The 72,089-nt window shown below is 37.8% G+C and overlaps 3 protein-coding genes and 1 long non-coding RNA gene across 5 annotated transcripts in view; 2 read left to right on the forward strand and 2 right to left on the reverse strand.

Annotated features, from left to right (window-relative positions):
• Positions 1-822: 822 nt before the first annotated feature.
• Positions 823-28,837, reverse strand: LOC18443828 (beta-casein (DUF760)). 2 transcript variants are annotated; one of them, XR_966978.3, is made up of 4 exons: positions 28,424-28,831; positions 16,490-16,755; positions 1,076-2,171; positions 823-995 (listed from the first exon to the last, which is right to left on the reverse strand). XR_966978.3 is itself a non-coding variant. In XM_006854009.4 (3 exons), exons 1-3 carry the CDS (start codon positions 28,553-28,555, stop codon positions 1,418-1,420), a joined length of 1,152 nt encoding a protein of 383 aa, XP_006854071.1. In that variant the 5' UTR covers positions 28,556-28,837; the 3' UTR covers positions 823-1,417. The 2 variants fall into 2 exon arrangements, 1 of the variants encoding a protein (XP_006854071.1); XM_006854009.4 differs by having other exon boundaries at positions 823-2,171; positions 28,424-28,837.
• Positions 18,360-28,775, forward strand: LOC148782920 (uncharacterized). Its single transcript, XR_016051392.1, has 2 exons — positions 18,360-22,757; positions 22,854-28,775. It is a non-coding gene; the product is annotated as an uncharacterized LOC148782920 (long non-coding RNA).
• Positions 28,838-36,065: 7,228 nt separating the features above from the next.
• Positions 36,066-52,627, reverse strand: AE7 (MIP18 family protein (DUF59)). Its single transcript, XM_088861036.1, has 6 exons — positions 52,420-52,627; positions 51,765-51,936; positions 49,521-49,624; positions 49,338-49,437; positions 46,849-46,894; positions 36,066-36,450 (listed from the first exon to the last, which is right to left on the reverse strand). The coding sequence occupies exons 2-6, from the start codon at positions 51,888-51,890 to the stop codon at positions 36,350-36,352; spliced, it is 477 nt and encodes a 158-aa protein (XP_088717162.1). The 5' UTR covers positions 51,891-51,936; positions 52,420-52,627; the 3' UTR covers positions 36,066-36,349.
• A 12,109-nt stretch (positions 52,628-64,736) lies between these two features.
• LOC18443826 (AMP-dependent synthetase and ligase family protein) overlaps positions 64,737-72,089 on the forward strand; it is a 14,877-nt gene continuing 7,524 nt past the window's right edge. Inside the window, 8 exon segments of the mRNA XM_088861037.1 lie at positions 64,737-65,218; positions 66,448-67,014; positions 67,455-67,651; positions 67,762-67,965; positions 68,799-68,919; positions 68,922-69,577; positions 69,725-70,455; positions 72,035-72,089. The exon segment at positions 72,035-72,089 is cut by the window's right edge and continues 21 nt beyond it. Of these exon segments, the coding sequence (XP_088717163.1) occupies positions 64,888-65,218; positions 66,448-67,014; positions 67,455-67,651; positions 67,762-67,965; positions 68,799-68,919; positions 68,922-69,577; positions 69,725-70,455; positions 72,035-72,089 (2,862 nt within the window). The 5' untranslated portion in view covers positions 64,737-64,887.

Raw genomic sequence — 72,089 nt, forward strand, 5'->3', positions numbered from 1 at the left:
TAGATATTCCAACGGAACAAGCTCGTTCATAAAGCATGTAACTGATAAGAAAAGAGAACAACTCCATCCCAATGAGGAGGAATGATGAACATATAAAAGAAAAAATAAAGAAACTTCTACATTTTCTATTGCACTTCCTTCATCCCTTTTCCTCTTTCTCTGGGGGGAATATAGTAAAGATAAATAATTACAATTACTTCATTCCCGATAGTTCTTCTTTAACTAGTAGCAGAGAGTAACATACTATGGATTAAAATAATGAGCAAGTGTTGTTTGAACATTTTTACCAATGTATAGAGAAGTTGCATTTTGGATACTTTATATTTTTCCACATGACTCAAACCTTTGTGTTTATATCTTTCCACTCACTAGATTGATCTCTGCTATGGTGGTATGGTAATAAGAGAAATTCCATAGATCTTTTGCTCCTACTTACGATATGATGACTAATTAACTAATCTTGTTTTCAATCATAGGTTCCAACAATGTTTAGGAATCCGAACCGTTGGCAAATTTGTTGTCGAAGTATCTGAACCGTCACCTACTTCAACCATATAGGAGAACGGGTTTTGAAAGTAATTTTTTCTCTTGATAGATGGAATGATGGTATTTTAGAAAGCATATAGAGAAACTGCAGGAAACTAGAGTGTACAGGTATCACACGGATTTTTTCTTAATCAGTGAAGCCTGAATTTGGCCCTAGTTATATAGGTTGAGGACTCGCGAGATCGAGAGAGAGAGAATTATACAGAGCCATAATTTTAATAGGGAAAGGCCAGCCATGCGTCGAAAAAAGAGAGAAGAAATCATTGGCCTGTACAATGCTAAAAAGCTTTTAATGGTTTTCTTATTTCAGTGGCAAAAGTCTACATAAAACAAATGGCAATCATCAGGTGTGAGAGAAATGGCAAATAAATAACAGCGTGCACATAAAAGGATATCATGGCATCCATTTTCAGGACTCTGAAAAAAGCTTAAAACCTGAGTGCAACGATCTGCAGCATACATCAGCATACATCAGAAATGTGTTCCCAGTATAATAATTTATAAGAGAGAGATACCAGAGGGAGCTTACAATATAATCGAATCAAGATCAGCTTCACATCATCCACCAGGTCTCGGAGCACGATCTCTCACTTCAAACATCCTCCACTTAACATATCCAATAAACATCTACCAGGCTTCGTTAACCAAAAAACAACTGGTTCTGGTCAAATCTCCAAAACCTGCATACTTCATTATCCAGCTTAAGACCAGTGCGGGGAGAGGGAGAAAAAAGGGGTTGGGGGGGAGAGAGGCATATTTACATGTATCTTCTAAGCACTGGACCATTAACAATGTGATCTTTCCACCAAGAACTTTTACCCAACACAAGGCCACTGCAAGTACTTCAGTTCTTATCCATTTTCTCGCTGGTTCAATTCGTCAGAAAATGATATTTCGAATCCGCATAACCCTCAACATCCCATAGAAATGAACCAAAGGCCACCGCCTCCAAAACCAATGCATTCAAACTCTCAAAGCTCACAGCTATTACCTCGTCATTCAAAGCATCAAGAGACCCATCCTCCGCCATCCTTATATCCGGTCTTCCAAACAAGGCTTGTGTTTGCTTCTCAATGACCGACACAGCCTCTTTTGATCTTATTGTTGCGTATCTTTGCAGAGACTCAGAATTCAAATGCATAACATATGATCTTAACAGGTATGACTTAGGATCATCGGAATCTGACTCAGTTACCAGAAATTCAGCATCAAAAAATTCGCCCTCAGTTACTTGGTCACTCTCATCTTCTTCAACTTCTAGAGAGAGAGTACCCATGCTTCTCTCTAGTTGAAACCTTTGATCTACTCTTCTAAGGAAGTAACCATACATTATTGAGGCAGCATAGAGCTTCCCAATTCTTAGCTTGCTTATTTCAATTCTGGGTTGAGTGGGATTAGGCCATCGGCCTCCTAAAACAAGAGCCAAGTGGTTCTCGATCATCTCAAAGGCTTCGTTTGAGTGGATGGTTTGGAGCTTGCTTTCTTGGTTTGGCCATGAATATGAGGGTGTGGGAATGTTGGGGAACATGGAAACTCCGACGTCCATGAACTTCTGCACAATTAGTGCATATATGATCTCCTCCAATGCCCTTTGTCGCTCCTTGTCCTTTACTTCGGCAATTCTCCTGGTTTTTTTCGATACACCATTTAAAATCCATGATGGCGTGGAGAAAAGAATAACACAAATTGAAAAGAAAAAGGAAAGCATAACTTCACACAGGTCTTCCAGATCTAGCAATGAATTGGTAACAAACATCTACATTTCTCTTTGTTTCTTTCAAGATTTTGTGCAAATAGTGTAACTGGAATGCGTATTATCCATATAGAAGATATTCCGAGTATGCCGGTGTACCAAAGCTTGAATAATGATGTTATAACCCATAACCCATGAAGCAAAAATGCATGATGTTTACATCCTCATAAAACATTAATAATTAGATATCAAATTCTAACAAAATGACCCACTATCCCATTCGTGATAAGAAAAAATACGAAGCCAAACACATGGTATAATAATAGCCATGAAGAAATACAGGAATGGGTATAGATTTATCATACATACTTCTAGAACCACGTCATCTTAAAATAACACTATCTGTGATTTATATTAATTTTTTCATTGTTATATGTGATATCATTGCTAGCATTTCATCCATCAATCAATCCACTGCAAATCTTGAGGAAACACAAAGATGCTAACATGGATATGATCAATTCTGAGATAAAATAGAACATAATCTTACTTGAAGAAGCAGAATAGATATGATGCCCTCAATGAAGAGATAATCAGGTCAGTGAGAACACAAAGAGATTCAAAATACTCTTCATCAGATACCTCACGAGTCTGATCTAGGTACTATCCCTAAATAAAAGAATTCATGCAACATCTAGCATGCCAACAGTCACTCAATTGGCTCAAAAGCTAGAAACTTACTATAACAAAGGCTAGGATCATAGTACGATATAAATGGCTAGTAGATTATTCACCGAATATGGTGACCAGTGAGCAATAAGCATGTTGAAGATGATAGTGGAAGAGCACAGATTTGAAGATGTATCTTGTGCGTAGCATGACCATCTGAGAAAACTAACAAAGCAGGTATCACCTACTTGTAGGTCACTCCATCAGTTGCTTCAGGGTCAAAGGCTCTCAATACAAGAGACTTAAAGTTTGGGAGAGACAGCGATCCAATACTAGAGGTCCAGATGTGAATTTACTTATCATCCATTGGGTGGTAAGAGAATATATGTTTGACGATCAACGGAAGTAAATAAAAATATCTTGGCGGGAACATCCAAAGAAGCACCTGTTTCAAAAGAATAACTCTACCAAAGATAAATGTGGTCGGCTACGAGTAAATAAAAAACCAGTATCTTGCTTTCTTTGTATTGCTTCAGCGAAAGTTGAATACTAAGTCTATCTTTTCTGCAATCAAAATGATCTGCCTTGACGAATCAGCTAAACTGCCGACGAAACTTTGCTTTTCCAAGTTTTATAAAAAAAGGAAAAAGTGAACAAAGAAAAATATGATTGAGCTTGACAAGAAAACGTATCTAACTGCGATTCGAAGCACCCAACTGACTGACCTATATTTCGCCAAGTCTGCAGGACAACATGTCCATACAACGCATACATGTCTACATATATTTATATATAAAACTAACTTTTGACTTTTTACTAAAAGAATTAACTTTTTTAAATAAACATGTTGGTCCAAATCGATGACACGTGTCCAAATTATAGGCATGAGAACTCAATAACCGTACGTGACATGTGTCTCTTACAATTTGGATCATGCTTGTCTTACAAAAAGGACATGTGTCTTGTTTGTCCAATGTGTAGACTCGTGTGTCCACATAGCAAACATGCCGTGCCTGCAAATCCAAAAAATGAAAATTCCAAACACATGTCAATACGGATTTCATGTGTCTGTGTCTTGTATGTTGACAAGCGTGTCAATGTAACATAGATTCTCATGATCTCCAATGGTTAAAGCAACCTTTAAGAAAGCGGATTCAGTTGCTTAGGCTTCTAGCCAGCCCGAAGGAAGGTTTTTTTTTCATATGAGGTGTGTATGAAGTGTTAAATTGGATTATATGAAAGCAGGTGGGACATGTGTGCCCTTGAGATGAGAATGGACAATACATAGAGAGAGAAAGAAGAGAGAGAGAGTGGGAGCAGTAAAAGTAAATCCTGGATTTCCACTATGCCCCCCGAATTCACCTTAGAGAAGAGAAAGAATAGAGAGAGGCAGAGAGAGAGAGAGAGACAGAGAGAGAGACTGGGCTTTCTTTTGAAAATATTGAATTGATTCTCCCCCTACTGCAAGCAAACACCCAACACTCCACCTCACATATTTACTGAAGGATTCACCTTAGAGAGAGAGAAAGAGAGAAAAGAGGCTTGAGAGAGAGAGTGTGTGTGTGTGTGAGAGAGAGAGAGAGAGGAGGGATTGGGGTTGCTTTGTTAGACACTCCTTCTTCGTCTTCTTTTTTTAAGGGGCCTTGCATTCTCGTACTTTTTATAAAGGGGACCTCCTTCTTCTTGCATTTAGTCTTCTTACTTTTTTTTTTTTACAGGATCGTCTTCTTCTTATTCTCACTTTTTTCAAGAGGGCATTAGTCTTTTTACTTTTTTCTAAGGGGGGCTTAGGTTTTAACTTTTTTGTCTAAGGGGGGTGATAATACGCAGGCCAAGATGCCCACCTAGCCCACAGCAGATGTGCCAAGGGGTCTCGCCAGCCTACACGCCCAGGTGGGCAAATTTTTCTTCAGAGGCTTAAAGCAGAAATAATAGATAATAACTGAAATACATGGCCCCCTAGAGGTTATTCCAATATGCTGTCAAAAGCAAAGTGTACCAAAAGAATTTAGAAGTCTTTTGAGATGTATTTGAAAGACTTTTCAAAAAAGTTTTGAGAACTAAATTATGACCATCAAGTTTTTCAAAGTAGGGTTCCAGTTTGCAACTTTAAGGTGAGAGAAACCTTTAGAAAATGAAGTTTGTCATAATTAAATAGATGAAATATCTTCAATCATCCATGCCATTAATGCCATGCATAATCAAAAAAGCAAATCAACAATAGAGACTCATGTATGCCTGAAATGCTGCAACAATATATGTATATGAGCTGTTGCTTGCGCTACAGACCATGAGAGTCTCTTCTCGCGTCTCACGCTCCTTCCCTCTCGTCTCCCACCTTCCTACCTGCTGGAACGATATCTACAAGCTGTATCCTAGGACCTTGCCGTCCTCCTCTCTTCCCCCCCCCCCCCCCCCCTCAGCTGAGATCTTCGCTTACCTCCTCCCATCCTTCCTCCCGTCCCTCCCCTAAGGCCTCCTTTTCCCAGGTTGTAGCCTCCACTAAGCCCATTATTTCCCCCACTCCGTGCAATCCCCCTCCTCTGCTTCAAGAGCATAGGAAACGCAGCACCGAATGGTCCCCTTTTCTCCCCTACTGTATCTCCATCGATCCAGGAGAGATCAAAAAATCAAAGCCTAAACTGCTCGCATCTCTGATTGGATGCTTCTAGCCTGAGCGCCATAACATCAGAGGCATTGAAAGGGTTGCACAAAAATACTGGAGGGAACCTAATATCACCTACAATCACCTCGCAAATGGCGAAATCATCTTCTCCTTCCCCTCTTCAAGCAGCGCTCAACTCGCTCTTCAAGATCCAAAATCCTTTTCCTTTCATGGAGCCTGTTGCTACCTTCGCTCTTGGTCGCCATCGGTGTGGTTAACTTTCAACAACATCCCTCTCCAAGCTTGGACACCCGACACTTTCCGCCGCCTCGCAGCTGCTTGTGGTTCCTTTATCTCGATCCATTGGATCTCGATTGAAACCCTCCCCCTGGGCTCAATCAGAGTTTTGGTGGAAGTCCTGGACCCCCTTTTGATTCCCAAAACTCTGTGGCTCGAAGTCAACGACCTCTTCTTCCCAATCTCTACCCTCTAGACTCTGGCTTCCCCTCCATCCCCTGCTTTCCTACACCATGCCACCCTCTCCAAACCTACGATCGCAGAGGCTGCTTCTTGGACCCTGGTCTCAAAGAAAGCTCGTTCAAGCAGAAGACGTCGACAGACCCCTAAAAGGTCGATTGTCAACGGTAGCCTCAAAGCTGCCCAGCCCCATCCGATGGCCTTGTCTCCGGCCCAGCCACCTCCACCTTCCACATCTAGTGAAGGGCGGGCCTCCACTGACCCGCTTCCTAGGGTGCAGGCCCCCTCTGACCCGCCCATGACTGTTTCCCTGCCCACCTCTAGTTGACCCGGAAAAGAGGCTCGCAAGGACCTTTTGCCTCTCTCCTCGGGTACCACGACTGACCCGAGCCTGTCGTTTTCGAAAGACCCCATCATCCCTCCTCCTGCTTTGAGACCCCTTGACCAGTTGCCCCCTTCCTCTCCCTCCTTGGACACGTGTCATACGAGGCTCCTTCCAGCCCACTGATTTGTTCGGCATCGTCTGGGGCCACTCACCTACCCCCCTCGCCTTTTCCCCTCCCTCCTCGTGATCCTCCGCCTACCTGCCGTCGCCTCTCCCACCCTCGACCGACGCACCCAGCCACTTGTCCTCCTCGAGCATCCCCCCTCCACACCTGTCACCTGAGCCGCCCCCGTCTTCTCCCTTCGCCGACAACCTGACCTTGCCTGCTTCCCCCTCTAACCTACCTCTCTCGTTGTTCCCTCCCCTCTCTCATCAACCCCGGCTTCACTAGCCCTTCCCTCTTCCAGCAAGAGACTGCAAAGGAATCTCCTTCGTCACCTCAGCGGTCCTCTTCCCCCTCCAGTCAGCTGCACTCTTTGTCATTGCACCCTCCTTTCCCCCCCATCTCAATAACCTACCTCCCTCTTCACCTTTCTAACTTCTCACTGCCTCTCCATACCCCTGAGGAACCTACTGACCCTTCTCAACTATCCCCTATGGACCGTAACCTCCTTCCCCAAGGCATCGTGACCACTCAAACCTAGGATCTCCCGCCCCCGGATACTGACTCCCTTTCTTCCCTGTTGGCCCCCTTTCTCTCCTATACCCCCCACCTGGTTAGCTTCACCAGAGTCAACTCCCTTCACTTCACTTGGCCCTCTTACCACTCTACCCTTATCGCTACCCTCTCCTCCGTCCAGACCTACCATTACCTTGCCTACCTCCCCTCTCCCCTTTCGCCCATCCTTTGGCCTCTCAACCCTGACACCCAACAGGCTTTCAGCTCGCCTGTCCACCACCCCTACCCCTACCAGGAGCATTTTCCTCTCTTGCCCTAGTAGACCAAACTCTCCCCCATCCACATTCGAGGGGTCCCCCTGCCTCCACTACATCTCAGGAGACCGAGCCCATTTCAGCACCTGGCTCACCTCGTGAACCACTCCATCCTTTACCCCCTAACCTCTATCCTCCCTTTAGCCCTGAGTCGCAGCCACAACAATTCAGGGACTTCCCCGATGACCCAAGTCAGCCTAATCCCAATCCCCCACCCATAGCAGAAGGTTCCAGCTAAAGGGAGGATGAGGCCGCAGATGGTAGGAACTCTAACATCATAGACAAGATAAAAGAAATGTACAGAATCATGGGCTTTCACCATGACGGCCCATAAGGTCCAAGCCACAAGTTCATTACCGCAGACGCGCACAGCAGGCTCAAGGTAAGACCCAAAGGACATAGAGAACTGCTCAACCTTTTCCCCTCCCCCTCTTTCCAGGACAAACCATCCCGGGACTCCCCTGTCTTCCTCGCTATCTCCTTCCCTAGGAGGTCCTCCAGACTGGCCTCGTCCCCACCCCCCTCCTCTCTCCCATGAAGATTGTAACTTGGAACATTAGGGGACTGGGTCACCAGTCTAAGAAGAAAGATGTCAGAGATATTTCTCTCAAGTACTTCCCCTCAGTTCTGGCCCTCATTGAAACCAAACAACCAGAGCCCAATTTGCAGCTCATCCACCAAATCTGGGGAATAAAACCTTCCCAGTGGGTGGCTCTACCGGCTGTGGGCACGTGAAGAGGCATTTGGGTTATCTGGAACCCACTAGGACACAACCTCATCTCCTCTCATGTAGGAGACTTCTCGGTCACAATCCTCCTTTCCACCTTGACCAATGGTTCCCCTTGGAAATTCACAACCGTTTATGGCCCAAATTCATCTTCCCAGACACAGTTTTTGGGCTGAATTGGACCACATTGCAGCTCTTCCTAATCCTTCCTCGTGTCTAGTAGGAGACTTCAATTTCACTAGATGGTCCCATGAGCGAAATACCTCCCCTTCCATTTCCCAGGACATGAGGGACTTCTCGGATTTCATCAACAGGAATGCACTAATGAACATTCCTCTCCAAGGCAGCCTATTCACGTGGTCTAACCACTCTTCTAGCTCTTCCCTCTCCAAACTTGACCATTTCCTCTTCTCTACAGAATGGGATCAACACTTCCCGGGGTCCCAAGCCTTAACGCTACCCAAACCTACTTCTAACCATTGTCGCCCAAAACCTTTTAGATTTGAACTTCTTTGGCTGGAAGAAGCCTCTCTCTATTCTCAGATACCCATCTGGTGGGACTCTTTCTCGCTTCAGGTCAGGGGTAGAGCCGGATACAGACTTCAAATTAAAATCCAGCTCCTTAAAGCCTCCCTCAAAACTTGGAGCAAAACCTTACCTGGCAACTTCTCTCAAATCAAATCACTTCTCTTGGATTCTACCCAACGCCTCGACCGTTTGGAAGAATCCCGAGCCCTTGATGACTCAGAACTAAACCTCAGGGCTCAATCCAAACTCGATTACCTATCCACTCTCAAAAAGGAAGAGATCTACCGGTTCCAGAGATCCCGGGTAAAGTGTTTAAAAACAGGCGATCAAAACATAGCTTTTTTTCACTGGATAGCAAACTGTCGCCGAAGGGAGAACACCATCTCGATGCTCAAAGTCAATAATAGCTTTTTGACACAACCACTACAAATCAAGCAGGCCATCATAGAATTCTTCCAATCTCTTTACTCTCAACCCACTGGCCTGAAGCCTAGAATGGATGATCTTACGTTCCTGACTTTGAGTGAGGACTTAGCAGCTTCATTGGAACAACCTTTCTCTAAAGAGGAGATCCTTCAAGCTCCTAAAGCCCTCGCCGTTGACAAAGCCCCAAGCCCTGATGGATTCCCAATCGCCCCTTTCAAAACTTTTTGGAGCACCTTCCATCCCGACTTCCTCAATTTCTTCCAGGAATTATTTGATAGGGGAATCATTCACAAAGCCATAAATGCCACCTTTATAGCCCTGGTGCCTAAAATCGAAGGGGCTGAGGAATTCAAGGATTTTTTTACCTACTAGCCTCCTGAATTCCACCTACAAAGTTTTGGCTAAAGTCCTAGCCTCAAGACTCCAAAAAGTCCTCCCAACAGTCATCTCTCCTTCCCAATCTGCCTTTATCCAAGATAGGCAGATCTTGGATGGGGTCCCGGTAGCTAATGAGTGTCTCCACTCTAGACACCTAACTAAGAAACCAGGTTTAATTTCAAAATAGACTGGGAGAAAGCCTACGATCACGTAGACTTGTCTATCTTAGATGAAACCATGTCGAGGATGGGCTTCAGAGATCGTTGGAGGTGGATGAGGCGATGTTACTCCACCCATCTATCCATCTTCATTAATGGATCACCAAACTCGGCTTACAGGGGACTCTGCCAAGGGGATCCCCTCTCCCCATTTCTCTTTGCCATAGCCGCTGAAGTCTTCTCAAGATCCCTCTCCCGCCTCTACCAGTCTGGTCTACTCTGGCTTCACCACTAGCAACTAGGGTCCCTTGGTGTCACACCTGCAATACGCAGATGACACCCTGGTTTTCCTAGACGCCACCCGAGAGGAGATCGACACCTCAAACTCTTTCTCCAGTGCTTCCAGATAGTTATAGGGTTCAAAGTCAACATGAGAAAATCCAAAATGATGGGCGTTGCCTTGACAACTGACGAGGTGGCTGCCCTTATTCCAGACTAGGACTGCAAAGTGGAAGATCTCCCCTCCACTTACCTGGGTCTTCCTTTGGGGCTAGGGAAACCCAAAAAAAGGCTTTGGTCCCAAGTGCTTGACAAAGTTGAGAGACACCTAGCCATCTGAAAAGGTGGATATCTCTCACTTGCAGACAGAGTAACCCTGATCAAGGCTACCTTGGCAAACACCTCAGTATATTTCATGTCCCTGTTCCAGATGCCAGCACAAGTGGCCAACCGCATAGAACAACTTATGCAAAATTTCCTCTGGTCAGGCCAGGCAGAGAAGACAAAATTTCACCTGGTAGCTTGGGATAACACCTGCTTAACAAGAAAACAAGGGAGCTTAGGGATTCGAATCCTCAGAAAGCATAACACAGCTCTTTTGGGCAAATGGTGGTGGTGCCTGGCCACCCAACCGAATGCTCTCTGGCTCAAATATTGCGCAAAAAATACAAGATCCAGGATGATATTTGGGTACCAGAGAGCATTCAAAAACATAGGGCACCTAGAGTGTGGCTGTCTTTAGCTTCTTCCCTACCACAGTTCAGAAGGCACATTAAATTCTACGCTAGAGTTGGCACCAGAGTTAAATTCTGGACGGACCTCTAGCTTGGTACTTCACCTTTGTGCAAGGCCTTCCCTACCCACTTCTCCCCCACTAACTGTAACTCCTCTATCGCTGAGGAATTGCCTCTTGTGGGTGCAGAAGAACCTGGAGTCCTTCATTTCGCAGACACCTCTCAGAGGACAAGTGCACTCAGTTCCTACATCTACTGGGTACCCTATCCTCCCACTTCCTCCCCTCCTTCGGGGGTGATTCTTTGGTATGAAGCCTATCCCCTTATGGTCTATTTTCAGTAGCCTCTTTCTACAAAGCCCTCATTCAACCCCCAACCTTCCCCCTCAACCCCACTTCTATCCTGTCAAAAGTGTGGTCCACCATAGCCCCACCAAAGATCCAGTTCTTTAGTTGGATTGCCTACTCTCAAAGAGCCCTCACAGTCGACCAATTACAAAGAAGAGGTCTCTCCTTACCAAACAGATGTGCCCTATGTCTCTGTGAGGAGGAATCTAACCCCCACCTGTTCATTCTTTGCAGCTTTTCCAGTAAACTCTGGTCACTTGTACTCCAGCTCTTCGGCATCCAATGGGTTACCCCACGCACGGTCAAAGCACTCATCACCCATAACTTCGCTTCTCAGTGGCCCTTGGCTGGGAGAATATTATGGAAGGCCACGGTGGCTGCTACAATGTGGTCTGTCTGGCTGGATAGGAACAATAGCCAGCCCTCTTCCACAAGATAGTCTCATTAACCACCTTCTGGGCTTCTCAACACATATCCTTTTCGGGGCATCCCTAGGAACTCTTTCTTCCCTCAATGGCAAAACATACTTAAACATAGACCTCCCAAACCCCCAAGAATTAGCAGTTGCCAACCCCCACTAGAGGGCAGCATCAAGCTGAACTTTGATGGCTGCTCCTTAGGCAACCCTGGTCCCTCAGGCGCAGGGGGGGTTTTCAGAGACAGCCAGGACAATGTCCCCTTTACTCTTTCGACGCATCTAGGGACTTTCGACTCCCAATATGCAGAAGCCATGGCTCTCTTATTGGGATTGAGAAACTTTATTTCCTCCTGAGGTCCTACACTGATAGTGGAAGGAGACTCTTCTAACACCAAATCCTGGGCAAGAGGCTTGTCCCCCCCTCCTTGGCAATTGTCCTCAATCTTTGATGAAATTTCCCATTTATGGAGGGTTACCAGCGTCTTATGGCAGCACACCTGGAAGATGTCCAACAATCTAGCAGATCTACTAGCGAAGGAGGGAGCTAGTTTGCATTTGGACTGCCAGGCTAGGTCCAACTCCTTTTTTGTTCAGGACCTCAGCCATACTGACTCCGAGACTAAGTCCAACTCCTTCTTTGTTCAGGACCTCAGTCGTACAGAATAGCACCTCTCTCATCGAGCAAGCCACAACTCAGATTTTTTGAAAATCTCATTATAAATCTTGTATCATGGGCGCTTCTTATAAGCCTATACTGATAATGGAAGACTAATGTATATTTACTGTTAGCCACCCAGGTAGGGTGTGCTTTCAGTCATACTTTTGTAAACTTCTATAGAAATACAATGTTAACAGTTCTCAAAACAAACAATAGAGACTCATGTACTGTTTCCTCTCTCTACCCCATTTTTTCAATTTAAACTTATATAATTCATATAACATTAACTTACCTTAAAAAGAGAAAGAAAACCACGTATTTTTTGATTAAATAATAGAAGTACTACGAGTAAGTCATAGATCAGATACAAACAAGGCTAAATGGTAGAATGAATAGGGCTGGCAATGGGCTGGGCGGCCCAGCCTGGCCCTAAAAAAGTTGGTCTGGGCAACAAAATATGGCCCAAAGGCAAGGGCCAATGCCAGCTCGGCCCGGCCCTCTTTTTTCCTTTTTCTTTTTTTCTAGTTTATTCTTTTAGTTTTTCTTTTTTTTTTTTCTTTTTTTCTTTTTTTTCCAGCCCAGGGCCAAGGCAGGCTAGCCCAGGCCCAACCCGTTGCTACCCTTAAGAATGAACAATCTTTCCACAAAGGTCACAGGTTCGAGCCTTGCCACAGGCATGCTTTTACTTTTAAAATGCTACCGTGTGTAATGAGGTGTCGATAGATCTTGACAAGCTACACCAGTCCAAAGCACAGTTATAGGGATCAAGAGCAAGGTCATATCCCAAACAGGGTCGGGAATGCGGGATCAAGGGATGCACTGAGATCCGTGAGATAGGGATCGAGATCCGCACAACATGGCTCTGTGAGTTAAAGGGAACGTGATGCCAATATGAAGGAAGCATGATCCAAATTTGACCAAGATCTAATGATAGAGTATAAGGAATCAAGCTCTGTCCAGCTTAGAATCAAGGCTCCCCAAGTAGGGTAGTCTAGATCTGGAACGAAGTCCGTTGAACGATATGATTAATGCTTTTTCTGAATTCAAAACCAAAATGTCATTAAATACAAAGAATCCAGTTTTTAAATGTTTTTAAAAATATTTCTATCAATGGAGTGTGTTTTTCATAAAGTGAGAAGTAAAACTGAAAACCCAAAATGTGGATTCAAATTTCAGTACTTGGGCATCAAAGGGGTTCTACTATCTGATGGAAAAATGGTCTCCTCCTTTTCCCTCCTTTGGGTCCTCTCACTTGCATGTGATTAAGCATACAACTGGTCAAACACTCCAGATACAAAGAAGAAAAAAGGGTCCACAAGCAAAGAAAGAGTCAACCTGCAAAGGTCTCTATAATAGTGCATGTGGTCAATGCAAGGGCAGTAGAGATAGCAATCAATCGTATAAAGCTTATAGAACTCCAATAAGTGAAATGAAGAGGATTCAGGTAGGGCAAGGCACAACTTCAGCTATTCTCCTACATGTACAGGTTCCATAATGAAATACGACAGTAGCTTAAATTTTATGGTGTTTATTTTTTCAACTTACAAGTTCAAAGTTCAAACTTCAATCTTCAAACCCTGACACCTTTAAAAAAGCTAACTCCCTAATCTATATGAAAAAACGGGTAGGGGCCTGTCTTCCCCACTGAATTATCCAAAAAAAGAAAAGAAAAAAAGACTGCCGTTATAGGCATTGAGACTGTTTCTCAATTAGTTTATCTCTATACTGAAAACCAATTAGAATTTTAAGAGAACTATGATCTTGCACGAGTTCGCACACACACATAGACACACAGATTATGAGCTAGGGATTTAGAGAGAAGATGGATGGGGGAAGAGGGGTGGTAAGTCCATGAGACTCAAAATGTGTTTGCTTATCTCCGGTACATATGTAAAAGAAACTCGATTCTATGTTGGTGGAGCCTTGATTCCACTTACTCATAGACCCATGATATGAATGAGAGGGGTCTGGATCCCATTAACCATAGATCTAGATCCCAATTTTGCAGATCAAGATCCCTAAATTCAAAAAACATCTGGAATCAAGATCCCTTGTCCAGGAGCGCAAGATCAAGCTTCCAGAGCTAGAGAGACCACCTTCTTGGGAGATCCCGATAACTATGGTCTAAAGAGAAGAGTAGTGGTAATGCTGTTTTAGACTCCCCACTTCTAGGTATATTGGATGTAAAATATTATAAGGGGAAAACAAAAGAAAATAGGAAATTTGCAGAAAAATCTTATTTTATTTTTTAAATTAAAAACATCCTCTATATTTTTTATATTTCACACTCAAATCCCACTATTTGAGAGTGTATAATCTATTTTGTTCTGATTTTTTCTATATATCGGATTAAGCTCAAATTTGGAGCATGCATAGTTCTCACAAATCAAACACATGTACAATTACAAAATAATCAATTTGAAAATAAAATTACCAAGATATCCCTGAATCTTGTAGGAATAATTTTTGTCAATTTTATCATTGACTTATGTTTATACTTTTTACAGGTGGGTGATGGTAGGAAGTATGGATGCCTGCCCAAATCTGAGTTTAATCTATTGTGAAAGGCTGACGACCACCCAAATTTGAGTTTAATACATGGAAATATGAAATGTAGGGAACTATGTTTAAATGCCCAAAATAAATGGAATTTTTCTATAACACATAGCAGTCAATGAATGAAGTTGTAACATATAATTATAGCTCAAAACTCAAGGTCAGGTGACCCAACTCACTGGAGGCAAGCTGTCTGAACCTAGTACCAATACTTAAAATATGAAAACAAGAAACCAAGACCATGTCAAACCAATCATACTTTCGCTCATTAGCTTTCCAATTTTTTTAAAAAGTCACTTCTGATGTACCAAGGACCTGGTTCCTACATGAGTGTGGCAAAGGATTCGTAGGCTATACCTATGGTTTACCTACTTAGTGCAGAAAAATTTGCACTACTACTTAGTACTCTCAGGGGCCTCAATTTTTAACCGGACATATATAGGGATTAAGATCCCTCACTTTCAGGGTGTACGGACAGCAATCTCTACTATAGAGAGTTCCCTGCTGGTCACAATCCCTCGAACCCGATCTCGATCCTGATCCCGATCCTGATCCGGATGTGATTAGAAACCGATCCTAATAGCTATGGTAGATAGGATGGATCATTAGGTTAAATTTGGGGGTTTATATTTAGAATTGAAGTCTATGGAAGTTGGGGATATATAGATGGGGGTTATACTGTGGTAGATTAGCTCAAGTCCCAAATGTTTGAACTAGGGATCATGGTAGGGCTTGCATAGGTGAAGAATTCAGTTGTTGGAAATCTTAGATGGGGATGTGGCACAAAGGGGAAAGTCGGAGCCCAAGATTACATAAAAAGAATATCCAATCCACAAGCCAAGCTTCCCCAGAATCTCTCCACCAAAAAAAAGAGGTTCTAGGCTATAGGGGGAGACTCTCCCAATTCTAGGCTAGAGTTTATAGAATTTGTCTCTCTTCAAAAAAAACTTCGATGAATCTATTCTCTAAAGGTGACCCTCTCTCACAACTGGAAAATACATTGTATTACTAAACTTGATAGACTTGGCCATTTCTGTAACTTTATCTTGGGACTCAAGCTTTTTCTCTATTTTCCTATACTTCCTAATCTTCTATATTCTTTCAAAATTAGGTAACTAGTTCCTTTATAGTTTTAGGAAACAAGACCCTTACAAAAATTGGAAAGAATCTCTAGACTCTTAAACAAAATTAGGGAACTAAAAATTAACTTGCAAAACAAGAAAAGAAACATCTTACTAGACTCAATTTTTAATTTATGGAGCCCACACACTTTTGGAAAATTGATCTTTATAAGAGATTGGCTAGGTTCCCTAATCTAAGATTTCTAGGGCTCAAAAATGGAAACAAAGAAACCTAAAAGATTACAGAAATAAATTTGTCCCTGATTTTTTCAGCAGCTTTCAACTATGATTTGAAGCCCAAAACATCCAAATTACAAAAAAAAAAAAAACAAGGCCATAAAGGTCGTAGACCTCAACAAGAATCTTTGATTTAAGAATTGGATCACCCCTAATAGACATCCAGGTATTGAGTCCCCTGACTTAGTCAGCTTCTTCATTGGGACACTATTTTTTACTGAAAAGGTTGTCAAAAGCTCGTGCACTAAAACAAGCAACTCGGTGAGTTGACTAGTTTTTGCATGTGTCTAAGTTGCTACCCAGTCCAATTCAAAACATTTTTTAACTATTACACCTTAAACAGTATGCATGTTGATGAGGCTGAATCTACATCTACCAAAAATAACATGCTCTAGATTAAGTTTGCTTAGACCAAGTTCACTCATCATTTTCATTTTTTTTCTCCATCACAGGGAATTCATATAATCTCAATGTCACAAATCTAGCATGTTATAAGGAAATAAACAAAATGAGTGTTTTCTTATAGTTTGTGGACGTTTAGAGACATTCTGCATCAAGAAAACCACGGTGATCTAGTAAACAATAAATCATTGGATGTATTAAAAGGTACTAACCTTGAGAGGAGATCTGTTGCAGAAGGAGATTTCTCTTCCTTTTGTGACTCGCGATCAGATTGAAGCCTCTCAAGTTGCTGATCAACTGCAGCAGGAAGTAAATGAGGATGCGTTCGTAGTATTTGCGCCAGAAACTGTCCTATTGGTGACTCAAATTGAAGAGGAGCAATAGGAGTTGAAGTCTCTCCACTAGCATTTATGCCTCTCCTTACTCTTAAATTGGCAAGTTTGCATCCATGTTTGAGCCCACGGACTGAAGGGCCATTCTGCAACATTACGTTTTAAAGAGCCAATGAGCTTTGAAGAACATCAAAATCAGTTAAACAAGACATATGCAAATGAGAAGCCCAAAATTGTGCGTTTGCAAACAAGAGAACATGAAATCACTTTCTTTTCCTTTTCGTGTTCATTTTCTTTTTATTCTTTTAGTGAGTAGAGAACAAACCCAACTCCATTTCATAAGCTGTGGTAGTCACATCAGTGTTTGAAAACTCGAGCAAGTACACTCAGACTCACCCAAGTCCCTCTGCCAAACCCTCAATGATACACATTGGAACAGGCTGGGTTTGGCCAGTTCCCACCATTTTAATATTATCTGGACAGAATCCTCCTTGTCTGTCAGACACAGCCCAAACCAGGGACCCTTCCCTGTTCCAACCCAAACTTATGTTTTCTAACACTGGGGCATATTTATTTAGGATCATGACTGCAGTTTCTTTACAGTAGGATAGCATATCCATACTAACTAAAATCACAAATATAAGTCTCATTCAAAACTACTTAAACATACCACAGTACCTCTTTCAATGATTTTCTCGTATCATAAATAGCAATTAGTGAAGAGAATGTGGCTTGCAGTAATTAACTCAAAGAACATGGGAATTTTATCATCAAACCAACTAAAGGAAGAAAATTGAATATGTTTACATTTTAGAAAGAGAAAAAAATACATATAGGCTTCTATATGCTTGTCAGTCATAAATTAAACCCAATAAACCAAAAGGAATAAACAACATGGACATATTTAGTGACAACTGAAATTCACAGTAGTACATTAAATGTGCCATAAGGTACTATCTTTCAGGATTTTTTACAAAATTAATGCAAATGTCATTGTAACTCCTCATCAAGAGTGAACCATCAATAAAATCTGAGACTATCACCGTTCATTAACTAGACAATGACAACATTCTATTTTCATTATTGCCTTCAAAAGAAATAGTGAAATCCACAAAAAATCATCGTCATCCTTATCCGAGCCTTAACCCGACTACTTGGTGGCGGCTAATAACATAGGTTCACGATTCATAAAAAGATGTGGCAAAGTTTTACATTGGCTACCCTACCTAACACGACCCTCCTCCTTTATCTGAGTATGGGACCAGCATGAACAGCTTTCAACAAGGCATAGAGAAATCCATAAAAAATTTTACATTGGCTACCCTACCTAACACGACCCTCCTCCTTTATCTGAGCATGGGACCAGCATGAACAGCCTTCAACAAGGCATAGAGAAATCCATAAAAAATAAAAGGAAATAATTTTTAATAATCAGAAGGTCAAGATCAAAGAGATTGAATCAATAGGGGAAATCAAGAATTTGTATCCAACTCACCATCAAAGTCATGTATAAAATATATATAAAAAAAAATACATATACTAGTTTTCTTAATCAGTGCAACATTATGTAGAATTTGCAGAAAAGTACCTCCAATTAATAGTAATATTACCCTAATTCTGAACAACAGTGTTTCAGACTTGGCACAGTCCACTCTGACTCAACGAGTAACTCATCCTTAGCCATTCCCGGGCCAACTTGGCCCCTGCTAAAAATGATTTAAAACACACAATTTTTGTTAAAAATGTAATGATTTAGAAATACATTTTTGTATCAACTAGATGGTTTTTTTGATGATTTGTGAAGTTCTCCCTCAACATACTCTAAATGTTTATTCATTTTTTGTTTTTTGGAATATTCCAAGGTAAAAATCAAAACGTCCAATAATTCATTTTTTATGCACATTTTTGGATTTTATGGACTTCTATTAAATTCTGTTACTTATTTTACTTCTTTCTGATTTTAATTATTTTTAACAATTTTCTACATTTTTTATTTATTGACCTTTTTTGGTCTTGTACACTAGTCAATAGAGTTACTCGGCTTGGACCAAGGCCAAGTCCAAGGCCCGAGCTGAGTTTAAAAACACTACAAACAATTTCAAACCAAATTCATCCAAAGCTTGAAATATTCCATGGGTGTGGTTTGCATAAGGTTGTAGCCTTAAACAATCAAATTAGAGCGTACCTCTAAATCTTAGCCTAAGATGTAATCTTGTGCCAAAAATTCTTGCGATGACTTTAAAATCTATTTTTATCTCTAATGGTAAAATTTTAAAATCCAAAAATATTTCCAAGCAAGCAGATCTACTAACACATGAAAATCTTGAAAATGGACGGTCCAGAAAATTATTGCAAGACGCATCATTTTTGAGACTCGATTTCTTTTCTTTTTTTCATATCCATACATTTCGATGTCGAGATGATCAATTAGAGGGATATCCAACATCAAAATGATATTTTCCAATGGATTTTTGAGGTGCACCTTAATTCTGCATTTTAAGGTTGCAACCATATATAAACTTTTTCCATATTCCATCACCAAAAAAATTGGAAAATTAGCGATTAAGAGAGAGAGAGAGAGAGAGAGAGAGAGAGAGAGAGAGAGAGAGAATTGAATGATGCAGTAGTAAACTAGTTTGGGATTTCCAAAATCCAACATCAAAGATGCGATCAACATCATCAAAAGGAGAATTTTTTATGTAGGACAAGACACCTCTTATTTTTAAATATTTCTTATTAAATTTTCGGGATTTATTTTTGGAATTTGCTAGATTTAATTTTTAGGCATCTTAGTTTTTTTTTTAACTCTAAGGATTTTTATATTTTAGGATTTTATGAGTTGCTTAGAAAAGTAGTAGGGTGCTCATGGAATATTTTATTTTATCAGGAGTAAAACAATCATTACAAATTTTATTTTAACTAGAATTTTTATTTCAATTAGAACTATTATTTCTTTGGTTTTAAGTGAGGTCTTTTATTACAAATAGACGTCTATGTACATAAGTTAGAATAGATAGTTGAGTTTTGATATCTTAGAATAGATAGCTGAGTTTTAATGTCTTATTTCTTACTTGCAAAATTCAATTGACATCAATTGGTATCGGGGAAAAAAAAAGAAGAAGGAAAAGCCCCAGGGTTTTGAAATTGTAGTTGGGTTAGGGAAGAAACCCAAGGTCTCTTCTAATTATTGCTTGTGTTTGTAGAAACCCTAGCTTGTTTAGGGAAGAAACCTTAGGTTTCTTCAAATTATTGCTTGTGTTTTATTGCTCTTCTTTTGTTCACTTTCAATTTTCCTACATCAATTTGGTATTAGAGCTTAGGTTTTCGTCAACAACAAAGCCAGGGAACAAGAATCAAGTCCAAGGTTTGCGGATTTTGGGTCAAGTCTTGCCAAATTAGCTTCGATCTTGCTGATATCAGCAAGGTTTTATTGATTTTCTGCTTAGGGTTTGTGATTCTGGTGAACCTATGGCAATAAGAAGGAACCAACGAAGGAGGGTTCTCGTAGACCTATCCCATGATCTCAAAGATGAGGTGATTGAAAGCAGTGTTTAAAAATGCGGCCGCATCGCCGCATATGCGGCCGCATCATGCGGGATGCACTCGCATCCGCATCCCGTTCAGGCGCATATGCACTTTTGACAGATGCGGCCGCATATGCGCTGCATCAGGCCGCATCATGGCCGCATCCCGCATCATGGCCGCATCAGACCGCATCTCGCCCGCATCTGTTTCCACAAAAAAAATTTCTAGTTTGCCCCTCGAGGAGGGGCAAAATGGTCTTTTTTTTGTTCCAATGTTTAGGAAAACTGTTTGGGGGGGGGTTACTATACCCCCTAATCGAAGATTTTCAGCCACTTTTATGGCTTTTTTTTGCATCAAATTGAAGAAAAAAAAAATTCGGTGAAAATTTTTTTTCATCCAAATCTTCGATTTGGCAATTGTTTGATACTTGGATGTTCATTTGATGCCTTTTATTGTTGATTTGGGGATATTAAGGTGAATTTGTGATAAGAAATTGGGGATTTCAGAGGCCGTGAAGAAATCGAGCACTACTTCACAGAGTCGGTAACTTTTTATTCTTTCTTGTACAATAATACTGTTATACTTATTTTTGGGGCAATGTCTTCTTCCCAATCTTCTAGTAACAAGAATCCGGCTTGAAAATATGCTAAACTAAAAAATCCGAAAGATAGAAATTATGTGATATGTTTGCTCTGTGGAAATACTTATATAGGTGGTATTTTTCGACAAAAGAGCATTCAGCCGGAATTTTTGGGAATGTAAGAGCATGCCCACAAGCTACAGATGATATAAAAAAGGAGATTAGAGAATATTTGGATAGATTGAAAAAAGATAAGGAGGAAAAAAAAAATAAGAGAAAGGAATTACTTGATGATATGCAATTATTTGATGATGTTGATGATGATGATGATGATGATAATATGTCTGAAGTTGCTATGAGGCAAAGGGATACTCATACTCCAACCTCACGAGCGAGGGTTATAAATATTGGTGGTAGTGCTGAGAGAAGAACACCTCTCTCTAAGGGGTCAATGGATTCTTTTTTCGCCCCTAGCCCCGAAATTGTGGTTCAGGAGAGAAAGAAAAAAACAAAACAAACCAAAATTGACAATAACTATAAGAAAGAACAAAGGAAGTCGGTATGTAAGTAGATTGCAAAGTGGATTTATATGGCCGGCATTCCTTTTAATACTATAACTCTGGATAGTTTTGTATGTATGGTCCAGGCAATTGGGTAATATAGCCCAGGTCCTTCACTACATGAGGTTAGGGAGCCCTTGTTGAAGGATGTTGTATTTGATGTGAATAAAATTTTGATTTCTCAGAGAGAAGGGTGGGAGAAATATGGGGCCACTATTATGTGTGATGGTTGGTCTGATGGAAAATCAAGGGCATTCATTATTTTTTTGGTTAACTGCCCAACAGGTACTTTTTTTAGTAAGTCTATTGATGCATCAGACAAGTCACATGATGGTATATACTTATCTGGCTTGATGGATGAGATTGTCGATTTTGTTGGGGAGCAAAATGTGGTACAAATTATCACTGACAACGGTGCCAACTATGCTGCAGCTGGGCATTTCTTGACTTTGAAAAGGAAGCATATGTTTTGGACACCTTGTGCAGCTCACTGTGTTACTCTTATGCTTAAGAAAATGGGTACAACATCTTTATTTAGTGAGGTGATTTCAAGAGCTATGTTTGTTGTTGGATTTATTTACAATCACATCATAGTCCTAAGCATGATGAGGTCTTTTACAAAGAATAGAGAATTAGTGAGACCGGGTATCACTATATTTGCCACATCATTTCTCACTCTTCGAAGCCTAGCCAAGCAAAAAAGTGCCTTGAGGACCATGTTTGCTTCAGAGCAATGAAGTCAAAGCAAATGGTCAAAGCATAAGGATGGGAGAAAGGCTGAAATAATTATTTTGAATACATCTTTTTGGAGTCAAACAATTATTGCATTGGAGGTGGCTCGCCCTTTAGTGAGAGTGCTTCGACTGGTTGATGGTGATGCAAAGCCCGCCATGGGCTACATACATGAGGCAATGACTCAGGCAAGAACTGAAATAAAAGATGTTTTAAAGGATGATGAAAATATGCGCAAGGTTATGCTTGAAATTATTGATAGGAGATGGGATATCCAGCTTCAAAGGCACCTCCATTCAGCCGGCTATTTTCTAAACCCATCTCTGCACTACAAGCACCCATCCATTGAGTCAAATCGTGTAATAAATGGTGGGTTCTTAGATGTGTTGGAGAGGTTGGTGCCAGACAAAGATATCCAGGATGAGATCCAGAGCCATGAATTGATTAAGTTCAAGTTAGCCTTGGGAAACATTGGGAGAGATATTGCCACTCGAAATAGGGACACTACAGATCCAAGTAAAGGCTAAAAGCCCAAAAATAATCTTACTTGTCTCTTACTTTATGTATAGTTCCATTGTTTATTTTATACCCTTAATTTTTAACTATATTCTAAATTATAAAATATTATACAGCTGTATGGTGGGCATTATATGGAAGCGAGACACCAAATCTACAACGTCTCGCTATTCGATTGTTGAATCTCACATGTAGCTCATCTGGTTGTGAGCGCAATTGGAGTGCATTTGAGCATGTAAGTCCTTTACTCCTTATTCCTTAATCCTTATTTCTTGAATTTCAATTTTCTAATCTAAAATCTAATTTATCTGATTTCAAATTTCTACCACAGCTCCATACAAAAAAAAGAAATAGGTTGAAGAAAAAAAAGTTGAATGATTTGGTTTATGTGCGGTATAACGAGCGGCTTAAGGAGAGGTATGAAAATCGCACGAAGCTCAACCCTATACAATTATATGAAGCTGATGGTGATTCCATAAGTGAGTGGACCGTGGATCCAAGACAAGAGTGTGTGTTTGAGGGTGAGGTGAGGATCTTACATAGCTTGATGTCGAGCTAGCAATAGGGGTTAATGAAGAAGATCAACCTAACACTAGAGCACAAAGGAGTAGAGGAGCTGCTGGGTCTAGTCGCACTCGCACATTAGCTTCAGAGGTCGAGGAGGAAGCTGACTGAGAGGAGACCGATATCGAAAAATACATGGAGGCCGTCGAGGATGATATTGATGATGCGCATGACGACTCTCAAGATGACTTGTCTGATTGATATTTGAAAAAATGAAGTTCAAATTTCAAAATTGACTCCCAAAATGGATGATTGTATTAAGTTATTAACTATTAACTCTTCTTGAGGTTGACTTTTGATTTGTATTTTGTAATATCACTATTTTGTGCTTATGGTTGTACTTATGGTTGTTGATGGTTGTGCTTATGGTTGTGCTTATGGCTGTTGATTGTTGAATGCTTTATGAAGCTGGTTTCAAGTTTCTAGTTTCTATCAGGGGATAGTGGATAACTGGATACAGAATCTCCGACAGCTAATAATTTTGAAGTTAATCATTAAACTAAAATACCTACTATTACATATATCACCTTCATATATTTTTCTATGCATTAACTTATTTTTTTAGATTTTTTAGAATTTTTTTACATTTATTGACCACATCATCGCAATGCACCTGCATCCAGACCGCATTGAGCCGCATCGGCCCCCCACCGCATCAGGGCCGCATCCAGCATTTTAAAACACTGATTGAAAGCCTTAGGAGGTAGGTTTAACAGTACACCGCAGCTCACAGGTATTCTCATGGGCAAGACGGTAAGCTTTTTGTTCGAGAAGATGTCGAGTACAACCCTTGTCAATGACGTGCTACAAGTGATGAGTCGATTGAAGAGGAAAGTGATAGAAGACCTAGACATGGGGGACATACTCTGAGGGTTTCGAGTAATGAAATAGATGTCAGAGAATAATGAAAAAGATGTCAAGAAACCCTCTTGAGATCAGCAAATTGAGTACACAATTTTAATGAGAGTTCAAGTATCGCCAAATTTGATAAAATCTGTATCTATTCCTCAACATGCATATCAAGCACGTCAACTGGGACGCACTTGAGGAAACCAAAAGAAGCATGGGTTTCGGCTCTAGGTGGAGGAAATGGATCTAGGGATGTATCCACAGTCCTTTCTTCTCTATCCTTATCAACGGCTCCCCCAAAGGTTTTTTCAAGTCCTGTAGAGGTTTAAGACAAGGAGACCCCCTCTCCCCCTTGCTCTTTGCGATTGTTGCTGAAGTCTTTAGCAGAACAACAACCAGACTGTATCAAGATGGGCTGGAAAATGGTTTCTAGTTAGGGGCTCAGGGTTCCACAGTTTCACATCTCCAATATGCCGACGACACCCTGCTTTTCCACGAACCAAAAGCTACCCAGGTCAACACTTTGCTCCTTTTCCTTCAATGCTTCCACTTCGCAATTGGTTTCAAGGTCAACCTCCAAAAGACCACGATGATTGGAATCCTAGTCGATCCTTCACCGTTTGCTGCAAGTTAGGGTTGTGGCATCGACACCCTCCCGACGACCTACCTCGGATTGCCTCTTTGCTACAACAAACCCAAAAAGGCACAATGGAGTAATATCATTGATAGGGTGGAAAGGAAGTTGGCCTCTTGAAAAGGGAGATTCCTCTCACCAGTGGGCCGATCGACTCTCATTAAAGTGGTTTTATCTAGAGAGCCAATATTCCAGATGTCACTTTTTCACATTCCTGCATCGGTGCAATCTCGCCTAGAACAATTGATGAGCAATTTCATGTGGTCCAAAGATGGGACTTCCAAGAAAATCCACCTCCTGTTCTGGAACACAGTCTGCCTGTCCAAAACAGAAGGGGGACTAGGGATTCGGGCCCTAAAATCCCAAAATCTTGCCCTTCTCTGCGAATGGTGGTGGAGGCTAGCCACCTAGACAAGAAATCTTTGGCATCTCATCCTCCAATCCAAGTACCGCCTCTCAGCATCACCATGGTCCATTCCAGAAGCTCAAATCCATAATGTTTCTGGGTTTTGGAGATTTATTTCCCACTCACTCCATCTTTTCATAGCCCACATTAGATTTCTTCTCAAGAATGGCAGTAAAGTGTGTTTCTGGCTAGACCTTTGGGTGGGAGATTCCTCGCTTTCCACTCAATGCCCGACCCTCTTCCGACTTGCCAGAAATCCCCGGGCCACGATTGAGGGACTCCCCCCTGCTTAAGGCACCACAAGAACTTGGAACCCTGATCTTCATCGACCTTTGCATGCTGATGAACTATTGGAATTTCTAGACCTCTCCTCTCTCCTTTCTTCTGTCCCTGAGGTCCCACGAAGAGGAGAGAATTATCTAGTCCCCAGATCCTTCCAAAGCCTTCTCGTTGTCCTCACTTTTCTGTATCCTTAACCAACCCCAGTTGGGACCCACAACAACCTCAATCTGCAACCCCTAAGTTCTCAGGGCTTGGAGCCCCTTCATCCCTCCTAGAATCCAGTTCTTTAATTGGCTTGCCTTGTGGGGTAGCGTTCTTACCAGAGATCAATTACAAAGACATGGCTTCCAGACCCCCAACAGATGCATGATGTGCCTCTCTGCAAAGGAGACCATCAACCATCTCTTTATTCATTGCCCGCTAGCCAAAAACCTTTGTAGCGCCACCCTTCATCTATTTGATTGGGCATGGGTAACCCCTGAGTCTGTTCCTAGTCTCTCTAAGCTTTCTGCTTTTCTCCCTTGACCTAAATCCAAAGCTTTACTTTTGAAAGCTACTGTTACCACGACCCTTTGGACAGTTTGGAAGGAGCACAACAATAGGGCATTCCAAAGCTTTTACGCACCCCTACACAAGATCAAGGACATAATCAGGGGTATGGTAACATTCTAGGCCACAAACCATAAACACTTCAAAGGTCTGCCAGCCCACGACTTTCACCTAAACTGGGGAAATGTCCTCTCCTTTAGGCCTAGGAAAGTTTCTCGGTCAACCTTATGGAGACCTCTTGACAGGGATACAATAAAACTAAATTTCAACGAGTCTTCCCTGGGCAATCCTAGCTCGGCAGGAATAGATGGAATCTTCCGCAACCACAACAGAATCTCCCTTCTTTCCTTCTCCTCCTCCTCCATTGGCACGACAGATTCCACTGAGGCTGAACCCCATGCCCTCTCTCAACCCCCATGGAGACTATGACACTTCTTTGATGCAATTCATGATCTGTGCTAGCACATGCAAGTCTCGTGGACTCATGCTTGGCAAGAGGCCAACCAGATAGTCGACCAACTAGCTTGACAAGGAGCTTATGTGCCATGACGGCTTTTCTAGATGGTGCTACCTCATGTGGTTTTCGTTTAAAAATGTTTTAGTTTTATTTTAGTAGTATCTCCCATTTTTGTGTGCTCCTATCTGCTTTTTGAATTGTTTTCGCTTTTACAGTTCCGCTTGCCTCAAGGTTGTTTTATTTTTTTCACTTTTCTTTTTGTCACTTTTCTCCGTAACTTTGCCCTACGGGTGTTTTTGTACCTTTGTATGTCCTCTTTTCCTTCAATACAATGTTATCAGACTCAAAAAAATATCAACTTCTTGAGAACTTCTTACAATAAAGAATCTTTGAGCCAACAAAGAAGAAGAAGGTTGAAAAATGTAGTTTTGAGTTCATCTTAGCACACTTTAAAACTTGATGACAGGTTTTCTCCAACCAGGGGAGATTGATGCACGACAAGATGCCTCTTACTTTTAAATATTTCTTATTAAATTTTAGGAATGTATATTTAGAATTCTCTAGGCTTATTTTTAGGGTTTTATATTTTTATTAAATTTTAGGAATGTATATTTAGAATTCTCTAAGCTTATTTTTTAGGGTTTTATAGTTTTTTGGGATTCTAAGGTTTTCTATATTTTAAAAATTTTAGAAGATGTTTAGAAAATTAGTAAGAGTGCTTATGGAATATTTTGTTTTATCAGGAGTAAATATATTATTACAAGCTTTATTTCAATTAAGAACTTTTATTCCAATAAGAAATATGATTTCTTGGGATTTAAGTAAGGTACTTATTGTAAATAAGGGTCTATGTAGAGAATTTACAATAGATAGTCGAGTTTTGATATCTTATTTCTATTTTAACCAATGAAGAGCCATTGAAGCTTGGCTTATATGCCTCCCCTTTAATTTTCCAATCAATAGTTTTTTTTATGGAAAATTGTTTCGTGTGGGCTGGACCGCATTTCTACAATATGCAGTCCAGAGGTATAAAGATAGATGCAACTAGGTGGTCCATCTAAAAATAATTGTCACTAACGGTCCAAATGTTTTCTTATATAAATATTATTTCTAGTTTTCAATTTTTTTCATATTCATGATCTCTATATTAAATATTATATATTCTCTAAAAATTAGGATCAAATTATATTTAAAAAACAATATTTATTGCCAAGCCCTCATTTCTACAATATGCGGGCTGGCCGCATAGAAACCGTCTCCTTTTTTTATTTTCTTCCCTGTGAAATTCATTGTGCTTTTGAAACTGTAGGTGGGTTAGGGAAGAAACCTAGGGTTTCTTCTAATTATTGCTTGTGTTTGGCATGAATTACTATTGTTTTTCGGGAACACGGAAGTTGAGCGGGGTCATTAAAAGAAGCAAGAAAATAGGTCTCATAGGTTCCATTGAGGAAAAGGTTTATTTAACCGTGGTAGATGCAAATGAATCGACGAGGGGATGCAGAAGGATGACGAAAGCAGTAGGCGAGTGTGCTGTGTTACTTCATTTGGCAAGTGTAGGGCATATCACTCTCTTTGGGCTATGGGGTTGTTTCATTTGATCCAACAGGTCCTATGGTAACTGATCCACATTGCACTCTCATCTGGAGTTGTTATCTTGCACTCCAGCTCCAGAGTGCAGTAAAGTTCCTCCTACTTCTATGTTGAGATAGTAACTGCCATATGTCAATAAGTACTCTATTGATCTTCGTGAGGTATTATACACTAGACTGAAGAGCTCGAGAATCGAGGATCAACGACAACTCTCCAGTGATATTCTCGAGCTTCACTTTCAATTTTCATATATCAATTTTTTAAAGAAGTACTATAAAGGGGCAAGATACTACTAGAATTCAATTACTCAAAGTCTGATAAAATTATTGGACCACAACTTCTTATCCATAACCTAATTCTTCCAATGGATTGGAATACCATATTTCAGTCCACATTCATAATTTCATCTTCATCAATGAATCTAAAGGAAACCAATACTGAAATTTCCAAAAACAATTTAAATTGGTCATTTCCATACCGTCTATTCCCCGAATCCCAATCCACCTATTCCTCTATTAGGTAAATGCCTGAAAAATTAAATAAAGCAAAAAAGGTAAAATGACGAAATACCTTGAGAAAACCACCGGAAAAGCAGAATCTCGGCTCTCCACAAAATGGAAATTGCCTGAACTCAGAGAAACGGCAGCTTCCAGTGACTGGAAAAACCATTAAACCATCGCCAAAAACCCCCGAACTATGCATCTTCTCTGAAAATGCCTTCCAAAATTGATAACCCTACTTCGAATGAATCCCGAGTTTTGAAGTACAATGAAAACGGGAACCATGCAAGGAGAATGTGTTACTGTTTTGGTTAGACTTAAGCAGTCAAATGAATTTGCAGAGAAAATGGGCGTTGCGATTTTAGGGTTTGTACAGGGTTTAGGGGTAGTTGGATTTCGTCGCAGTGGGTTGACACACGAAAGTCGAAACTGGTGTAGAAAAGTTATTTTCATTTGGGAATTGCTATTTTTGACCCGAGTTTGCGTCTTTTTCCGAGTAAATAACGAAAAATTTTGTTTAAAAAAAATTAAGGGAAAAGAGTGGATAAAACAAAATTTAGATTTTAACAAAATTAATAAAATAGTGAATGGCATGCTCCTCTAGGAGCATCTACTGTATATTAACTCCCTCGGCAAAAGACATCTCGAGAATATATTTTTTATTTGAAATTTTGGGTTCCACTTAAGAATAACTAGATGATTCTTTTCGAACAAGAAAATTAAATTTTAAGTTCTTCAACACTCAGATCTTGCCTTTAAAAATTGGATAGTCCATGTTCAATCTATGGGCATTACTTTTTTTTCAAGCAAATTCTGTGTGTAATTTGAACTTGTGATTTTTTGGTGGTTGGGGGCTAGGATCAAGTGGTTACATCCCAAAAATACAGGATCCTAAAAATAAAACTTTTAGCTTTAGATTTTCCCGAAGAGCAAATGAACAGTATGCTCCCATGGGAGCAGCAATCTTTTCACTTAGAATAAATCACGGACGTCGATGCCCTGGAATGCCTTAGTTCAAGCAGCTCTCTCATTTTCCATGATTTTTGCTCTATTATGGGTCACAAACTCAATCTACCTAAAGCAAAGTCATTTTCTTTGGGGTAAATGCAATACCGAAAAAAAGGGGCTTCATTCTCTTCAATTTGAGAATGCAAAACTCTATGTTAGGTATTCTGGCCTAATGTTTCACGGGCTTTTGAGATACTCACATTGTCATAGTTTAATTGGGAAGACTCTTAGTAAAATAGACTCTTGGCAAGAAATTTATCTTTCTTATGCGAGACGGTTACAATTTTTGAAGTCTGTCCTTAGCACCTCGTCAATTTATTGGCTTCTTTTTTTCTCACCCCTAGCTACACCTGCAATATTATCGAGAGACTCCAACGTAACTTTTTGTAGGCAAGGATTTAAAAAAGCAAGGGAATGCATCTTATCGGACGGAACACATTATGCCTGATATTGAAGAAAGGGGTCTGGGACTTCGACATATCCATGATTGTAATATGGAGGGTACGATGAGATCATTTCAAACCCATCTTCTCTTTTAGCCTAGTTTTTTAAACACAAATATTTTAGCAATTCTTCTATCTAGTTCAATCGGGCAAAAATTTGCTCTTATGCTTGGAGAGGTATTACTTTGGAGATTAACAATGGATTGTTGGAGATGGAAAGCTTATTGATTTTTGGGCTGACCGATAGCTACTAGAGAGTTTGGTATGAGAGAAATATGGTATAACCATCCACCAAGACCTAGGTGTCCTAGCCATGCCTAAAGTGTCGGACTACCTAGAAGGATCGCCCCAAAGATGGCCCTTACCTCCCCTGACTTCAGGCTCTCTCATTCGCGCACAATCCCACATGCTCCCCATTTGTCCTATGGCAGACGAATTTGTCTGGATACATATTGTTGATAACGATTTCTGAATGTATGGAATCAAATCCATGAATCTGCCCCGACGCAACCAACTTTCAGTGCCCCATGGTATACAATAACTCACCCCAAAGCAAAATGGTTTATCTGGCTTTCCCTTCATGCCAGATTGCCTACCATAGGATTGCTCCAATCACGGGGCTTGCCCCTGGAGTACAATTTTCCCCTCTGCCTCCTAGAGGACGAGTCTGTTAACCTTATTATTGTGCAGTGCTCTCTTTACAAGAACTTTGGAGGTCTGTCCATTAGAGATTCAGCAAAAGTGTACTTCTCGAACAGTCTGCAATCGCAATGTTCACCAAGTGTATCAAGTTTCAGTTCAGATCGGTGGGCCTTTGAGATGTGTACATTTTTGTGTTCCCTATATAGTCTGGCTCCTCTGTACTGAATGGAACCGACGCAACTTGGAAGGAAAGAAATCAAGAGAAGAAATGTTGCATCGCATCTCGTCCTTCATTGCAAGTCTGCGAATGTGAAAGGATGGACTTTTCACCCATCAGAGAGGCATATAGTAAATAATCTCAAGATCCAATGGCGCCCCATACAACCAAAAACCTCTTTATTGGTCTGGTGGTCTCTTCAACTGAAGGGCCACCGCAGTTCATCTCGTGGCAATCCTAGAAGGGTGTGGTTTTTATAAGGTTACAACCTTAAACAATCCAATTAAGGTGTACCTCTAAATTTTATCATAACATATAATTTTTGTGTAAAAAATTATTAGGATTGTCTTAAAATCTATTTTCATCGTTAATTATAAAATTTTAAAGTTTCAAAATAGTTAAAATTAAGTAGATCTAACATATGAAAATCTTGAAAATGAACGGTCTGGATAATGTGTTGCAAGATGCACTATTTTTGGGATTCAAAATATTTTCTTTTCTTTTTTTATATTTATACATCTCGAAGTCAAGATGATCAATTGTAGGGTTTTTCAACATTAAAACAACCTTTTCCTATGGATTTTTAAGGTGCATCTATAGTTCTACATTTTAGGGTTGCAACCTTATGTAAACTTTTTCCATCCTAGAATGGTAGGATCATTAGGAATGATATGGGGAGCTTCCTTGATGCCTTTGTTGCTCCCTTCAACCAAACAGTAATGCCGAATTTTCAGCTTTTGAAAGATGCATCCAACTGGCTATTAAGATGCAATACTTCCGTTGCTTATCAAAAGCGATTCACAGATTTTGGTGAACTCTGTCCTTGGACGCCATAAGCTCCCTTGGATTTTTCGCATTCCTTCATCAAATTGCACCCACTATCTTGTGGCCTGTTCTTAGAACATATCCCACATCTTTCATGAGGCCAACATGGTAGCAGATGACTTGGCCAAAAAAATTCCTACTAGCTATGGGCAAAGCTCTGATGCAACCGTTGTATCATAGTATAATGCAACCACACTTCTAAAAAATCATGTTTGTGGTATTCGTATGACAGAAAATTTTGTACACACACTCTCTTCATCTCAGTAATCAATCCCAAAAAAGAAGAATATAATTTGAACCCTAGATATGATCGAAATGAATCCCCTCCAACAACAAACTAGACCATTCATTTGGTGAATTTCAAGATCTTAGCCGTTACAAACTCAAAAAGTTTTTTTTATTTTTTTAATATTGTTCATCTAATTATAATAAAGTCATCTAAAAAAATTGGAAAGGCAAAAATCCTTCCAAGGCCTAGATCTAAGCATCTTATCAAAATGGACGGCCTATATTATTTGGGCTAAAAAAATACTTTCAAGGTTTTGATTGTTCATTAGAATGAAAATAATGTATATTTTAAAATTTGGATCAAACAAATGGCCCTAACATAATTTTTAAAGGTTGTTGCATCATATTGCTATACAACCGTTGAATGAAATCACTACCCTAACTAAAAATATATAGTATCATAACTAAAAGGGGAATGATTTCATGCAACGGTTGTATAGTTGTATAATGCAACCGTCTTAAAATACATGTCGGAGACATTTGTTTGACATGAATTTTTAAATGTAGACTCTTTTTATTCTCAAGAGCAATCACAAAAAAGAAAAATTTGAAAAAATGCTCTAGAAAGTTTTCATTCTAGCTCAATTAATATAAGCCGTCAATTTTATTGAGATGATTAGATATAGGCTTCAAAAGGATTTTTTTATTCCCAAAATTTTTATATACCGTTATCATCATTAGAATAATAATGCTAAAAAGGAAAAAAATGATTTTTCAATTTGTTAAGGCTTAGATCTTGAAATTTACCAAATGGATGGTTGATATTCATTGTTGGTTGGTACTAATTTTGATCATATCTAAGGTGCAAATTAAATTTTTTTTTGTAAGATTGATTATGAGGATGAATAAAATGTGTGTGCAAAATTTGAGGTCATACAAATGCCAAAAATATGGTTTTCTAGAGGTGTGGTTGTATTATACTACTATACGACCATCGCATTAGATTATTTCCCTAACTATATATAGTTATATTTATTTTAACATTTTTTAAAAAATTACTAAAATATTATATATTATATATTATTTAAAAATTATCGCTATTCAAGTCCGGGTCTGGGCTTGGGTTAGATATATATGAACCCATACCCGAATAATATTCAGGTCCGATATTTGGACTTGGACCCGACTCATCGAGTCTAATTTTTGAACCCATACCTGGACCAGGGTTGAGTACGGTCATCGAATCCTAGGTCAGGTCGGGGTCCATTACCACCCCTACCCACATTCCTCATCTCTCTCTCTGTCTCTATCAAATTGGGTCGTAGGGAAAAAAAACAAGCACTTTTTTCTTTTTCACAAAAACATTTTTGTTTTGGAGAGAGCTTCTGTACACTTTTGCTCTATCGGGCAAAACTCAATATAAGAGTACTTGGATCTTAAATTTTTTGAATGAATCACCATCAACCTAGCAACCAATTTGAAAGAGCAAAATAAAAATTAAATCATGCTGAAAATATAATATCTTACAATTGAATGTAGACCGTCTATTTTTTTTATAGCCAAATCTCTGCGTTAAAGAACTAAAAATTCAAATTATTATTTTGTTTTTCCAGTAATCATCTGATGATTCTAAAGTAAATATCAAATTTCATCTAAGAAAAAAAATCTGTTTTCCATTAATTTTTCACCTAAAGGAGCAAGTGGACAATATGCTCCTGTGGAAATATAGTCCCCCACTGTGTGCTGATTACACATCCCTTTGTTTCTTTCTTTCTCTGGGAGCTACAGCGGACCTCTTTCGATTGTAAAGGGGTCGGTCCAGGCAGACCCACCCCGGCTCAAACCTAAACCAATTGGGTCCAAATTAAAACTGGATCCGAAGCATGCACTAGTGTGGCCTAGTTCAATTGGACCTAGACCCGACCTGATGGGTCCGATCTTGCTCAATATATAATAACACAGTTTATATATAAAAATTAGATTTAACATATAATTGTATGGACCATATGTATATTTGTCAGGTCATGTAGGGCAGTCGATCTAAACCCAACGTGAATTTGCCCATATTGGACCTAACCCACTAGGTCCTTCACTTATCGGGACTTGAACCAAATCACTGAAAAATAATATTTTTATGAGTTTTAATGTAATAAAAATACTGTTTTGAAATTAAGCTCTTTAATCAACCAAAATTTAATTAAGCTCTTTAATTAACCAAAATTTAAATTTTTTTAATTTAATTTAATTTTTTTTTAAATAGTCAAAATCATTATTCAGTTAATAAAATAAGTGGATAACTGGTTCAACCCACCCATCTACCTTTCTAAAAATGAGGGATTATGAAAACCAAAGGTATGAAGTTGGGGAATAGGCACCACTTTCTCTATGGAGTCTAGACCCAGTTGGGGAACAATAACCTCTCATTGGTCGTAATTAGGGGCACACACAATTTCTCTGTACAATAACTTTCACTTCCATTCATCATTCGCAAAATCGGCCGGGTAGCTCACAACCACTAGGGTTTGAGTCCAGTTAGGTCCGATTTAGTAGTACTAGTAATCTAATCATCACCTCAAAAAACTTTGGGGCTCAAAACCGGCTGGTTAGACCTCAAACTGGTGATTTTTATTAAAAAACGGCCGGTTTCTACTGACCAGACCGGTTTAACGCTAAAACGAGCGTTTCTTAAAAATAACGGACCTTTTAAAAACAACGGACATTATTTGAAAAATGACTGTTATATAGTACTGGAACTCGTGAATCCACCTTTTACAGTTTTTTAGATTTGATTTTTTGCCATTTTTTGTACTTTTTGGTGCTTTATTGATATATAACACCGTAAAATATCTATAAAACATTGAATCTATAATGAAAAATCGAAAAGGAATGAGATTTTACATATTGAAGTGGCGGATTTTCAAAGCTTTGAAATTTCTACCATTTTTTCAATAGCAGCTTCAATACGGCATGAATCTTCATAAAAATTGTGGGTTGATCAAAAAAAAAAATTTATGATCGATCTATTGCTCATTTTTTATCGAACTGAGCTATGTATTTTGATCATCAAGGCTTCATCTATCAAATACAGTAGGTATGTTTATTTATTATCGAGCAAATATTTTTATATGGATATTTTTGCTGCGTTTTTGTCATGAAAATTTCATGAACTGAAATTTCCGTCATTTTTTGAAGAACATTCTCAATACTGAATGTATCTTCATGAAATTTGAGGCATTTGAATCATAATTGAACCTTAGATATGGTTAAAATGAGTCCCCTCCAAAAATAAATCTATACCATTCATTTTGTGAATTTCAAGATCTTAACCTTTATAAACTCAAAATCATTTTTTCCTTTTTCAACATTGTTCATCTAATGATAATAAAGCCATCCAAAAAAATTGCAAATGAAAAAATCCTTCTAAAGCCTAGATCTAAACATCTCACCAAAATGAACGGCCTATGTTAATTGGGCTAAAAAAATACTTTCTAGATTGTGTTTTCAATATTTTTTCTTTTTTTATGATTGTTCATTAGAATGAAGAGAGTGTATATTTCAAAATTTGGATCAAACAAATGGCCATAAATTGTTTTTTTAAGGTTGTTGCATCATATTACTATACAACGGTGGCATAAAATCATATATTTTTTCTAACAAAAAATAAAATAAGTGTATGCTGTAGTGCATAATAACTTTGCTCGATCTTTTTAGTTATTTTTATTAAGTTTACGGTATAGTTGTATTTGTAATAATGGAGGAAAATTGTGCATCTTTTATCATACGAATTCAATTTCTTTTTATTTTGGGTTAATTCTAGTGTTCTTGATGATTTTGGCTCAATTTTAGGTTTGTTTAATAAAATTTTGTTTTTCTTCCTTTTTTTAATGGTATATATTTTTCTAACAAAAAAAATAAAATAAACGTATGATATAGTGCATGATAATGTTGCTCAATCTTTAGCTTGATTTTTTTTTGCTCGATCTTTTTAGTTATTTTTATTAAATGCATGATGTAGTTTTTATGAAGATCCTCTGGTCTAACACATCCTCATCTACTTACCATATGGTACAGGAAGGAAAAGTATATCTTGTATCCTAAAAATTATAAGATTTTTATTTATGATAGAAAATATTGGACACACTATGGTAAATAACATGGTTTATAAAACTAAGTATGTAATATGATAGTATACACTTAATCTAAGTTTTTCTATATACATTTTTTTGAGTTTTTGACCCATTTAAAAAAAAAAACCTACTTGACCAGTTGGTTCGGTTAACCGCCCCAGTTAGTCCGGTTCTGATTCTAACCACTCCCATCCCCATGTCCGATTAACCGTTCCGATTCGATTTTGTGAACACTATCTTGCACACACTAATTTAACACAAATAAACAAATGCTTACACTGAAATAATCAGTTATCCCAAAAAAGAAAGAGAAAAACATCACTCTTTCAACGCCTTAGCAGATATCCTGGAGAGATTTCTACTTTCCTAGTTCCAATCTAACATATTTGTTATTAACTCACACAATATTGCAATTTCCCTTCATTACCTGTTTCTGGGTTCATTTTTATAACTTCCAAGGCCAATATCTCAATTCTTAGTCTTCAACCAAGGACCCAACATTCATCTCATTCATATGTAGGAGCAAGGCATTCGTCAACCATCTCCACGAGGTTGGGATTTTCCAAGGCAGCTGCTACCCGCTCCTTATCGTTCAACTGTTTATTCACTGTCATTTCGATAAAAGGAAAAGAATTCGATAGGAGACGTTATAATTTTTGGAAACCAAAAATACAAATGGCACATTAATCTATATTGGTCAACTCGGCAACTCTTGGTTTCAAATTGTTCAGCTGCCTAGAAAAAATAATTTTTTATTTAAGGAAAAAACTTTATATAAGGCAGTACCCTACCTGTATAAGTAGGGTTTCGGTGTGGTACATCGTCGATTTAGTTTGACGGTGTAGATTAGGTATGTCTATAAAGACAATTTCAAAATTTGAATGGATAGGTAGAACGTCAAATCTATACCATCCAACTAAAATGGATAGTGTTAAAACCTTACTTCTACAAGTATGGTCTCTACCTTATATAAACGCACCCTTTATTTCCCGCACTCCTCTCTCTCTCTCTCTCTCTCTCTCTCTCTCTTGCATACACACTAGCGCCATGGCTTAATGTTAGCTCCTGTCTCTAGGACAAGATTAACATTGGGTTCCGATCTTGAAAATTCCACTACTGTCTAATATTTTGAAATAATACTTCTAAAACGTTGTGTGGGAAAGGCCTGGACTAACAATCACCAAAGGTCCCTTTCAAAAGGTGCAATGACAGAAGACATTCTCCGGTTGTCTGTTTTGAATGTCCATCTTCAATTCACTTGACCTTCAATGATTAATTTCATAGTTGATTTGTAAAATTCTTTGGAAATTGGAAGAAAAAAATCTTAAAATTAGTTTCCTCTCTGTTATTCAAGCTTATCATAGAAGAAGGAAATTGACAAATTTCAAAATGAAGATGGACAAGAGGCTGGATATTTGGAGAAGGGAGGAGTGAGAGGAGACGAGGATGGAATGAAGGTAGAGACAGTCGATGAAATTGGGAAATATGAAGAGACAAGAAATATGGAAAGGAATGGAGACGAAATATATAGGGGAAAATAGCCAAGGAAGAGGTCGAAAAATGCTAGAGAAGGGTTAGGTTGAAGCTTGAATTCAATTCTTAATATGAACTCGCAATACGCTTCAAAGTGATCTCATGACGATTCAGCCCCACAAAATGCAAGTATAACCAAAGTTCTCATATTTTTATGAACCACTGGAGTAACTTAATGGGCATCATGCAATTGAACTTCTTAGGAGTGACTCAGCATAAATCATTTACTAAAACACTCCATTCTGGGTAAGGATTCCCATAGGATTTGGTATAGTCACATTTATGACTAGAGCCTCACATAACACTTCAGATATGCTTCTTCATATGACGAGATATCTCCTTTGGACAAGCACAAACTAAATTGACCATACTATTATTAGCTCAAAAGAAAACTAGCATGTATTGACACCTATCTTCCATTATTGCCAATGTTTTGTATGGAAGAAGAGGAGGTATTGTGCAGTTTAACATCATGCGATAAGGACTAAGCACCTCGTAGTCATGAGGATCATGGATAGTATCTTCTGAGAAAGTGACCATTGATAGGAGGCATAGCATCTTTTCCATCTTGGTTCGCGAGAGGGTAAGCACCGCTTGAATAGACCAATTTTATCACATTTGGGTCGAACCTCGAACTTGCAGCGAGTATCCCTGCCACTACAATGGGGCAGTGTACAAGTAAGACCAAGTCACCTAGCTTGAATGCCCAGACTTAACCATTTTATCAAAGACATGGTTCATGTGAATTTCATGTGCTTCTAAATTTCCCTGAGCTTGAAGGCGCCTCTCATCGACTGCTGACAATTCCTATGGCCTAATACAACCAGGATCTTCTTTACAAAAGCCATTATGAACCACAAGAGAGGAAAGTTCTACTTCCAAAGGAAGTACTGCTTCACCATTGTATACAAGGAAATATGGAGTGAACTTAGTCGAGGTCCTAACCTTTGTGTTATAGGCCCCTGAGGCTTCGGGAACTTCTCATGCCAATCCTTACGATTTTTAGGCACTGCATTTGCACAAGATCTTATTGAAGGTTTTGGCCAATCCGTTAGGTCTTGTATTATAAATAGAAGAATATTTCCAATCTATTTGGCATTTGGCCACTAGGCGGTATATAACTTGATTCTTGAAGAGCGAGTCATTGTCTGCAATTATTCTGTCCGGGAAACGAACCCCATAAATAAAGTGGTGTCGCACAAAATCAATTGCTATCTTCCCTATTACTTGCTTCAATGGGATAGCTTCAGCTCCCTTGGGAAAGTAATATGAGGCAGCCAGAATGTAATAATGGCCTCCTACTGAAACAGGTTCGATAGAATCTACAACATCCATAACCCACTCTGTTCAAGGCCATAAAGTTACCGCAGGGGAAGGGGCTCCCGTGCTTAGAGAATGACGACACCATGTATTTGACATCTGTGACATCTTTTTGCATCATCCTATGGAATTTGATATCATAGAAGGCCAATAATACCCAACGGTTTCCTCCGCTCTTATTAGGGCCTTAGGCAAAGCGACCCACTGTCCCCCTTCCTCTTCGCCATCGCTGCCGAGGTTTTTAGCAAGTCTATTTCGTGCTTGTATCTCAACGGCCTACTTACCGATTTCAACGTTGGGAGACATGGACCTAAAATATCCCACCTTCAATACAAGGATGACACCCTCATCTTTTTTTTTTGGAGAGAAATTTTTTTTTTTTTTTTAACAATGCCAGCCCCTTCCAAATCGAAAAAACCTCAGGCTCTTTCTCATATGCTTTGAGCAGGGAACCGGTTTTAGGGTCAATATGGCCTAATCCAAGATGATGGGGGTCCATGTTCAGCTGGATTCCCTAGCATCCCTCACGGATATATTGGACTGCACCACCAAACAGTTACCTTCCACCTACCTTGGCCTCCCACTTTGCATTGGCAAACCTAAGTCCTATCAATGGAGACACATAGAGGATAGAGTCCGGCGTCGGATTGCCGGCTGGAATGGGAGATACCTTTCCCCGGGGGGTGTCTCACCCTCATCAAGCCCACACATTCAAGCATCCCCATCTTCCAAATGTCGCTTTTCCTAATGCCAGCCATGGTTTCCACCTGGCTGGAGCAACTCATGAGGAACTTTTTGTGGTCAGGCGAAGGGGGCAAGAAATACCATTTGTTATATTGGGCCAGAGTGTGCTCTCCGAGAGCCCAAGGAGGCCTAGGGATATGCAATCTCAGAGCCAACAACCGAGCCCTCCTCAGTAAATGGTGGTGGAGGTCCACTACACAAGAAAATCACCTTTAGAAGGAGGTCGTCCATGCCAAATATCTCTGGCAGCCAAATGACTAGCTAACCAATGATCGCATGGTCTCCAATTGCTTTGGGCCTCCGGGGTGTGGAGTTCACTTCTCCATTACCTGCCCCAGTTCACCACTTGCATTCACTTCCACCCTAGTGCGGGCAACCGGGTACAGTTTTGGTCACACTTTTGGCTGGGTCAAACCCCCCTAAAATTGAAGTTCCCTCTCCTCTTCCGTCTAGAACTTAATCCTCTAGTTATGGTGGAGGACTGCTTCCAGACAGTGGGCCAACACAGAGTGTGGACCCCGAGATTCAGAATTTATGAATGACCTATTAGAATTGGATCGATGGATTGGGCAAATTCTTCACTGACAGAAAAAGAACGAAAGGATATGTCTAATAAGACAACCACAATCAGAGATCAAATAGAAAAGATCAGGATCACAAGAGACCAGTGTTCGCAAAATCTAACCAAAATAGTTAACAGGACAGTGGGCTGGGAGCGGTTAGAACCGGAACCGGACTAACCGGGGGGTTGACCGAACTAACTGGTCCGGTGGATTTTTTTTAAAAACAAATGAGGCAAAAACCCCAAAAAAAATAAAAAAATGAAAAGAAAAATTTAAATTAAGTGTATATTACCTTATTACCTACATTTATCTTACAAAAAAAAAAATTGAAACAAATTTTTACAAAAATTAATATATAAATACCATGGAGATATGCAAGACAATTTATAATTTGACATTAATTTAATTGATTGAGTTACAAAGTCCAACTAACAATGGGTAGTAGTAATGAGAGTGGTAAGAGGAGTCAGGGTACTCTTGTATTTTTCCAATGTATTTTCTTTGTTTCTCTATTCCGACAAAAGTTTTGAAGTAATCATATTAACAGTTCATGATTACATTCATCAATTGAGCAACAAAGTAAACTACTATATCAGCAGTCCTTACGACAAAATAAGAAAATGGTAAGAAGGAACTGAGTATTACTGATCCTAAGTAAATATCAGAATCCAAGACAGTTATTTAAATGCAAGATCAATTTTTTTGATACTAAAAAAGTTTGAAATTGTGAATGCCTCTGTCAACACAATTATAAACCCATTTACATTACACAATTACAATCCCAATTCCATTATCACACTAACTATAATTACAATCCCATTTCCATTATTACAAGTATAATTATATCATGCACTTAAAAAAAAAAAAAAAAATTGAACAAAAAAAAAATGAAGCAAAAGTAAGAACGAGATTATCATGCACTTATTTATTTGTTTGTTAGAAAAAAAATATAACATTTAAAAAAGAAGAATCAATATTTTTGTCATATTTATCAAAAAACATATTTTATCATAAAAACATAATTTTATCAAAAAAATATAATTTTAGTAAGTAAAATAGAAAAACACTTCCCATATTCATCATAAAAAATAATTTTATTAACTTAATAATATTAAGTAAAATTACTTTTTTTTGAAAAATCGGTTCTCCAAAACCCCTAATATCTAGCAAAAACCCCTAATTTCAGGCAAAAAAGACACTCAATGTTCGGAAAATCGAACAAATCAATACAAAATATTTGTAAAGGCTACCATCTTGGTATTTTTAATTTAATTTAAAAAATTGCATAAATTTAGACCTATGAAATTTTCACGACATCAAGCAAGAAATAAATTTGTATAAAAAAATTTACTCAATTATAAATCAACATACCGATTTTATATGACAAATGAAGCCTTGATGATCAAAATCCATAAATCAATTTGATAAAAAAGACCAGTAAATTGATCCAAAATCTGTTTTTTGGATCGAACACAAGTTTTCGAGCAGCAAATTTTGAGGCCAAAATCAACCCCAAATATCTTGTTTTTTTAGTAATTGAAACATGGATATGGTAACCAATTCGATTATGATTCAAAACCCTCAACTTTGATCAATAATCGTTACCTATTGAAGATGAAATTAATGAAATGGCGGATCGAGTTAGGGTTCTTTGAGCAGCTCAAACACAGGTTCTTCGAGCAGCTCAAACACAGGTTCTTCGAGCAAATTTATGGGCCAAAATCAACCCTCTATATCTTGTTTGTTGAACAAATTGAAACAGGGATATGGTAACCAATTCGATTATGATTCAAAACTCTCAAATTTCATCAATAATCGTTACCTATTGAAGAAGAAATTGATGAAATGGCAGAAATTTCAAAAGGTTAGAAAATCTGCCACTTCAATCCACAAGAACTATTGTTTTTTGATCTTTGATTCAAATTTTGTTGTTTTATAGACAATCAGTAATGGTTTACAACACTAAAGCACCAAAAAGGCCAAAAAATGGCAAGGAAATCGAATAAAAAAAGCAAGAAAATTTGATTCACAAGTCCTGCTGCAAATAACGGGCTGCATTTCAAAAAACGACCGTTATTTCGTTTTGTCCGTTTTTTGCCAAAAAAACACCGTTTTAACATAAAACCGGTTCAGTTAGATCAAAATCGGCTGGTTAAGACGTAAATACGACCAGTTCGACCCCTAACCGGCCGGTTTTAGTCCGGCCATTTTTTGGGGTGATACCCTAGGTCCTTAGAACCCCAAAACTGCCCCTAACCGGACTCGGAACCCTAGCGGTTCCGAGCTAGCCGGCCAGTTTTTCTAATAGTGCAAGAGACAATAAAACAAATTTCTGAACTATAGATATCAATATCACTCCTAGTGACACAAGTTATAGTGATAAAAGATCCGAATCACAAAAACCTATTTAGCAAGTATCCAAAAGAAGAAGTACTCATTTAATCTGTAAATGGCGCTATTTATGAAATGTTTCATTGAAAGAATACACAGAATTAGAATAGAGAAATATTCAAATAAATAAATATTCAGGATTTAAAAGTATATATATTAAAAGAATTAAAATATGCAATTATCAATTAAATAAATAGGAAAGGTCTATTAAGTAAGGGATTAAAATATTCAATTATCAATTAAATAAATAGGAAAGGTCTCTTAAGTAAGGGATTCAAGGGACCTTGAGATACCTAAGTTTCAATCTCTCTCCTCCATTCTCCAATCCACCTTCCTACCTCTCGCGGGACACAGCAGATTGATTAGATCCCCCGACCCATCCGGCCTCTTCTCGGTCAAGTCATTCTTACAACCCCCCTACAGCTGCCACTCACCATTCCGCAGTTGCCAAGGCTTGGTTTCCTTTGGTACCTCCCAAGGTTCAATTCTTCAACTGGATAACCTTCCTCGAGAGAACCCTCATTATCGACCAGTTACAAAGAAGAGGCCTTCAGTTACCCAACAGATGGACTATGTCTCTGGAGGAATAGGAGACAAATGCCCACCTTTCCATCCATTGCTCCACGGCTACCAAAACCAACCTCTAGGGACTCCTCCAACTTTTTGGTTGGTCCTGGGTGACCTCCTTCATCCATCCCCCAATTGGTAGATACCTTTGGCGTGCAGCAGTCACGGCTGCCCTCTGGGTCATCTGGTTAGAGCACAACAATCGAATTTTTAGAGGGGAGAAGCTTCACCTTATGGTGCTTTTCGGCAAAGTAAAAAGCTCTTGTAACCTGTTGGGCCAAGAACCATAAGATCTTCAAGTACCACCCGCTTTCAGACTTACAAATTAATTGGACAAACCTGCTCTCTACAAGAACAGCCCAAATTGCTTGCTCCTCCCTTTGGAGACCGCCTGAGCAGGGCGCAATCAAACTAATCTTTGATGGGTGCTCTCTTGGCAATCCAGGCCCCGCAGGTCTTGGCTCAATCTTTAGAGGCGCCAGGGAAGATACGCTTCTATCCTACTCAATCTTTGCCGGCACAATGAATGCTACGTAGCCGAAGCACGAACCCTACTCGTGGGCCTTCGCCACTTTGACACCTCGTAGGGGGATACGCTGATTGTAGAGGGGGTTTCGAAGAATGTGATAGCGTGGGCCTCTGAAACTTCGCAGAGACCTTGGAGATTGGCTCATAGTGTTTATGAGATCTTCCATCTTTGTAGGGATACACGCATGGTTTGGCGGCATACCTGTAGGGATGCCAATGCCATGATATCCGCCTTGCTAAGGAAGGCCTTCCAGACTAATTTGCAGGAGACCTTCGAGCACCTTTATGAGAACTAAATAGAACACACTGTTTACATATACTTGTATACTGTATAGCTTGTAAAACACTTTTTTGGGACCCCATAAGGGTTTTTTTTATTCTTGAACACCTTCCCTGCTGGTGGTTCATTCTTTTTTCTATAACCCTCATATCAATACAGTTACCAGTTTCATAAAAAAAATTAAAAAAAGAGAGGTATGTTGGCATTTAGAAAGAGATTTCAATATCTCCTGATGGGTGTTTGTGAAGAATACAGGGTTTGAGAAAGACAGGGTAGAGGAGGGCTAGAAGGAAGGGCTTTGAACATTTCATAGGGACATACGAGCTCATGGGGATCCCACTAGTTGGGGCAAAGTATATTTAGTCTAACCACATTGAAGATAGGCCAGTAATGACTAAAACTACGTAGATTCATTGTTACCCTGGAATGGAAAGCTGAGCACCAAAAGATGCCATGGTTTTGCGATGGCCAAAACTAGTTTCTGACAGTCTGACTGCATACCAATCATTCTGGATTCATATACAGCCATGGCAGGAACTAAACCATTGTGTTCCAAACTGATGTAGTGAGAGAATAAAGAGTTACCAAAACCTATAAGGGAATGATGGATGTTATTCTCTGCGAAAGAGCGAGCTGGGTATAGAATATGCCAGAAACAAATGCTGCTAAAAGATAAGCTGTGGAACTGGAACCGGAAGTGTTTGGGGAATCTACACATAAGGAAGCCTCCTTGATGAATTGAGAGGCTTGATAAGGTAGATGAGGAAAGAATTTTAAATAGCAGAGGAAAGAGCAGAAACGGTGCAAGCCAAGACTCAATTTCAGGAATGTCTCAAAGAATAGAAGAATTAACGGCAGCAAAGGTCTCTGCATAAGGTCGTTCAAGGATGGAGATAAAAATACAAACTCTTCCGCTCAATGGCAAGTCAGAGAGGATGTATTCGAAGCATCCAGGTTGGTGGAAAAGGATTTGAAGAAGGTGAAGAAACTGAAGAAGGTGAAGAAACTGAAAGAGCCATAGGTGAATATTTAAGACAACACTTCACAACAATGAAGAGGATAACCAGGAATCTACCCAGAATACCTTTCAAGAAGTTGTGGCTGGAATGATCATTCCAAATCAAAGAAATACAGGAGGCAGTCTTTGGCCATGGTAGGGACAAGGCGCCGAAGCTAGATGCATATTCTTTGGTCTTCTTAAAAGTGTTTTGGGATATGATTAACGATGAATTAGTTTGTACATCCAATGAATAAGATATGAGAGGCATGATACACATATGGATGAACTCATCTTTCATCACATTGATTCCCAAAGAAAAGGGGTTACAGGATATTAAGGATCTAAGACCCACAGGTCCCCCGGGAAGTGTGTATGAGATTATTGCGGAAGTATCAGCAATATCTTGAGGCAGAAATTTCCCGGAGTCATCTACAAGTTGGACCTCATAAAAGCCCACAACCACGTGTGTTGGGAGATCTTGGACCAAGGGCCTTATGGTGTTTGGCCATCCACGAAGGAATTGGAAACTGGCCTGTCAGTGCTATTTAATTGTACTCCAAAGGGGTATTTCTCAAGTTCATGAGGCTTAAGGTAGGGGGAACGCTCTGACTCGTTTCCTATTCACTATAATTGTTGAAGCTTTCTGAAGGAGTGTTTGATGGTGTATAACAAGTACGTCCGCTAACTGGTTTTGACACATCCTATTACAACTCATCTGCAATATGCATATGACACTTTAATTTTTTGCAATCTGATCTCATGAGAAAATGACCAAACTTTGGCTTGGCTTTTCTAAAACTTTTTCTGGGCATGTTAGTTACACCAAAAAACTATACTTATGGGAGTGTTGATCCCGGAGAGGGCAATGTTATCAGATTCTCTTCGCTTCGGTGAAAGAGGCCGAAGCCTTCAAATTTTCAGCCTAAACCGAAGCGAAGTGAAGTTCCAGTGCATCTACTTCAAGCCGCTTCGGTCTGATTCGGTCTCTTCGGCCGAAGCACAGAATTGTCTTTTAAAAAGACAATTACGTGATTCAGCCCACTTCAGTCTAATTCGGCCTCTTTGGCCAAAGCTCATAATTGTCTTCTTCTTCTTTTTTTGAATTTTTTATTTTTGAATTTTTTATTATTTTAATTTTTTTAAAAGGCTATTGTTTTAATATATTTTTATATATAAATATATACTTTATTTAGATTAACATTTTTAAAAATTCCGAAGTCTTCCTCTGAAACGGCCGAAGCACCAAATTGCTTCGTTTTTCTGACCAAACCAAAGAAAACTCCAAAGCGAATTGACAACCATGGGACGAAGAGCTGCTACACTTCACTAAGGTTGTTACCTGTGGAGTGGAAAGTCTCCTAAGCCAACATCTCTGGCTACCCTTGTGTACTGGCAAGCCCTATAAAGCTGATGGACAGAATCATAAAAAACATTGATAGGATCCCAAGCCAATATTTTAGATAGCCTTGTGTGCTAGCAAGCCCCCTAAAGCTGCTTGCGTCCATTTTGTAAATACTTTTGACATCAACTGGTTCGTACTTGAAACCGTTGAGCCCCATTCTCACAATGGTAGACCCCACCTATGCCCAGTAGGGGAGTGACTCTACAGAAACTTACCTTGCCAATCTGGATTGGAACAAATGCAAGAGTTTTCAATGCAAGACAACATTCAAAACATGTACAATATCACTGGGATAAAATCAAACATCCTATCACAGGCAAGGGAGCATGACGAATATTTTCGATACTCAACGCAGAAATTTGAGCTGAATAGAAATTGTAGGGGCTTCTGAGAATGCAATTCATTGGGAGAGTAGAAATGGCGCTTGGCAGATGCTTTTGATGAAATTTCCAAGTACAGGACCTCACTCAACCATATATGGAGGGAGGCCAATGAGAAGGCTGATCATTTGGCAATAGACAGAGTTTCGAAGACCAATTCAGTTACACATTTTGGTGTTCTGATTCTCTTTTGGAAGAACAAATTGTATAGGAAGTCTACTTGTGTATCTCATTTTTTTAAAGGAAAGTACAGCTAATGATAAAAAAAAATGTAAAGATAAAGGAATATATGCTCACCAGCAGCTTCTGTTGCATGAGTTCCAGGAGCAACTCTAATATCCACCTGAATAAAATGGAAGAAGGTGAAAACATTATTCAGAGTTAAGACATCAGAGCATTTGCATAAGAGTACCTAATCTTCATGACAAATCATGACGCCCAAGTTTGACTTCAAGACAGATGACCAAATTAACGTAAATTACTGAGGAACACAAGAAATTTTCAATGCTATGAGGTTACTATTCTTTCATAAATAACAGAAATAAGCATCCTAATTTTCTTCTCTTCTAACTATTTTCTTCTTTTATGAGTAATATTTTTTATTTTGATAAGTAATTTGTTGTTTATTCATTGGCATTTGTGCACTTCTATTGTGTGGCAATGTAACTTAAACTGTCCTGTCAACTATTATCGTGACAAAAGAAATGAATATTAGTTGGGAGTTGGGAAGCCTCAACTCCTGTAAATATGATTTCTCATCTTGTACACACCTTTGCTTTAAAAGTTCCTCCTATTATAATGAACCATGAAAACCAATGACACACATGCAAAGTATTGTAAGCATACAAGGCATTGGTCCTCTTCTATTATTTGGCTAGGCCATTAACTGTCCATTCAAATATATAATGATAAAAGCAATAGATATTAGTTATTTAGTTGGGAGTCAGCTTTTTTTTTTTGGAACAATCTTGTAAACACCTTGCTTTACAAGGTCCTATTGTCATGAACCACAAAAACCAATGAAACACATCCAAAGAACTGTAAGCATATATCAAAGATATTTCTAGAAAGGTATGACCATATACTGCAGTTAATGACCCCTCTCGACTTTTTCGTGAATCACTATTAATGACCCCTCTTGTCATTTGAAATTGTAGGCCTCCTCCCTCTCCCTCACCCTTGTAGACCTCCTCCCTCTTCTTTGCCCTTTCCCTCCCTCTCTCCTCGAACATTTTATTTCTGTGAATGTGTGAGCAATTATGTGCATGGGCACAGGTTTGCACACACACACAAACACACAGTTATCACAAGATCTTCAAAACATTGCAAAATACAAAACATATTTATGTTGATTGAAAACTCCGAAATAACATCACAAGACATTCTATACTTGTCAGATAACTTATTCGGAGAAGAATCTGACTGCTGTCAATAACTGTTCCAAGCACTAGGCAAGCCAAAGTAAGACCCTTGCAAATGGAACCATCTAATACGCAAAAAGAAACACATATAGGGCCCATGAAAGGTATTAGATTTGGCGAAATCCATAGTGCTACATCAGATTAATCTGAGTTATGAAATGCCAAGTTTAATAGCTTCATGCAGAAGCATCATTGACTGTGAATCACCCAGGAAAGTGGCCTGGTATGTAGGTGAAATCCCAAGGCCCAAAGCATCAAATAGTTTTGGGCACCAACACCTTTCACACCACTATTTCCTTGCACACATACCCTTACCCACCCCACTTTTCCCTCAATACTATAAGACTACTATCCCTTAATTTGAGAGACAGAATAATTTTAGGGGAGTGTTTGTCAACAAAGCCAGCACACTTTCCCTTCCCATCGGTCTATAATCAACTAGTTGTGCCCTGTAAATTGCATTCAGCTTGAATTAAGTCAGGCCTAATATCTAGCCAACTCCCAAATGCACCAAAATTCATTCTGTATTTTGATCAGGTGGACCACTACATCATAGTCATAAACCACAATATGGCACTCAAATATTGTAGTTAAATTAATACAATCTGCCATCTACATATCTAACAGGCCCTAAAGTTTTGAAGGCAAGAAGATGTTGTTTTTCTCTCCATTGTCCTTCCCAGACCTCAACGCCATAGCATAAACCCCTCAAAAACCTTTAGAGGTATTCCATCAATTGAACCTTTTTTCATTCACCCCCCAATGATACCCTCTAGTCTGACCTTTACTTATATTTAGTTTCCCCAGCCGATTAACTTCTCTCCTAGATCATATTCCATCCTTCTCGCCCCTTATCCATGCATTCCTTCTATTTAGAATTTTCCCAATATCCATTTCCTCATCCCCACTGCCTTCGTTTTTCACCCCTCCCCCTCTTCTTAACCAATTTGGACCATTCTACTCTATGAATTCAGCATTGACAACAGTTTTAGCTAAAAAAGTAAGACTGGGAACACAAGGCTCTAATATAAGCATCTTATAGAACTGAATGAATAAAACCATGAACTGTAAAAAGATGTGAACTTCACAAGGAAAAGAGTAATCTCCCAAAATGCAGTTTGTATGTTTTCCCACAAAATGATCAGTTAAGAAACCAAATCTAACAGAACTAAATATGACCTTGAAGGTTTAATTATATGCATGAAAGCACTAAAGATATTTATGCCATTGAGTGTCCAATGGCATAAATAAGATATTTACACCACGGCATATAGAGCAACAACTAGACATGCATCAGTAAGTGAGATTAAACTGTATCTCATTAATGATCATGATAGCTAGGAATAGAAGGCCATAATATCATACCTTATAACGTGAAGGCAAGCTACGCATAAGTTTCACACGTAAACAAAGCCCAATCACTGTGGCCATACTACAGTGCTCAACTGTAGGAGTGAATGTGATCCTAAGTCAGACAGAACAAATTATATATCAGCAGTTTGAAAATGAATAAGAGCATCGTGAAAATGTAATATTCTGTAGGCTAACCTGACATAGTTATGCTCATCATCGAGTTCAATCGCATCTTCAGACACCACTTTGAGCTCTTCCAAGGAATATGGATGCTCAGGATCTTTTATATCTCTAACATGATGTAAGATTGTTAAGGAAAACAAGAACTTCACAAGAGTGACACTGACATGCAAAACCGGTAGTAATTAACAAGCCTTTTTTCAATTGTAATGTCAAGAAGTACGACAGATTATCATAAGGAACACATCATAATACTCTGAAAATCAAGCTAAATAACATCAATACAGATAATAACTAAATCATTATTAGGACCATATACTACAAGAGCACCTGCACATAATTAGGACATTTTTTCTTAAGTACTTGGTGCATCTTCTTTAAAACCTGACAATTAAATTAAAATATCTGATGTAAGCATTGTGTTCCTCCAGTGACAAAACAAATAGAGGTGATTACTAGTAGCCCAAGCTAAAGAGTTCAAAAACTTAGGCCAAGCTTTGCCAAAAGCCTTCTACCTCGTCTGCTCAATTCCTTGCTTTTTTTATGAAAATCTGTCATAATTATCTTTGGTGCCCCAACATTGAATGTTTGTTATTGCTTTAAGATTAGATGCTTCATTAATACAACATAGTATTTTTCACATTTAGCAAGTGTATAAGCTTGATTACATAATGTTGTAAAAAACAAGATATTTACTAAATTCCCACTAACATGATGCAGGCACCATACTGATTCTCAGAAAATCAAAACTTTTAAGTAAAAAAAAACCATCTTTTCACTTATTTTGGTTGGTAAAATACAACCACCATCACTAGGCACATAATTGAAATATTTACCAAGAGAGACAAGCCAAAGAGAAATAGAAATATGGTGATTTCTTTGAGGATAAGTTAGCAGTAGATGTCGAGCCCGGCACATAGTACCGCAAAACACATAATGGTGCTGCTTGGGATAAAAATGTTTATACCATTTTCTTTTTATTTTGTATAAAACAAGTAGGAAAGTTCATCAAGTTGCACAAAGCATACAACCAAAGAGTAATTGTATTACCTTTTGCACAAAGATAATATGAAAAGATACAACAGATCGTTGTCAACACATGTGGATAGAGCACAATCGAAGACAAGGGGATGCTCATAAAAAGGGAGCTCAGTTGAAGAGGTTTAAGTAAGGACTTGCCATCAAGGATATGAGTGAGCATCCTAGATTACATGATTTGGAACAATATGTCAGCGAAAACTTGTATGTTCATTTTAGAAAAAAATAATGAGAAGTAACCATGGTCTTTCAAACAAATACCAATTCTTTGGCTCTACCATCCCCTTGCCTTGCTCTCTGAAGAATACAATCACATTGTCTAATGAATAGCTCCACCTTCCAAAGGATAGTCGTGCAGGCATGTTCATGTCGTGTTACTTGTCACCTCCAAATCAAAGTGAAAATGTTTTAACTTGTTGATTGTGTGTAGGTTAGCGTGGGATTTGAACATGGATCTGCGATGTGCAACGCCCAGGCCCTTGAAGCCTGGAGCATGTTGAGGGAGGTATATAGCTACCATTTCACCCTAATTTTTTATAGTTTAAAGACATCCCATCTTAACTAGGCCAAGTCAAATCAATGCATGAGTCATAACAACCAAATCTTATAAAAAATGTCACTGTAAAATAGAAGACATAGGTAACTTCTTTGTAAGTTTGGCCTTTGGAACATTGATGTCCTGAAGTATGGTGTGGAAGGCAACAAGGGTCTTTATCTGGGGCCAAAGTAATTGCAACAAAGTCAGCTGATTCAATCCTACTTCTTAATCCTCAAGCACTAACATAAGGAAATGGCAGTATACCAAACAATAAAAATACCATATACCCAATATATAAAAATGACCATGGGTTAATATCAAAGCTAAATAACTAAACAGGAACTTGTGTTTCCTTATCAAAATTGCATATTATAATAACACACAAAAACTTACCTGAAAGAGAGAAAAACACATGAAATGTACTGTCATCACAACTTTGATTACAGAACTGTAATATTCAATAAATAATGGGAAAGAAAAGATAAATAAATGAATATATGAACAATTGTGTCGATATATAAATGAATATATGAATTATTGAAGAAAGGATATCAAAAATTTCCTGCACTGTAATCACAACTTTGATTACAGAACTATAATATTCAATAAATAATGGGAAGGAAAAGATAAATAAATGAATATATGAACAACTGTGTCGATATATGAATTATTGAAGAAAGGATATCAAAAATTTCCTGCTGGTCTATAGGTTCGACAGCATATTCATCTTTATCAGCTGGTTGACTCCGAACACGCCTCTCTTTTTTCTCATAAACGACTGGGTTTGCATTGATCAACCCGGAAACCATCTCTATTGCTTATTATTTGAATATCGATGACCCAGATATGATTAAACTGCAAACAAGTTTTGGATAATACTAAATTAATACTTTATTGAACTGCAAACAAGTTTTGGATAGTACTAAACAAATCCTCTATGACAGATTACAGAGTCCAATAGTAAAAAGTACAAAAGAAACTTGTCATAACAGTCAATAGATATAATTATGGAACTCTCAAACTGAATAAGGATCGTTTATAGCTGAAAAGGATTTTTCAAGTAAACAAGTATGTAATAAATGACGAAAATTTGCAACTAAAACACCCAGTACATAAACATACAGTGATTATATATTAACTGGTAAATGGTGACAAGTTCTTGCTTGGATTTGGCATCATTAAATTAGTACGGTATTATAAAAAAAATCAAACGCAAACAAATTTATTAGCAAACACAAGTGGAACATAAGAAACCAATTACTATAATTGATTCTCACTCGATTTCGCCCAATCTGAAAAGCAAAGGGAAATTTGTAAAGAAAAATAAAAGCAACTTACGTGTTATTATTTGCAGAGAAATCCTCAAACAAAGGACCTGTCCTCAAACAGGAATCAAAGGAGTTGTCTGCCCAATAGTCACCGGAAAAACTTTGAAGCCGCCGGAAAATGGACGCGATTTAAGAAATTAATGTGCTCCAGGTATGGACGTTTTCTGGCGTTAAAAAACAATTGATAAATAAATATAATGTCGCCAACAAGCCCGCGAAAATGTGACTGGGTTTCTAATCGGAGTGATTTTACAATGTCGGCGGACTTTGTTTTTCTTTTTTTTCATCTCCATATATCCCGATATCGAGATAGTCAATTATATGGTTTTTCAATTTAAAAAAGAGCCTTTTTCAATATACTTTTGAGGTGCACGTTAAAATTTTATATAATTTAAGACGTCAACCTTATATAAATTTTTTCCATTAAAAATTAACACATTTGAAACTCATTGGTTCTTCTATGCATGTTTAGTTCTCGTGAAAAAATTATCTCATGCAGTCAATTGTGAGAATATTTTCACATCAATTAGACTTAAAAATTCTCTCATGCAGTAAGTGTTGGAATATCTTCATACTAATTGGACTTAGTGCATATTTTCACACCAATTGGTAACTAATTGATGTAAAAATATTCCCACATTTGATTACTCCAATTGGCAACAAATTGATGTAAAAATATTCCTACACTTGATTGAGATTTTTTTTATATAAAAATATTTTCACGCGAACCAAACGTCCCAAGTACATATTCATGCTACAAAAGTAGAAATGCATTTGTAATTATGTGGTATAGGTTTCAATCCCATGAAAATGAAGTGGGCCTCATGAAGAACGGACCCAATAAGATTTATGGTTGACATATCATCCTTGATGATTTGTCTCCTTGATGACTTGCCCTCCTTGAGTTCTCCCTCTCTCCTTCATCTACAGTAGAGTTTAAACCTAACACCCCATCCCTAAATCTATTGAATATTTCCTTTTAAGGGTGTGTACATAAGTATTGAGAGATTATCACCATAAAAAGAAGGCCTGCATGATTTTTCTAGGAAAGAGAGAGCAAACAAGATGTTGAAACCAATTCCCACCTATTTTTTACTTGTCCCTATGTATATGCTGTATAGGAATGGAGCAAAAATTTGTCTTTTTGGAACCAGGTTGTCAACGATAGGATTCAAGATTTCTTCCGGCATAGCCGAAATCTACCATATCCAAAGAGTGGCTGACAACTTTTGGAGGATAATTGTGACATCTATTTATTGGAATCTGTGGAAAGAGCGAAATACAAGAATTCTTTTAGAACAAAGCAAATGATGTTAGGCAGGTAATTCACATTATCATTGTCCATGTGCTACAATAGGCAAAATATTTGCCGGAATTTAGGGACCCTCCAAAGGAGTTATTTTTTAACCATTTGTGATACTTGTTGTTCAAGAGAAGTGTTAGAGAAGTAAATAACTCACTTTGGTACCCCTCAAACGAGTGGTATTAGCTCAATTTTGATGGAAGCTTTAGGCGGTGAGGCTCAAAGAGCAAGTTACATAGGTTTGTTGAGAGATAGTCAAGGAAAGATAATCGGGACGTACAATGAGACCCTGCAGAGATGTGATATCAATGAGGCCGAGCTTTGGGCTTTGAAGGAAGGGGTAGTCAAGCTCACAACAAGTCAGTGGTGCATTATAGTGGAAGGTGATTGTACTAATCTATTTACATGGTGCAATAAATCCTCAGCCACACCTTGGTGTTGGGCTCCCTTGATGGATCAAATTTTTTTATATCTCGGTCATATTACTGCATGTTAATCGTGAAAGAAACTTTGAAGCTGATGCTCTAGCAAGGGATGGCATTCAAGGAAATAAGAAAGGCCTTTTCCTTATTGTCGCTTAATTTTTTTCCTCCTCTACTGTCAATCTTTCTTTCTTCCATTTTCTTCTTCTTCCTTCACCACTCTCTTCTTTTCCTATTCTCTTTTCTTTCTTCTCCTTTTTCTCTCCTTTTCTTCTTTTTTGGTTATCTTATTATTTTGTACTTTCTTTTATTCTCACAATGAAATTCTTGCTTAATGTTTTTTTAAAAAAAACAGAAAGAGAGACATTGCTCTGCTTTTTATTTTATCTTCTCGATAGCCTTATGTGAATAAGCGAGTGTAGCACCCTATCATCATTATTTTTACTTTTTTTTTACTTTCAAAGGCTATTCTCTCTCTAAAAATAAATCCTATGCTTTTTTCAAAATACACCAAAACCAACTACGGCCTTTTGTCTCTCTATAAAATAAAACGGACATTGTTTCTACGAGTTCTAAGATCTAGACCTGATTTTTAAGGAATATATAATCTTTAATAGGGAGATCATGTATAGGTAAAAAAAAAAACTTAAAACCTAAAAATGATAAAAAAATTTGAGAGATAAAAATGATAATTTTATGAAGAAGATATTTAGATTATTGGTTCTATAACTTCTTTTTTTTTTTTTGCAAGAACCATCCATTTGCATCCATCTTTAAAATGGATGTTTTATGCCTTAGTAGTGTAAATGTAGAAATGTGTCCTCCCATGTATACAACTATTTTCCAAATAAAATTGGTCCTCATAAGGATGCATCTTTCCTCTTCGAGCAAATTTAAAAGAAATGGATCGGTTACCTGAATCAGCCACCCTAAAAACCGGGACAGATTGGCAGATTGGTGATTCTGATAAAAGAATCGGCGGGATTGGCAGGTTTCAGCCTTAAATTTTTTAAAAAATATTGAAATTCTTAAAAATCAAGTTTCTTATGTTTCCAAATAAATTGGGGTATTACATTGTAGATTTTGATTCTTTCATCGAAATATGTAAGTATTGAGAATATGTTTCATGTCTGAGTGTTTGTTGACCATTGCATCCATTTCATATTCAAAATGAAGTGAATCTCTCTTACTCAGTTTTTTTTTTTGTATTTTGTATAATATCCTTTACCACTTGTGCTTGTAAATAGAGGGTTCTTGCTTAATTATTTATTATTTTCCCTTTTCAAAAGTTAATTTATTATTTTTGGCCAAAATAGGTAAAAATAATTAGAAATCACACAAAAACTTAAATCTTAAATTAATAATATACGCAATACAAGAGTACTAAATATATAATAGAATATTATTTAAATTTATTTTGGATAAGGTAGTCTATTCAAAATAAAATTAATTATCGCCCATGTCCCAAAGGAAGCTCTCAAATAATTAATATTGCACCAAAGTTAATTTAAAACATTAAACGTTTGGAGTTTTGTGGCACCTTTATGTCAAAAATAATAAATTGGAATTCTTTTGGAAATTTTTCGATTAGATATTGATCTAATAATTTATAACTCACAATTTATTGTCCATGGGTTTTATTTAGGGGAAATATCTCCATACTTCCTATTTTTAAGTTTCATTTCACAATACACCCAAGGTTTTAAAAGATATCTTAGGACATAAAAGTTGTAGATTTTATTTCTTCTACCTCTAAGCTAATTGTGCATGTTTTTTTAGGCCAAACAAATCTAAAAAGACATGTCTTTTCTAAAAGCCATTATCCCAAAGTTCTAAAGAGAGAAGGGTTTCTTGGAGGTGAGAAGTGAGGTCATTAGGAGGAGAGAGAGAGGTGTTTGGAGAAATACGGGAGGAGAGAGAGATTGAGAGGCGGGAAGAGAGAGAAAGAGAGAAGTTTGGGGTATATAAGTGAAGAGAGAGAAATGATTGGATTTAGAAAGTGCATGTTTTCTCACATTTGTTTAAAGTGGCCAGGGGGCTAGAAGATATATTTTGAACTATTGGGTTTATCAAGAAATGAAACCTAAATATATGAGATATAGAGATATTTTCCCTTTTATTTATCCTAATTTGACGATAAAACATTGATTAATAACCTTTATTCCAACTCATTGAATCAACTCTTCAACCATTGTTTGTTCCAACATTTATGCAATTAATCAAACACCACTTAATCAACTCTTCAATCATTATTTATCCCAACACAAGGCTACAGACTTTGAGAACTCAAGTGATGACTTGAGTAGGCTCAGCATGAGGAGACAATCTAAGATAAAGTTGAAGCAATGGTCAAGGCATCTAGTTTTCCATGGGTGCAACATTTTCAACCAGTGAGAAGTGTGCTGCAATGAATCACCCCAGCCCTTGGTAGGGAGAAGAGAGGCAATTTCTCATATGCATTTCTCGATATGTGATGAGGTTACTACGAGACCTGATAAATAATAAAAAATATATTTCAATGAATATCTTTAGGGAGGAAATCCCATGTACTTATACAAGAGTTGGGACGCGTATGTACAAGGTGTTGCCAACAAAATAGGGACTTGATACAGCTACACCAAAGAGATTTGTTACAACTACGAAGAACAAATCTTATCTTATCATAACATGTTAGGAGTTATATGTATAAGACGTTAGGAGTTATCTTATTTAGTCTTATTTTTAACGTATTTTCTTACACTCCCCCTTAAACTGATGGGGTTATAACAACATCAATTTGCTCATCAAATAGTTGTGGCGCCCTTTAGGCATGGTCTTAGTGAAAATATCAGCAATATGATCCTTCAAAGGGATTTGAGGAAGTGTTATTTTTCCCCGTTCAAACTTTTCCCGTACAAAATGACAATCTAACTCAATATTCTTCGTTCTTTCATGGAAGACGGGGTTACTCGCAATTTTCACCGCTCTTTCATGCTCTTAATACTAAGAGATCAGTGAATGGCCAAGAAATACACAATACCTGGTAGTAGAACAACGTGTATCAAGGCAACCAGCATAATCGGCATCAAAGTATGCCCTTAATACTAAGGACGAATATTGGTCATATAAAAGAGCTACGTCAGTCATGAATCCAAGATACCAAATAATGCGATGAACAGTAGTAAGATTGAGTCTTCGAGGATCTGAAACAAATTGACTGACAAACTGAACGGCATGAGCTATATCTGGTCGTGTAACAGTAAGATAGACTAAGCTACCAACAATCATCCTATACAAATCAGATCAGCTATGGGGTCGCTATCAGTCTTGCTATATTTGACATTTTGTTCTAATAGTGTGTCCATTTGCATATCATCTGTGAGTTTGACCATTGCTATGAGGTCCTTGGTGTATTTTCTTTGATTAACCAGATACCTTATTAGTGTTTGTGAGATTTCCAATCCTAAGAAATAGGTAATATGACCCAAAATCTTCATTTGGAAAGAATTTTGGAGGACCATTTTTAATAATAGTATACCTTGATGATCATATCTTGTAATTAATATACTATCAAGATAGATTACGACGAAGACACTCCCATTGGAAGTGGATGAACTGAACTGAGAGTAATCATTGCTACTTTGTAGGTAGCCTGCACCTTGAAGGGTGCTATTTAACTTTGCAAACCACGCGCGTGGTGCTTGTTTTAACGCATAGATGGCCTTTTGTAATCATTTTGGCAATTGGAGCAACAGTCTCATCATAGTCGAGGTCGTATTCTTGATTATAGCCCTTTGCCACAAACCGAGCTTTATAGCGATCCAGTGTTCCGCCTGACTTTAATTTTACATTATCCATTTGCTCCCTACCACAATATGGCCTCGGGGAAGTGGGACAAAATCCCAAGTGTTACTAGTTTTTAATACCTCAAGTTATATCTGCATAGCTTGACTCCACTCAGCATTGTCAGCTACCTGTTTGTAAAAACTAGGAATACACGATGGTTCAAGTGTAGAAGTTAAAGAAAGATGAATAAGTGGTTTAGGAACTCGAGTGGAGCATCATAATGGCAATGAGGTAGGGGGACGAAGTGGTGGTGTAGTGACAGTATCTGGTCCCGGAGATGGTGGTAGAGGCACAATCAAGGAAGCTCTTGCTTGTACTTCAAGCTATTGTAACATGTCAATAAATGAAGAAAAAGTAGTGGGCGAATTGGAAGACAATGATGAACATGAATATTTCAAAAAATATGGAATATTTTATAAGAAAATCACATTTTGTGATATTCTTAACTTCTTAACTTCCCAATCATAGCAACGATATCCTTTTGGGGTCTCCCCATATCCGACAAACATACATTTGGCAGATTTTGCATCTAGCTTAGATTGCTCAGACGGAGGTAGAAGAACAAAATATGTACATAAAAAAATTCGAAGTAAGGAGTAGTTTGGTGGATGCCCAAATAGTTTTTTGATTGGTAAAATATGATTCAATACAAGAGTAGGTAACCTATTAATTAGGTACACACTAGTTAAGAAGGCTTTTGCTCAAAAACATTTAGTCATATTTGAATGAAGAAGAAGTGCCCTAGCAGTCTCTTGAATGTGCATGTTCTTTCTTTCTGCAACACTGTTTTGTTGTGGCATATGATGACAACTTTTTTGATGTAAAATTCCTTCTTTAGTCAAGAAATTTATGAATGCTTATGACATATATTCTTCCCCTGAGTCTGTACGTAAAATTTTTGCCCATTTATTAAATTGAGTGACCACCGTTGCATGAAAGCCTTTGAGCACCTGTAGGACTTCAGACTTTCCATGTAAAAAATATATTCAAGAGTATTTGGATCAATCATCAATGAAGGAAACAAAATAATATTTTACAGTTAATAAACCAATGGGCGTGGGTCCCCATACACCACTATGAATTAAATCAAAAGAACAATTGGCCCTAGTCATACTAGGACTAAAAGGTAATTTTGCGGCTTCGCAAAAATACAAACCTCACATTATTTATTTACGACAAACTTAGGATCAATTTTATTCAATAAGGCTCTTGAAGAAAACAATGAAGGAAATTTCAATGTATGAGGATGACCTAAACGATAATGCCAAAGCCTTCAAAGTTTATTTGGAGAATTTATTTCAGAGTTGAAAGGAGCAAAAAAACACTGAGGAGATGTTGAACCAGTTCCAAAGTCCAAGACGAAGAGTTTCCCTTTCTTACGGCCTTTCCCAATCACCTTCCCGATCCACGGGTCCTATATCAAATATCTAAAAGTGGAAAATGAGATAATAAAATTTTGTTTGACCAATTGACCAATATAGCTTAAATTTGTTAAGAGACTAGGGACATAAAAAAATATTAGAAAGAGATAAAGGTGGAGAGTTAGAGGGTGTAATGAGTAATGAATCAACTTTTACTACATGGAGGGATTGACCATTTGCAATATGAATACTCTGAGTGCCTAGCTTGTTTTAAAAATGTCAAGTTACCCATCATATGATTGGAAGCACTGGAATCTAACACCCAAGAAGTTCGAAGATCAGATTTACCAAAACCAAAAGTGCTTGTATGACTTGTTGAAGAAATTTTGGTGTGAGAGGGGGCGACTGACTTTAAGAGGGAACTGATGTTGGTGTAGGCAAAATAGAAGGCAAAGTGAAAGCGTTTGAAGCCATTTTCTGAAGTGGTTGTGATAACAACATAGGCTTTGGGAGGTGGCCTCCTGTTTTGAGAGGCACTTAGCAATTAGATGTCCAGTCTCCTTGTAGTAGTTGCAAATGTTATTCTTCTTGCAATTATTAGCTAAGTGGCCCATCTCTTGACAATTATAACATTGAACTTTGCTCATATCTCGACCTTTCCCTTTACTTGCTAAAGAGCAGAATCTTGGGAAGTATCGCCATGAATTTTAAGCGGCTTTAAGCGAGTTTTTTCAGAAAGTAGTTTAGGAAGAATTTTATCAATCGTGGTTACTTAATTTAGAACTATCGCTCGCACATGCTTAAACTCAGATCGGAGTTTCATTAAAATTTGTCGAGAGCACGATCGTTGCCTAAATTTGTGTACTGTATCTATAGCTCCTGCAGGAATATCAACATCAATCATGTCCATTTCATTCCAAAGTAACGTCTTTGCATAATAAAATTTTTGAATATTTTTGATCCTTGATTCAAAGAGCTTAATTCTTGCTCAAGTTGATATATCATTCATTCATTGAATTGCTGATATATGCGCTTAAGATATAGCCTTTGTTGTGTGCAAAGGGTTCATATTGACATCGATTGAGTTTTCAACCGACACCATTAGATTGAAAGCAATGGAGTTTTCAACTAACTGATAGACAGGAGGCCCACAAGAAATAGTTTTGCCCATTCAGTCTAACAACCAAATTATAAGAATCCATGTGTGCCCAAAAAAACCCAAAAAAAAAAAAAAAAAATCCCTAGAGAGAGAAAAAGGACCAGTAACAACCATGTACACAATTCTAATAATGATGCCTAATGATTCACGTACTTTAATAAAGCCTTTTAAGGGTCAAGAAGAGGAGCAAAGAGTTAGCAAGGGCTGGTGGTAATGCCAGGAAGGAAAAGCAAAGAGGTACCAATTCTAAGTGGTAGAAAGAGAAGGAGAGTCTTCTTGCTGGAGTCGACTCAAGGAAAAGCAAAGAGAGAGAGAGTACGGAAAAACACAGTAAAGAGAGAAAGACCCCCAAGATTAGAAACGGCAAAGGAGCAGGCAAGTCCCCAAAAACAGAAATCCAAACGTCGAGAAAGAAAGTCCCCTCCAAAAACAGAAGATGCAAAAGTAGAGTAAGAAAGTATGAAAGCACACAATAAGAGAGTGACGACCCAAAAAAAAAAACTGTGCACACCTTAACCTCGATCTGATACCATGATAAATAATGAAAAATATATTTCAATTAATATCTTTAGGGAGGAAATCATATATACTTATACAAGAGTTTGGACGCGTATGTACGTGGTATTGCCAACAAATAGGGATTTGATACAACTACACCAAAGAGATTTGTTACAATTACAAAGAACAAATCTTATCTTATCCTAACCTGTTAGGAGTTATTTGCATAAGACGTTAGGAGTTATCTTATCGAGTCTTATCTTAAACGTATTTTCTTACAAGACCTTGCTCCTTGGGACCATAGGAAGCCGACATGGGTCTATGGCAACCGTGGACTTGGCCATGCATCCAGACCCATGTGGACTATCTCATGTTCGATTTCCAACACTGAGCTATCCCCTCCCCCCATGTTAACTAATGGCTAAAAAACCTTGGTGCAAGACTACTGGCAAGATAGTTTGATGGATTTCTAAGGCCAACTAAGGCAGTGGCTTGGTTTGCTAGACCGTGGATAATTTGACCTGATGGGACCTGGATCTGACCATGTGTAAGAGGTAAGCTAGCCATACACTTAGTTGGGCAAGTGTATAAATCGTAATGGTCACGAGTGGTTTTGAATTATGTGATTGCCCCCGACATGGGCTTGTATAACAACTATAAGCAATGTAAAAGATAGAGAGAGTGCACATGCAATTGGTGAGCGAGCTTCAATAGTCGTGGTAATTGACCATGTAGGTTTGAAATAGCATGCGTGGGTATTTATGACCATGTTCTAACCCCTTTAATAAGCCTTATGAGCATGTATTGAAGATGTGAGGAGTGAGTTGTGTAAATGCCACACCATAGATAGTGGAAGTGAATATGGTTCAGGTTGTAATGTTCATTGCAACGACAAGTGAGTACGAGTGGTTATATAGTGTTAGGATCTATTTATAGTGGCTATTAATATGGATTGAAGCAAAATCATATAAAAATCTATCTTTTTATTTTACTTGAATATATTATCAAACGTTTCATATGCATATATTCAATTCACATAAAAAACATAAGCACATATCTATAACTAATATCTCATCAAATCAAATTCTCAAACTGTTATTATTTATTTGATGTTTTATCCTAGCTATGAATCATACCAAATGATCAAATACGAAGTAAGGAGTAAACTCACCAATTACTCCAAATTTGGCTTGTAGAGAATAAACAAATTTGTAACTAAAAAAACATCAAAAGCACTCAATATCTTGGTAGAAATTCTAGGAACATGAGAGAATAATAGCAATATAGAGAGAAAAAGTTCAGAGTAATGAGACAAAAATAAAATCAAGGGTACCTTGTCTCGGGGTCACCTTGCAAGGTTTTTGGGTGTTCGTTTGTGCCTAACACACCTCAACATTCCAATAATGTGTTTTGGGGGAATGAATTTTTTTTCTTCTTTTTAACAATTGACAAGACCTACAAATATATTATAATATGGTCGGAGGTATTTTGGTCATAAAAAAAAGTTGTTTTAGAAAATAAATAAAAAAATATGGAGAAAAAAAAAAACCATGCCAACATATAGACCCCTTGTACGTGAGCGTGTGTAATACAGACCCCTTGTAGGTGAGCATGTGTAGTAGGCAGTGTTTAAAAAATCACCAATCCGAATTGGGTATCGGTGATACCGTTTCAGATCCGCTAATAAAACGTAATCCGGTAGTTTTTGTGAAGAAATCACCATGATGACGTAATAAAGCGGACACGTCACCGCATAGGTTCGCCGTCATAAAGCGGACATGTCACCGGACCAACCATGTGGCCATGTACAACGCACATGCAAAGTCAACGTCCCGCATGTCACATTGACAACCAAATGCAGTACAGTTCTAAATTATTTCTTCCCACCATCTATCAATGTGGGATATTTCTTTTGCCTTGGCAATAGAGTCTACAATTAAAGGAGGCGTTTTCATTAATAGCTCAATTTTATATAAGGAAACTGTCTTCTATAAAATAAATGGTTTACAAAATAAAAAATTTATTTTTTAAATTAATTATATTCATTTTTTATTTTTATAATTTACAAAAATAAAGTACATATAACTAAGTTTGAATTATACATAAGCACAAAAAACAAATTACACATAATAAATTTACAATAATTAATATAGTTATATGAAATTTTTTTTATTTAGGTTAATAACTCAATATAATTATGTTAAACTTATGTCACTATAATTACGTGAATATGAACATATTAAAATGACATTAATATTATTATTTTGAATGAATATAATTATGTCAAAATTGTTAACTAACTATAATTATTTATTATAATTATGTTAAATTTGTTATTGCTATATTGAAATTTTTATTGTTATAAATACATTAAAATATCACATAATTTAATATATTAAATTGTTATGTTATTTAATAAATTATTATTGTTACATAGAATGTGAAATAATTCTTTCATTTACTTATTTTTAATGGTAAATTTTGAAAAACCATATATACAATGTAGAATTTAAAATTTTGAAACTTAATCATCATTGCCTAAAAAAATACACTTGTAAATACGTCATTTATATTTATATTGAATGTTTGAAAGAGGTTTAAAGCTTACTCAAAATTTTGTTACCGTCATTTTTTTTTTTATAGCTGCAATGCGTATTGCCAAGAGGCTTTTTTTTTTTTCCTTTGAAGTTTGGTATCTTTATTTTCTAATTTTTAGGATATTTTTTTTTAAATATTTTAATTCCATAATATTAAAATTTATAGTTTATTTTTATTTTTATTATAATGTTATAATTAATAATTATATATTGATAATCAAATCTTGTAGTTTATTTATTAATTTATTTGTATTATAAATTTTGTAATGTATTATTTTTTCTTATTGTTGTAAATAATATTTTTTAAATTCGATGATATTATAAGACATTGCAGATTTGTTCTTATTTTTAAAAGGTGAGGTTTCTATAAGGTTGCAACCTTAAACAATCCGATTAAGGCGCACCTTAAAATTTTATCATAATATGTAATTTTTTTGTAAAAAATTCTTAGTATTATCTTAAAATCTATTTTCGTACCTAATTATAAAATTTTAAATTCCAAAAATGGTAAAAATCAAGTAGATCTATAAATATATAAAAATCTTGAAAATTGACAGTCTAGATAATGTGTTGTAAGATAAACTATTTACGAGATCCAATTTTTTTTTTTTTTTCATATTCATAGATCTTGATGTTGAGATGATTGATTAGAGGGTTTTTTTAACATTAAAACAATATTTTCAAATGATGTTTGAGGTATATCTGTGATTCTGCATTTTAAGGTTGCAACCTTATATCAACTTTTCCCATTTTAAAATAATGTTTTATTTTTTTGAATTATGTCAGTGTTTAAAAAGCACCGATCCGTTTTTTTAAACCTTAATGTAAATTATTATTTTTTCTTATAATTATCAATAATATATTTTAAATTAGATGATATTGTAAGATATTTCATCCATAATAATTATATGATTTTTTTTTTGTGTGATGTAAATTTAATAGTTAACATAAATTTATACGGAACATCTTAGCATTCACATATGAATGAAAAACATGAAAGTTTTTTTATTTGATTTATTAAAAATAATATTTATAAATATTTCTTTCAAATTTTTTCATACGACCGATTCGGCCGATCCGAACCGCCGATTCACGACTTTTGGATTAAGTACACAGACCCCTTGTCCGCACCCTCAAAGTTCCATCATGGATGTTGCAAATATACACGCTCTTGTTTTCTCTCCGATAAGACGTGTGAGAGGGAAAGAGAGTCCACTGTTTTGCCATTTGATTTAAGACATCGTGGAGATGAGAGAGTGTCCATGGCGTTACAGGTCGAGTTAGAATGAGAGTGAATCCTTTACCATTAATTCATGGCTACCTCTGAAGATGAAGGTGGTCTCTGTTGCATCTCCCACCTTTTTTTTCGAGCGGCTTCTTCTTGCCCTAACAAGGTCGCAGTCATCCACGCCCGTGGCGGTTCTCACTTTACGATTTCCCCAGACCCATCAACCAGTGAAGCAGATGATATTGAACGTGATGAGTTATTTGATGGCCATGAAAATTCCCCTAATTCTTCGGCAGTTTATCCTGGCGATGAATGCTTCACTTTCTCAGAGATTTTGTTGGCTGTTAGGTCGTTGAGCAAGAGGATATCTCGAGTTCTTGATGGGGGCGATGATCCTGATTTGATCAGGGTTTCAGGTAAGCTTTTGAATGTTTCTTGTTACATTGGTTTCTCTCTGTATTTAGCTTTTGTATTGTGCTCTCTCTCTGTGGTTAACATTTTTAATGGCTTTCTAAACTTGTTTTTCTGTTAGGAAAACTCTTTGAATGGTTCCTTACCTTTCTCTCTTTCTCATCTTGTGTGTAATTGACTTCGTTGTCTCTTTTTTTATTTCCTCTGTCTCTGTTCTTCTTTGTTATTTGCACATACACATGTAGTATATACAGAGATTGGAAGGGTGTTATACAAAAATCAGTACCCAGAAAAAAGAAGCAAATGCAATGTGATACAAAAGGAACATTCACGGGTTGAAGTGTCAATTGCCTCTTGTGATATTCTTATAGCAAGTGGAACTTAATATACAGAGATTGGAAGTATGTTATACAAAAATCAATGCCAACAAAAATGCAAATGCAATGTCATACAAGAGGAAACTTCATGTATTGAAGTATTAACATGATACTCTTGTAGTAAATGGAACTCTCACACCCCTTTCACATAGGCCCCCGTATCCCTAATCTTATATTTTAATTGGTTACTTAAACTCAACAGTGGACTTAATTATTTCACAATGATAGTTAAAGATTGGGATTTTTGTTTATTTTCTGGCATCAAATGATCTTACAACTACTTACCCCCCAAATCCCTACGTGCCTAGTGGCACTAAAAAAATACTCCCTTAAAAACAAAAAAAAATACTAGTTAAGACCTATAAAATTTCCTAAGGGATCAAGGTGTGTATCTCTCGCACACAGGCCCATGTGCTTTCTCCTTTTACATATAAGAAGAAGAGGAAAAAGAAGATGCCCTCTAATTATTCAATGCGGGGCCTCCCTTTCACACAGTCACACACATACACAGACAAACATGGACCCATATGCTCTCACTCCACCTATAAGAAGAAGAAAAAGATAAAGGTGACCTCCAAGTGTTTAATGTGAGGCCCCCACCCACCCCCCTACCCCCCCCCATCCCTCCTCCTCCTCCTCTTAAGGCACAGTTCAAGTGTCCATTGGGGAATATTTTGCTCTGAATATGTATTTTAGGGGGCCCGTTTATGGAAATAATCTCAAAACAATAACTATTAATATTTTCATAAGATTCATAAAAAATGGAAGGACATTTCCTGTGAACCTTGCTCTAGAGAAATTACTGAAATGGTGGCTCTAATTTCGTTAACTTGGATATATTTGGGTCTCATTTGCAGATTATTTTCGAGGCAAAGGGAATTCAGATGGTCAACTATTAGATGCGTCTCAAGATTCCCAGCAAAAACCCGAGTCTCAAGGAGCTCATATCATGCACATTTTGGAATCAAATGTTTCCGTTAAGGCTGCCAAAGACAGCATAATATCTCCTTTGAATGATCACCCACGAATAGTAGGGGTTCACATTGCCCCTTCTGTAGAGTATATCGTTGTGATTCTTGCAATTTTATTGAGTGGAGTGGCTTTCTTGCCTATTGATCCTACATGGCCGAAACAGAGAATTTTATCCATTATTTCTTCTTCAAAGGCTTGTCTCATTATGAATTACAAATCTCCTTCTAACACAGAAGCTGGCCGAAAAGATAGTGTAGACTGGTTACTTGCTAGCAAAAGGTGCCCTGTTTTGAATTTGCCAAATAATTTTGTCAAGGGACAGCCTCAAGAGGAAATCCATCAGTGTGATATAACCTGGCCTTGTCAGAGCCCAAATCCAAGATTGTTCTGCTATCTTATGTATACATCAGGATCTTCGGGTATGCCTAAGGGTGTTTGTGGTACCGAAAAAGGTATGGGCCTATTATGTTGATGACTTGATATGGTGGTAAAAAATCCCAAGAGAGCTCATTATATTAGAACCAGATTAGAAAGTTACGAAGATGCCAATTTGCCTCTAATTTAATGTATAAAGAGAATTGCCACTGTTTTAGATTGAGCTTTGATACAGAACACTTTTGTGCACTAGGAAACTTTTAGAGAAGAGAAAACTTCTATGTACCACTTCGAGAATTAGCTTTAAATGCTTAGAGCCTTTCCTCCAACTCTCCAATTCAAGGGTCCTCTGCGCCCATCCTCAAACACAGCTGGCCCCCTCTCTACCCTTATTTCTGTTTTTAAATTTTGAATGCAGTTTCTAAGCTCCACGGCTATTTTAATATCTAAGTTACTTATCTCTTGTAGGTCTTTGCTCCACGCCTATTTTAATATCTAAGGTACTTATTTCTTGTAGGTCTTATTAATCGTTTCTTGTGGATGAAGGCTTTCTATCCGCTCCATGAAAAAGAAGTTTTATTGTTCAAGACGTCCATCAGCTTTATTGACCATATACAGGAAATCCTTTGTGCCATCCTTACTTGTGCACCTTTGATAGTGCCTCCGTTTGATCAATTGAAGGCCAATCCATTTTCTTTGATAAATATTATGAAGGTATCTTGCTTATTATTTGTAACCTTATCTCTTGCAGCACTACTCAATCATAACCTTTACTTAATATATATATATATATATATAAATTATTACCGTTGTTGCATTTGCAGGCATACCATATTACAAGACTAATTGCTGTTCCCTCTCTTGTGAGGGCATTTCTTCCTGTACTGCAATGTTCACGTGGAAGGCCAATATGGAATTCGTTACAAATGTTAGTGCTTAGTGGAGAAGTGTTTCCCATATCTTTGTGGAAAGACATTCATGAGTTATTGCCTCACACTTCAGTTTTAAATATTTATGGAAGTACAGAGGTCAGATCCCTGGTCTACACATGTTGCCCTCTTGCATGTTCATTTTTAATCCCTCACTGAATTTGAACACACTTGTATTTTCCTTTAGCCTTTTCATTTCCTTGATGCTTTTTATATTCTTAGAAATTGAGGAAATGGCAAGCTATGGTTAATAAGGAAAATAAATTATTCTGTTTCTGCTATACGAAAGATAGTACCTTGTCAATCGTATTCTCTGTATTGCATATATGTTCTCTGTTGGTAGAATACTGCTTCATATGTTCTAGTCAAGTTCCATCTCTGAGACTGCTACAATCACACTCTTTATAAGGTACCCATTTCTGCATCTAGGCTAAAATTAAAAGCTACTGTGTCATCTCATGCTTATCAGAGCATTACTTTACAACTAAGTTCTCTCTCTACTTTATTCTCTCTTATTGTAGCTCATTATTTGTGGCCATTTTGCTATTATACTCAAAATATGTATCTCCATTATTGTTTATGACTAAACTTATATGACTAAGCTTCAACTTCTCAGAGCTCTCATTCTCATTCAGCATCTAAATATTCTTTGATGAATAACCTAAATGATTGCAGCAATACTTTGTAGTGAATGCCCTGCAGTTGAAAGAACATACCTTTAAATCTTGTTGGCTGAATAAGTATTTTCTTAGCGGGAAAAATGTAAATCTTGTAGTTTTTACATGTTTATAGTGGACTCATCCATGGATCTTAGAGTGCATAAACCAATGAGTGGCCCATCCCTGAATGTCTGTATCATGTAATATGCAGATTCTGAAGCTTTTCTACGCATGCAGTGTCAATGCTAATATGAACCTAATTGGATGTTTCAGGTCTCTGGAGACTGTACATTTTTTGACTGCAAAAATTTACCCAGAATGTTAGAGACTGAGATGCTGAGTAGTGTTCCAATTGGGATTCCTATTTCTGGTTGTGAGGTTATACTAGTTGGAGAATCAATGTGCCAGATGAAGGGGAAATCTGGGTTGGAGGTTCTTGTCTTTCGGTTGGATATTTATTTGATTTCGACAATACATCTTCAGACTTTATAAAGTTGTCATTAGATTGTAAACTCCCTCATGGTACTTCTACCAAGAATAATGGAGCTCAAATCTACTTTAGAACTGGTGACTATGCTAGGAAGCTTGCCTGTGGTGATTATGTTTTCTTGGGGAGGAAAGACCGTCTAGTCAAAGTTAACGGGCAACGAGTTGGTTTAGAGGAGATTGAGAATAGTTTGAGGGACCATCCTGATGTGGTTGATGTTGCAGTGGTTTCTCATAGAAGGCAGAATTTCAGTCTTAGTGCTTTTATTGTATGGAAAGGAATGGATGGGTCGACTATAAATGATTTTTGGGAAGAGCGGTTTGATCACGTTCATATATTTGGGGTTTCTAATAGACTAGTGGCTTCTTTAAAAAGATGGTTGGCCGAAAGGCTTCCATCTGGAATGCTTCCTAGCCAGTTTTTGTTTGTTAAATCTTTGCCCCTATCTTCCTCGGGAAAAATATATTATGATTTGTTGATAAGGTCAATTCCTGGAAAAAAGAGAAGTCGAGTTGAAGTTGTGAGTGATGCAAGTGACCATGAACCTTTGCAAATCATCAAAAAGGTTCAATTTTTTGCTCTTCTACTGTTGGTTTGGCTCTATAGATTCTCATTTCCTGTTTCTGTCTTTTTCATTGTTGGCCACATGCATTAGATTGGCTTTTGTGTGACTTCCTCCTAGTTGATATATATTTGTGTGCAATTTCTGTAGGCCTTCTGTTCTGCCCTTATGATTGAAGAAATTGGATATCATGATGATTTCTTTGCCATGGGTGGAAATTCAATTGCTGCTGCACAAATTGCCCATAATTTAGGCATTGATATGAGATTTCTTTACAAGTTTCCAAGCCCTCAAATGCTTTTAAATGCTCTTGAAGACCAGAAAGGATCACTAAATGATATATCATATCATTTTTCAAAAAGATCGTTGAAATTACGAGAGGAGGACACTCCATATTCCTATGGCATGATCTCAAATCTAAACAATAACGGATTGCCTGGTAAATTTTACCAAGCAGATAACAGTGAAGGCATGCATGATTTGATGAAAGAAATTGGCAAAGATCAGTTCAAAATGCTTACTGGAAAGGAGGCCACTGCTCCATGTAAATCTTTCGAACAGAGTAATAGCTTTAGAATGTGGGAAAGTGGATTTCTAAATCATAACAGTGCTTGGGTTTCTGGCTTTTGTCTTCCGACTTCGGTTGCATTTAGTCGTTGCAATAAACTCATGTTTAAGGAAGAGCTTGAGAGTAATGTTGTTAATCAAGCATGGCAGTCAGTTGAAGTTCCAGAGGATAGAAGTGGTAGAATGGAAAAACTGTGGAATGTTAACCTGAGGTCTTGTGTTGATGCTTCTCCATTGGTGGTGCTAAAGGATGGTGATTTTTACTTGTTCATTGGTTCTCACTCGCACATTTTTGTATGTGTCAATGCTTTGAGGTAAGATCTATTATTTCCTTGAAGGACTTGTAAGAACTTATGATGGCTGAATTCCTTATGGTTATTTTAAGTTATGGTATTTTATTGTACTGATTGCCATACTGAACTGGCAAGATCATATGCTTTACCCTTTTTTGATGTAAATCAGGCTACTGTACTTCAGTTATTTGGAAGGTACTGATATAACACCCGTTTGAATAACTCCTGGGCCTTGTACACACCGCCCGTCACACTATGGGAGCTGGCCATGCCCGAAGTTGTTACCTTAACCGCAAGGGGGGGGATGCCGAAGGTGGGGCTAGTGACTGGAGTGAAGTCGTAACAATATTTAACTATCCATTTTTCATGGTCCTTCCATTGTCCTATACTGTCCGATCATCTGGTCAGACTACATGCATAAAAAGTGGTAAAGTCTAGGTTAATGTGATGCCCTTTCGGCTTAATTTTCTCTCTCTTGCTGTTTCTCTCAAATGAAATTTGGATAATAGAATTAAGCATTTGATTGTGCTTCTGGTTGGTTTTTTCTCTCATGCAATTTTATGGAGGAAAATATTTTGTAGATATGCTCCCAGCACTTACTTTTGCATTAGTGTCTTGCATATTTGTCTCTGAAACTCCATCTCTAAATGAGAAAGAGAAGAGGGAAGTAGGGAGACTCCCTTCCAGTATTCTGTCATAGAAGGGCTTACTAACACCTTAATTCACCTCTCATCTAGTATGGAATCTAGGGTATAACTGATGATAGTGAAGTCTTCCCGCCTCTGACTCAATTGATTTTTGAATTTCCAGATTACTTTCAGAGGACTTTCTGTCATATGTCCCCCCTGCATCCATCATCTTTAACCCCCTCGGGTGTTGACCTCCAGATATTTAAAGGGTGTCATGTCAAAGGCTTACACTAAAGCTTGAGAAAGCTCTTTGCAGGCTGATGCATATGTGACTTGAGGCTAAATTGTATAAATGCTCTTACAAATATGCATGAAATAATTGTAGCATTGCATTAGATTATGAAGAGACCCCTGCTATGAGTAAATAACCCTATGTCCTGGTGCTGGTGTATTGTGCAATGATAGTTTGTCTACTGGGAAGTTATATCTTCTTTGGGCTGACCCTTTTGTGAGGATACCAAGCATCTGAATTGGAGCTTATATGAAGTAAAAAATCAAAGATATCACCTCAGTTGTAAAATACACCGAATGATGCATGACAATATAAATAATTCCGGAGGACACACACTGCATATAATTTTTTTAGGCAAAATAGCATAGAAATTTATAGGCATGTTAATCATGGTTATATTAAACTATGACCATGTATTTGTTATGTTCAATTCACAATGCCCAATATCCCATTTAAACTCACTCTAGTTTATCAATTTGTGATAGTATGTCAATGAGCAATTTATTGCTTGATGAAGATTGGTATCTATCGATGCCCAGTAATACTCCACTCATTCTAAGCCTTACAGTGTATTTCAAAATATATTTTTTCTAAGTTTTATGCAAATTATAAACACCAGAGGCATACAAGCAAGCACTTGCTGTTTGCTAAATAATAAATATCACTTTGGTGGTTTCAGTGGCAATGTTTTGTGGGAGGTCGAATTAGACGGTAGAATTGAATGTTCTGCTGCT

Source organism: Amborella trichopoda, chromosome 3 (assembly GCF_054954075.1).
Source record: "Amborella trichopoda isolate Santa Cruz 75 chromosome 3, AtrichopodaSantaCruz75HAP2 v2.0, whole genome shotgun sequence".
Classification (NCBI taxonomy): domain Eukaryota; kingdom Viridiplantae; phylum Streptophyta; class Magnoliopsida; order Amborellales; family Amborellaceae; genus Amborella; species Amborella trichopoda.

Bases quoted from the DNA above. Each gene is read 5' to 3' on its own strand.
- LOC18443828 (XM_006854009.4), bottom strand. From the start codon at position 28,555: ATGCATAGTTCGGGGGTTTTTGGCGATGGTTTAATGGTTTTTCCAGTC. The intron at 16,756-28,423 runs GTATTTCGTCAT...GTAATGTTGCAG, and splicing joins TTTCCGGTGGTTTTCTCAAG to AATGGCCCTTCAGTCCGTGG. The intron at 2,172-16,489 runs GTTAGTACCTTT...GAAAAAAACCAG, and splicing joins GCAACAGATCTCCTCTCAAG to GAGAATTGCCGAAGTAAAGG.
- AE7 (XM_088861036.1), bottom strand. From the start codon at position 51,890: ATGGTTTCCGGGTTGATCAATGCAAACCCAGTCGTTTATGAGAAAAAA. The intron at 49,625-51,764 runs ATCCTTTCTTCA...ACAATCTTACAT, and splicing joins ACCAGCAGGAAATTTTTGAT to CATGTTAGAGATATAAAAGA. The intron at 36,451-46,848 runs GTGAGCATATAT...TCGAAATGACAG, and splicing joins TCATGCAACAGAAGCTGCTG to TGAATAAACAGTTGAACGAT.